The sequence below is a fragment of the Nicotiana attenuata genome, unplaced genomic scaffold (genome assembly GCF_001879085.1).
Source record: "Nicotiana attenuata strain UT unplaced genomic scaffold, NIATTr2, whole genome shotgun sequence".
NCBI lineage: Eukaryota > Viridiplantae > Streptophyta > Magnoliopsida > Solanales > Solanaceae > Nicotiana > Nicotiana attenuata.
The window spans coordinates 170,550-242,638 of NW_017671393.1; the positions used below are offsets into that span (position 1 = coordinate 170,550).

The 72,089-nt window shown below is 38.5% G+C and overlaps 2 protein-coding genes across 2 annotated transcripts; both read right to left on the reverse strand.

Annotated features, from left to right (window-relative positions):
• Positions 1 to 15,890: 15,890 nt before the first annotated feature.
• On the reverse strand, positions 15,891 to 26,547 carry LOC109208016. Its single transcript, XM_019371016.1, has 12 exons — positions 26,236 to 26,547; positions 25,674 to 25,738; positions 24,720 to 24,818; positions 24,162 to 24,294; positions 23,302 to 23,361; positions 22,368 to 22,427; positions 21,858 to 21,980; positions 18,573 to 18,644; positions 18,360 to 18,497; positions 17,794 to 17,949; positions 16,585 to 16,692; positions 15,891 to 16,150 (listed from the first exon to the last, which is right to left on the reverse strand). The coding sequence occupies exons 1-12, from the start codon at positions 26,458 to 26,460 to the stop codon at positions 16,115 to 16,117; spliced, it is 1,275 nt and encodes a 424-aa protein (XP_019226561.1). The 5' UTR covers positions 26,461 to 26,547; the 3' UTR covers positions 15,891 to 16,114.
• Positions 26,548 to 34,059: 7,512 nt separating this feature from the next.
• LOC109208018 (putative RNA-binding protein YlmH) lies at positions 34,060 to 50,916 on the reverse strand. The gene is made up of 12 exons (XM_019371017.1): positions 50,671 to 50,916; positions 47,425 to 47,534; positions 47,085 to 47,216; positions 46,928 to 47,001; positions 46,727 to 46,832; positions 45,092 to 45,160; positions 44,329 to 44,393; positions 44,135 to 44,233; positions 42,880 to 42,979; positions 34,855 to 34,907; positions 34,553 to 34,763; positions 34,060 to 34,451 (listed from the first exon to the last, which is right to left on the reverse strand). Exons 1-11 carry the CDS (start codon positions 50,831 to 50,833, stop codon positions 34,721 to 34,723), a joined length of 1,014 nt encoding a protein of 337 aa, XP_019226562.1. The 5' UTR covers positions 50,834 to 50,916; the 3' UTR covers positions 34,060 to 34,451; positions 34,553 to 34,720.
• Positions 50,917 to 72,089: the final 21,173 nt, after the last annotated feature.

The window sequence follows — 72,089 nt, forward strand, 5'->3', positions numbered from 1 at the left end:
TCGAGGAGGAGGTCAGGGAGGTCGAGGTCGCCCTAGAGGGGGAGGCCAGGCCAGATACTATGCCCTTCCAGCCCGTTCAGAGGCTGTCGCTTCAGACTCAGTCATCACAGGTATTGTCCCTATCTGTCATAGGGATGCATCAGTATTATTTGACCCAGGCTCTACGTATTCATATGTCTCTTCTTATTTTGCTCCACATTTTGGGATATCTCGGGATTCTTTGAGCTCCCCTGTTTATGTTTCCACTCCTGTGTGAGATTCTCTTGTTGTGGATCGCGTTTATCGGTTGTGTTTGATTACTCTTAGTGGTTTTGAGAGTAGAGCCGATTTATTATTGCTCAGCATGGTAGATTTTAATGTTATCTTGGGCATGGACTGGTTGTCTCCCCATTATGCTATTCTTGATTGTCATGCCAAGACCGTGACGCTGGCTATGCCAGGTTTACCGTGAGTAGAGTGGAGGGGTACTTTAGATTACACTCCCAGTAGAGTTTCTCATTTCTTAAAGCTCAGCGAATGGTGGAGAAGGGGTGTGACGCGTATCTAGCTTATGTGAGAGAAGTCAGTATTGATACCCCTACAGTTGATTCAGTCCCAGTAGTGCGGGATTTTCCTGATGTGTTCCCAACTGATCTTCCGAGCATGCACCCAACAGATATATTGATTTTGGCATTGATTTGTTGCCGGGCACTCAGCCCATCTCTATTCCTCCTTATCGTATGGCCCCTCCTGAGTTGAAGGAGTTGAAGGAACAGTTACAGGAATTGCTTTATAAGGGCTTTATTCGGCCCAGTGTGTCACCTTGGGGTGCTCCTATCTTGTTTGTGAAGAAAAAGGATGGTTCTATGCGTATGTGCATTGATTATTGCCAGCTGAACAAGGTTACAGTGAAGAACCGGTACCCTTTGCCTCGTATTAATGACCTGTTTGATCAGTTACAGGGTGCTTGAGTGTTTTCTCTCGAAGATTGACTTGCGTTCACGTTATCATCAGTTGAAGATTCGGGAGCCAGATATATCGAAGACTGCTTTCAGGACTCGGTATGGTCATTACGAGTTCCTTGTTATGTCATTTCGGCTGACCAATGCCCCAACAGCCTTTATGTATTTGATGCACAGTGTATTCTGGCCTTATTTTGATTCTTTCGTCATTGTATTTATTGACAACATTCTGGTATATTCCCGGTCTCGAGAAGATCATGAGTAGCACCTGAGGACAGTGCTTCAGACCTTGAGAGAAAAGAAACTATGTGAAGTTCTCGAAATGTGAGTTCTGGTTGGATTCAGTGGCATTCTTGGGCCACGTAGTGTCTTGTGATGGGATCAAGGTAGATCCGAAGAAGGTAGAGCCAGTGCAGAGTTGGCCTAGACCGTCATCAGCTACGGAGATCCGCAGTTTCCTTGGGTTGGCGGGGTACTGCCGTCGCTTTGTAGAGGGATTTTCATCTATTGCAGCAACTATGACCAGACTGACCTAGAAGGGTGCTCCGTTTAGGTGGACTGAGGAGTGTGAGAAGAGCTTTCAGAAGCTCAAGACAGCTTTGACTACAGCCTCGGTATTAGTATTGCCTATAGGTTCGGGGTCTTACACTGTATATTGTGATGCCTCGAGGATTGGCCTTGGAGTGGTATTGATGCAGGACGGTAGGGTGATTGCCTACGCGTCTAGACAATTGAAGGTGAATGAGAAGAAATATCCTATTCATGATCTCGAGTTAGCAGCTATTGTTCACGCCTTGAAGATCTGGCGTCATATTTGTACAGTGTTCCTTGTGAGATCTACAATGATCACCGGAGTTTGCATCACTTGTTCAAGCAGAAAAACCTTAAGTTGCGTCAGTGGAGGTGGTTGGAGCTACTTAAAGACTATGACATCACTATATTATACAACCTGGGAAGGCTAATGTAGTGGCCGACGCCCTGAGTCGTCAGGCGGAGAGTTAGGGGAGTTTGGCATATCTTCCAGTAGCTGAGAGGCCCTAAGCCTTGGATGTTCAGGCCTTAGCTAGTCAGTTCGTGAGATTAGATATTTCAGAGCCTAACCGGGTATTAGCTTGTGTGGTTGCGCGATCTTCTCTTTATGACCGTATCACGGAGCGCCAGTATGATGATCCCCACCTTCTAGTTCTTCAGGATAGGGTTCGGCAGGTGATGCTAGAGATGTGACTATTGGTGATGATAGCGTGATGAGGATACAGGTCCGGATCTGTGTGCCCAACGTGGATGGGCTTCGGGAGTTGATTCTTAAGGAGGCTCACAGCTCGCGATACTCTATTCATCCGAGTGCCATGAAGATGTACCAGGATTTGAGACAGCACTATTGGTGGGAAGGATGAAGAAGGATATAGTTGGGTTTGTGGCCAAGTGTCTCAACTGCCAGCAGGTTAAATATGAGCATCAGAGGCCGGGTGGATTGCTTCAGAGGTTAGAGATCCCAGAGTGGAAGTGGGAGCGGATCACCATGGACTTTGTAGTTGGACTTCCGCGGACCTTAAGGAAGTACGACGCTATTTGGGTGATCGTGGATCCACTGACCAAGTCAGCTCATTTTATTCCAGTGTTGACTTCGTACTCTTCAGAGAGATTGGCTGAGATTTATATCAGGGAGATCGTCCGCCTTCACAGTATACAGTATCTATCGTTTTAGATAGAGGTACACAGTTCACATCACGGTTCCGGAGAGTCGTACAGCAGGAGTTGGGTACTAGGGTGGAGCTGAGCTCAGCCTTTCACCCTCAGACGGACGGGCAGTCCGAGCGCACAATTCAGATTCTTGAGGATATGCTCCGTGCTTGTGTGATGGAGTTCGGAGGGTCATGGGACCAATTCTTGCCACTTGCAGAGTTTGCCTACAACAACAGTTACCAGTCGAGCATTCAGATGGCACCGTATGAGGCTTTGTATGGTAAGCGGTGCCGGTCCCCGGTGAGATGGTTTGAGTCGGGCGAGGCCCGATTGTTGGATAAAGATTTGGTCCAGGATGCCCTGGATAAGGTGAAGGTGATCCAGGAGAGACTTTGCACAGCCCAGTCCAGGCAGAAGAGTTACGCAGACCGGAAGGTTCGTGATTTGGCATTTATGGTTGGAGAGCGGGTCTTGCTTCGGGTATCACCTATGAAGGGCGTCATGAGATTTGGGAAGAAGGGAAAGCTGAGCCTGAGGTTCATTGGTCCTTTTGAGGCATTGCGGCGTGTTGGGGAGGTTTCTTATGAGCTTGCCTTGCCTCCCTGCCTAGCAGGAGTTCATCCGGTATTCCACGTTTCCATGCTCCGGAAGTATCACGAGGATCCGACTCATGTATTGGATTTCAGCTCAGTCCAGTTGCACAAAGATCTATCTTATGTTGAGGAGCCAGTAGCCATTTTGGACAGACAGGTCAGGAAGCTCAGGTCAAAGAATATTGCTTCAGTAAAGGTCCAGTGGAGGGGTCAGCCGGTCGAGGAGGCGACTTGGGAGACCAAGTAGGATATGCGCAGCCGTTATCCTCGTCTTTTCACCACTTCAGGTATGTCTCTATGCTCGTTCGAGGACGAACGAATGTTTTAATAGGGGGAGGATGTAACGATCTGGCCGGTCATTTTGAAAATTTACGACCCGATCCCTTGTTAACTGCTTTCCCCGTGTCTTTTTTCTACTATTGTGATTTGCCGGGATGGTTCATGTTGAGTTTCGGAGTGTTTTGGGACACTTAGTCCCCAAATGAGAGTTTAAGTCTTAGGATTTGGACCGTAGTCAAAACAATGTTAACTGCACTACTATGTTTAATTGCTGAGATTAGATTAGGAAAGCATGCCTACGTGTCTTAACTGCCTATTTGATTTCTGTGCGACATGTTGAGGTGGACCCCTTTTTTCCTCTATTGTGGTTAGTCTAAACTGTATAATTTGATGTCGTACCTGTCATTTTATCTTGATATGCATATTTACTTTGGGACTATGGACGTATTCCGGGAGATCCCCCCGTCTTACATATTTATTTTGGACTACGGACGTATTCCGGGAGATCCCCTAGCACTGCATATTTATTTTGGGACTACGGACATATTCCAGGAGATCCCCCAGCACTGCATATTTATTTTGGGACTACAGACGTATTCTGGGAGATCCCCCTGTACTGCATAATCATTCCGGAACCTACGGACGGTATCCCGGTAGAGTTACCTGTTGTGGTTACCTTGATCTGAGCCGAGGGCTCCCTTAGCTATTAAAATTTGTGCATTTCATTAATTGTTTTACTGTAAATTTTATTTATATCTCTTACTGTTTAATTTATTATATATATATACTCCAATAGAGCTTGACCTAACCGAGGTTAGTCTTGGCACTTACTGGGTACCATTGTGGTGTACTCATGCCCTTTCCTGCACATGTTTTTGTGTGCAGATCCATGTACGAGCTATCAGCCACGAGGTTAGTGCATGCTTGCTGGTTCCAGGAGACTTCAAGGTATTTCTGCCCGCGTCCCCAGATCCTCGGAGTCCCCTTCTATTCCCTCCTAGAGATTTCCTTTTGTTTATCTCCAGACTTTTGCATAGAGCTACATAGATTATAGAAGCTTGTGACTTAGCGATATTCTGGTTCTTGGGAGATTATTTTGTATGCCGAGAGGCTATATTGTTGTTATTTACAATAGGCTATTTTAATTTCTATAGTAGTGTTTTATTTAAATTTTCCGTAATATTAGGCTTACCTAGTCGTAAAGACTAGGTGCCGTCACGACATCTTCGAAGGGGTTAAATTGGGTCGTGATAGGATAATATTGTTCTATTAGTATTTATTGCTTTTAGAAAATTATGCTTAACTAATTATGCTAACAAATTATAATTTATTATGTAACTTAATTCTATAAATTTATTTGAACTATGATTAATATAATTTATTTGTTATTTATGTAGATGGAATATCGTATTTGGAAGTATAATAGGAATTATCCTAATCGTCGGTTTTTTAGGGAGGAATTTATAGAAGGGGTTAAGGAATTTATTAGGCATGCAATATCACTTGAACCGTTTCGGATTGGAGGGATGATTAGGTGTCCTTGTACAAAGTGCAAGTGTTTGTATTTTTTTGGTCCGGAGGATGTTACGACTCATCTTTATAGAAAGGGGTTTATGGATAATTATTTTGTGTGGACTGGTCATGGAGAGGTTGATGGTACTGATGGTGTATTTCACAACGTAGTTGTTGGTGAAAGTAGTAGATCAGTGGAGAATAGTGTTCAACATCCTAGATACCATGCAATCGTTGCGGATGATTTAGGGATGCATTTCGATTTTGAAACCCATGAAAGTGTTGAACAACCTCCTAACGAAGAGGAAAAATATTTTTATGAACAGTTAGAGGCCGCTAGTCGTCCACTAAGACAAGGGAGTATGCACTCTCAGTTGTCTGTTGCGGTTAGATTATTAAATATCAAATCATATACCAATATTTCTCAAGCGGGAATAGATTCATTCATTGGCCTTATGAGTGAACTAGTTGACCAAACTTTTAACTACCTAAAGATTTCTATAAGGCTAAAAGATTGGTTTCTAAGTTAGGACTCTCGTCTATGAGAATTGATTGTTGTGAAGATGGTTGCATGTTGTATTATAAGGGTGATGCAGATTTAGAAAGTTTTAAATTTTGTGAAAAACCCCGTTAGGCTGCTATGAAGTCGATGCATTACCTACCTCTTATTCCTAGATTAAAGAGGTTGTACGCGTCGATGAGTTAACGAGATGGCACTATGAAAATAGAAGGCCGCCCAGTGTTATGTGCTGATGGTTTCATGCCATTTTCTGTTTCTGCAACACCATATTCATGCTGGCCGGTCTTTATTATGCCGTATAATCTTCCGCCTGAAATGTGTATGACTAGTCCATATATTTTTTTAAATTGTGTTATTCCCGGTCCCCGCAATCCAAAGAGTTTGATTGATGTATATTTGCAACCTCTGATTGATGAGCTTAAACAGTTGTGGTGTGATGGAGTTGAGACATATGATATATCAACTAAGCAAAATTTCAACTTACGTGCTAACTTAATGTGGACCATTAATGATTTTCCTGCGTATGGAATGTTGTCTGGGTGGATGACTGCCGGAAAGTTAGCATGTCCTTACTGCATACAAAATGGTAAAGCGTTTACTTTAAGACATGGCCGAAAACAGTCATGGTATGATTGTCATCGTCAGTTCTTGCCAGTTGATCATGGGTTCAGAAGGATGAAGAACGCATTCAAAAAGAATACAGTTGAACATGATTTGCCACCTCCAATTTATTCCGGAGAGGAAATTTGGGAGAGGATTCAGAACTTCACTAAAGTTACCGAGGCCCCACCTTCTAGATTTCCTGGATATGGTGTTACTCATAACTGGACAAAACAGAGCATATTTTGGGAGTTTCCATATTGGAAGGATAATCTTCTCCGACACAATCTTGATGTCATGCATATTGAGAAGAACTATTTTGACAATTTGTTCAACACAGTGATGGATGATAAGAATAAGACAAAAGATAACTCGAAGGCTAGACTGGACTTACAAGAATATTGCAGGAGACCTGAACTACATTTGCAGTCTAGGAACAATGGTAAGGTGTTCAAGCCCAAGGCCAGCTACACATTCACTTTGGAACAAAGACGACAGATTTGTGAGTGAGTTACAAACCTAAAGATGCCTGAGGGCTATGCATCGAACCCGGGAAAACGTGCCGATATGGTTGAGGGAAAGCTGACTCATATGAAAAGTCATGACTATCATATCTTCATGGAAACCTTAATCCCTATTGCATTTTGTGGTTTGCCTGAAAATATATGGAAATCCATCACAGAGATAAGTTTGTTCTTCAAAGACTTATGTTCTACCACATTAAGGGAAGAAAACCTATTTCAAATGAATCGGAACATTCCTGTAATCAGTAATAAGCTGGAAAGGATTTTTCCATGTGGTTTCTTTGATGTGATGGAACACCTTCCAATTCACCTTGTACACGAGACGCGACTTGAAGGCCCGGTTCAATGCAGGTGGATGTATCCATTCGAGAGGTAATGATCAAACCTTGATTTATTCTTGTAATTTTCTTTAACGTTATCGTCTAATATTACAATGTGCAGGACTATCGGCAAGTGTAAACGGTTTGTAAAACAGAGGAATAGGATTGAAGGATCCATATGCGAAGCCTATCTTGCAAAGGAAACTGCCCATTTTTGTTCTTACCACTTTGACAGTCATGTGCCATGTGCTAGAAATAGGCCCAATCGGCACAATGTTGTGATTGAGATTGATCCATTATATCCACCAATGTCTATATTCAATCAACCAGGCCGAGGTTCTAAAGATCGAACAAAAAGGGGCCTAAGTAGTATGGAGTACAAATTAGCTTCAAATCATGTGTTGCTAAATTGTCCGGAAGTTCAACCCTTTCTTAAGTAAGTGTTGATGTAAGATTAATTTACATGGGCTACTATTTAATTTGGTTGATGCAACTAACAAATAATTTTCAATGCGTCGCTCAGTGACTTCGTGAGTCAATTTGGTCATGGTGCTGTATATTCTACATTTGAGGCATGGTTTAAAGAGTGTGTAAGTGAATCTTACATACTTTCTCACATGTGAATATACATACTTGTGAATATACTTCCTCACTTATGATTTATTTAACGCTACATGTAGGTCAATAATCCAAATGGTGTTAATCAATTTTTAAAAGACATATCTTAGGGACATGCACCTACGGTTACGACTATGTCTAAGTATTATGTGAATGGTTACAAATTTCACACCGAAGAATGCTCCAAGTATAAAAAAAGCAATAACAGTGGGGTGTATGTCAAAGGTGGTGAAGGCAACCAGGATGGGGAAAATGATTATTATGGTGTGATCAAAGAGATTCTAGAATTGTTATATTCAGGTTGGCCAAATAAGAAGACCATACTTTTCCGATGCAAGTGGTTTGACCCAACACCTAGAAGAGGTACAAATGTACACTCGCAGTACAACATAATTGAGGTTAATAAAAAGAAGGAGTATGATCGCTATGATCCTTTTATAATTGCAGAAAGAGTTAGGCAAGTGTACTATGCTCCATATCCATTCGGAGGAATAAGGCTGATTGGTTCGTTGTAATCAAAATAAAGCCTGTTGGTAGGGTGGAAGTTGAGAATGTGATAGATGTTGCTTACCAAAACGATACCTCAAGTGTTAACCAAATGGTGGATGATCAGTTAGAAAATTACTTGGAGCATCCTCAACGCATATTAGAAGAAGTTGATATGGAGGAAATAACAATCATAGAAAATGAGGATGAAGAATCACCCAATGAAAATGAAATAAGTGAAGAGCAAGGATTTTCAGACAAGGAAGGATACGTCGACGAAGACGACTAGCATGTTAGTTTTTTCAAGCGCTTTCAACTTATATAGATTTATATTCTCAATTCTAACATTTTCTTTAATTCATGCAGATGACCGGTAGGGGTTGAGGTAGGTCTAGGAAGGATAAAAGTCCTATTGATCATGATGATGGTGCTACACCCTCGCTTCCTTCCACTCCACTCTTGTATCCCTCTGCTGCTGATGGCCGGCAGCAATCTTCTAGGCGAACATCTATTCCACCACATCCATATACTCATCATACTACCCACCATTCGCCCTCCCAGCAGTATTATAACCATTCTCCGCCATAGGGCTATACCTCGCTTCCTCCACATGATCCTACATGTAGTTACATGGGTCCATCGAGTCAGCAGTCATAGAGCCATGTGGTACGCCCGTCGTCTGCTCCATTTGCTTCATCACCAGATAGATCGCATCCATCTAGATTACAGCCGGTCGGATTCCAGTAGTTGTCAGGATCGCAGTAGGGGTCTAGATCGATGCATGGGTGTGGATCGCAGTCATCTTCATCAGGGACCCTGTCTCCCTCTCCACGGAGTTCGTCTCCTAGCATTTCTAGACTTCGTCTTCGGGATAGTAGCACTGAGCCAGATGCCTCCCCTTCTACCCACGTTTCAGATTCATCGGAGGATGATGATCCAGATGAAGTGCGGTATGATCGTTATCATAGGATGATCATCAGGCTTGAGGGCGATGGGTAAGATTTATTTATTACTTCTTTATTTTTGCTGAATTATAATAGCTACTCTTATTTATTTAATGTAATTGCTATGTTGCAGGTTCATACCTGATAATCGGGTTACAAAGACAATCACTGAAATTCTTGGCCGGTTGTATAATGCACCCTATCCGACTTGGAGTGACTTTCCACCGGATCTCGTACAACAAATGTTCAACCAATTTAAGGTTTTAACACAATTCTTATCTATTTAAGCATTATATTAACAATATTTTCATCTAACATTACATACTTTATTTGCAGACTAAGTGTGCCTGGGAGGACCGGTATAACCGTGAAATTTGTGCAAATTGGGAGTACAAATGCCGTAAGAGACTATCTGATTCCTTCTGCTCCGCTCAAAAGATTAACAAGAATCCTACATGGGTTCTACCGCATTTATGGGAGGATCTGCAGAGGTATTGGACCACCGAGAAATTCAAGAAGAAGAGTGAACTGGGAAAGAAGGCCCGAGCATCTGAGAAGGGTGGCTCCTTGCACTGTGTGGGTGCAAGGAGCATGGGGGCTACGAGGAGACTACTGGTAATTCTTTAAAATATTTACATCTATTTTTATCGAACTATATTTATATATGTTAATTTAGTTAACACGTTTTATTATATTTGTCGGAAAAAAAATATGGGAGGAAGATGACTCATGATGAGTTCTTCATGGAGACTCAGATCCGGAAGAAGAAGGCACTGACAGATCCAAGTAGATGGGTCGAGGACGGGCGGAGACTGCATATGTAAGTTTCATAACTACTATAAATATTTATAATATTATATAGTCAATAATTTTCTATCTTCTAAATAAAGGGTCGCTACAAGATTAATGTGGAGAAGTACACTCAGAGCTTGCCACCGAATGAGCAAGGCGAGCGACCACCCCTTTCAGAAGAAGAAGTGCAGAGGATATGGTTGAATGTTGTCGGTGGTCCTAAAAAGGGGATAGCATACGGCCTTCCAGAAAAATTATTTCGGCGCTACAGTACTGGTTTGCAAGGTATAGGGACTTCCGCCCAAGGCGAGGTAATTGATAGGTCGACTATCTCGTTTATGAAAGAGAAGATCGCAAAGCTAACAGCAGAGCTTGAAGAGACAAAGGCTAGAGAACAAAAGAGAGATGAACAATTTGATACCCTTCAAGTTCAGCTAGAAAGGAGGGACGAACAATTTAATCTCCTTCAAGGTCAGCTGGCCAACCTTCTTGCTAGTGGTGCTTTCCCCATTCCCCGGTCTCGTGAGCCTTCCCCATGTGCTAATCCTTCTCGTTGTGATCCTTCGAACCATGCCGACGATGAAGGTTCTAGGAGTGAAGATGGAGATGATGCTAGATAAAACACTCATTGAATGGTGTGTATTGCTAAACAAAGTATTGAACTTGTCAATATTTAGTTGAGACTAGTTTTGAATGATGATTGTATTGTTGATATTATTTTGTTATTGAACATTTGTATAGTTGTTGTTGTGGTTGGCATTATTGTTGTGGTTGTTATTAGCGTTGTTGGTTAATTGTTGTTGTTGTTGTTAGATAATGGTTGTTGTTGTTAGTTAATTGTTGTTGTTAGTTAGTTAGTTAACTGTTGTTGTTGATTAATTATGGTTGAATGGCAGCAATATAATGCTGTCATTATAGGATGGATATTGGTTGTAATTGGCAGGTGGTGTAGCTTAAAAGCAAGCATTTTCTGCCCAGTTTTTACCCAGATTTCCAACCTCCACGCCCTTGCTGAGTTCCAGCTCCTCCTCCTAGGCCCTCTACGTCCCCTCAAGAACGCTGAATCTCTCCACGACCGCCATCAGCTCTTCGTCTTTCTTTTCAAATCTTCTCTTAAGGCCAGCACGTCTCCTCCTTCACGAAACCGATCTCGAAGTTCCCGGTACTTTCTACGGAACACTGTATATTTGTCTTTCAGCTTCACTTAAATTTCTTTATGCCTCTTCACCGCCGAGCACTCTCGATCTCCAGAATAAACGTCTATAAAACAGAAGAAAAGATGTTAGAGCCTAAAAAAAGCTAAGTCATAAGGAAAAGGACCGATCGTACTTACCTAAGAGTAAGACCGGCGATGTTCTTCGACAAAGTATCGTCGATTATCTCCTTGAGGGTCTCGCCCTCGGCTTCAAAATAGAGAAGACCGAGAGTAGGCACTACATCCTCGATATTCACAAGCAAATTACGATCCATAGGGATCGTGACAGTCCTAGACCCCCCCCCCTCCATCCTCACCTCAAATTGAATGAGCCCCTCATCAATCATTCTCAGCTCGTCCAGGTCCATGTCGGAATCAAATCTGACGTCCTCTTCGGTGACGGTTTTTCCTCGATCACCGATTGACGAATAGACACCTACTGCAGCCTTGGAGGATGAAGCCTCCTCTTGTTTCGGAAGTACGAGGCCTCCATCAGAAGCCCCCTCATCGATCGCTTCCCCCTCGGGATGCACCAGCGCGTCCACGTTCAACTCTTCAGGTTGTGGGGCCTCGGAGTTTGCCCCAGTACTTTTCCAATATGTATTATGGCCGTCTATCGAAGAACGAAGTCGCCCTCTATTGAGTCGACGACCATAGACATTTACCACCTTCCTCCGACGTCTACGGCTCTCCTCTTACGAGGCCTTAGATCTCCATCACCGGGGGAGAGGTCATCATCTTCATCAACCAGCGAGAAGAGTTGAGGAGCAGGAGAAGCAGTCGGGATAAAGAAAGAACCAAAAATTGCAACAACCGGGATAGGGGCAGGTACAGCAGTCTTAGCAGCCACGACGGGGGCAGAAATTGAAGGCATAGTACTCCTCCTCCAAAAAGAAGGCACATGTGCCCGACTCCTTCGAGAAGACACCCTACCTGGGAAAGTAAGAGACAAAGAAGTTAGCAAAGAGAGCCAACAAATAACAAAAAGGTACAACGATCACAGCCAGGGAATAGAAGTTACCTGTCAAAGGGCGAGCCGATCTAAACTTCTTAAAGAAGCTCGGCCAGTCGTGTATCCCTACGACATTAGGGAGAATCTACTCGACCCAATCGGCAATGCGCATAACTAGAGAAGGAGGTTGGTTGTTGACTGCAAGGAAAGAAAAATCATTTAACTAGCTCAAAATAAGCAAAGAAAAGCAATGGACGAAAAGAGAAAAACTGAAGCCGTCATTGTTAGCCACGACGTCCTCGATCCTGTCATAAATAAAATCAAGCCAGAATCGGCGACTGGCGTTGTCGTCCATCTTCACCACCAAGCACTTACCTCCACGGTAGCAAAGGTTCAACATCGTCCCCCTATAAAATCTAAGGACGAATAGATGCAACAAGTGCCGAAGCGTCACTTCGACCCCAACGAGCTCGGGAAATTTGGTCAGCATCGATGACTTTGAAGAGGTAAAGGGCAAGCTGAGGGGGACAAATGCCATAGTGGCGACAAAACTCTCCCACCAGCGTAGGAAGAGGAAGCAAGTAACCGACAAGGAATGGGTAATCGTACAGAGCGCAGTACCCAAGGCGATGAACACGAACTTCGTCCCTTTCAGCAGGGATCAGTTCGATGTGGTTGGGGAGGCTGAACTTGGCTTTAAATTCATCTAACTGTTCGGACGCCATCGTCGATATGAAATTCCCAGGTGCCGCGTCCGGTGATCGTTAGAGACCGGACCTGGCTTCGGGGTTGCAGGGAAGTATCTCCTCCTCCGGCGGAAAAGATCCATCCTCAACAATGGCAGCAACATTCTCCTCATAAGTAGGAAATACAACCCCCAAGGGAGTGACACGACTCCCTTCACCAGCATCAGATGATAAGTTTGACATGGTTGTGAGATAATGAAGAAGAGTACTGGAAAGAGAAATTAGGATACAATGTAGGGCAACAAAGCGGAGGAGAAGGGTTTAGAGAGGAGGTTTGAAATCTCAAAACTTTGGGAAAGTAAAATTTCAAATTCGGGTTTGACAACCCCTATTTATAGAAATTGAGGCACCAAATCTGAAACGTTTTGTCTTAATGGGCACCAAAATCGAAATAGCTCATCATAATTGGCACCAGAATCGAAATAGCAGATCCAATCAAAGGTCACGCGCAAATCAATGCAATGCATTGGGAACAAGCATCATCATGCCGAATGACACCATGACGTCACCCCTTCTCTTGGATTAGACGGCTCCAACAAATCACTCGGAAAATTTAAGGAATTTGAAACACACGACCCACGAAGAGCCACGTCGCTTGCTCGCTACAACGACTACGACCCACGGTATCTACTCAACAAGCTCGACCATGAACGACATTATCCGCTTATCGAGCTCGCCCGCGAGGACGACCTCAACAAACGGAAGGACTAACTATGGGGGCCAAAAATTATCTTAGTTATGATTAGACCATATCAGCATTAAGAAGTCCTTCAAGGGCTACCACGTGCCACCGGTATGACTTCGACAAAGGCATACTCAAGGTTGAAGTGGTCTCATAAGAGATGAAGGGCGGGGTCGAGAAGTCAATGCAGATCAAGGTCGAGGACGAGTACTCGTCTTAAAAGAGTAATAACGACTAGTTTTAGGATAAGACTCTAAAGAGAATAGTCCAGTGGATATTCTCTGTAACTGTACAATTAGAGTTTTTAGGCACATGTTCCCTTATAAATAGAAAAAATCATAGTGATAGGAGACATGAAATATTCATTTGTGAGACAACACATTGACATTCTCTGTAGAATCTTGCTTTATTGCACACATACAAAAATACCTTTTTCTTGAAATTCTTGTCTAACTTTTCCCGCACGATCCAAGAACGATCCGGATATTCAAAGGCTCATCAATCATTTATCATTGTCAGAAAGAATATCCACGAATCTCACCCTTTTCGGGTGACTCGCATGTTCTTATTTGTTTAAATGCCATTCATTGCTATTTATTATAATTTAATGCTATCTTCTTCCTTTTTGGGTCATTGAATATTGCTAGTGTTATCATCATTTATTGCTATTTAGATAATATACGTATTATCTTAGTACAAAATCGGTTAAAATATCTTTTGGACACTAATATTGGCTAAAATTGACTCTATTTTATTAAATCTAATTATTTAAACCCAGATCTAAATTTTGGGTCAAACATATATAAATATAAAAAAAAACAGCTAACAAAAAGTGTGTATTGTATATTAGTACAAATCTGCAAAGTGAAACTTATGTGTATACTTCAGATGAATCAAAATGTTGTTCCAAATTGGCTCCTCTGCGTATGCATCCATGCCGTGTAACTTTGTCCTTTACTTGCTCAAGGTTGTATTATGATTTGTTAACTACTTCCGACGATCCCTTATAATTGTGCATTTGTGGTTACCATTCCTTCTACTCATAAGAGACTGCCAAATGATGTTGATGAGATGACTTGTTATGACATAAAGATAAGAACGTTTTTGTCCTCATTTGGTATTTATATGGAGAAAGTTTCTAGTATGCCTTTTCATTTGGTACCTAACATAATATTACTTGAAATAGAGGCGGATTCAAGATTTGAATTTTATGGCTTGAATTCGCAATCTTATCATATCTCATCTAATTTAATGGGTTCACAATTTATTATTTGTATAAATTTAATAATTTTTTGAGTAAAAATACAAGTTATGACTGAAAACTATGGGTTCTAATGAGCTCATAGCATGTGCACGATATGCCCTTGACGTAAAGAAATGGTAAAAAGAATTTCATGCATCTATTAATTTGGCGTAAAGATTCAATGCAGTTAAGTTATTATCATATCCTTGAGTTATTTTTTGAGTTCTCGTTCCTCGGTCAAAAAGTTGAAGTGGAAGTTCATCATGAGCATCGACCTTCTTTTCTAGGAGTACTCAATTTCTGGACCTTCTTTCCCTTAAATTGCCTGCCCAGCCAAATTAGGACAAGCCTATTTCATAGAGCAATTCCACCTTTATGTGAGATACAACTACTCACACTAGGTGTGACAATGGCCTTTTTGTGCCAAATTGCATGCTCAAGTTGAGGGGAGGGCCTACGATACAATTGCTCCCAACTGCCTGCCAAACTAGGTGATTTAAAAGTAAAAATAGCACGGGCTAGCTAGTTTCCGGACTGGTCATTCAAAAATAGCCAGCGTTTGCCAAGTCATTGAAAAATAACCACTATTTTGCTGCAACGGAGACCGGTCCAGCATAATATACTGGAGTTCGGTGCACCTTGTATGAACTTCCAGCATATTATGCTGAAACTCCAACACACGAAAAGTTCCAACATAATATACTGGAGATTCGAGCACTTGTGTATGAACTTCCAGCATATTATACTGGACCCGTATACTTTGCTGGAACTCCAGTATATTATGCTGGAGTTCTAGTGTATTTATGCTGGAACTCCATCATATTATGCTGGAGTTCCAGTATACTTATCCTGAAACTCCAGTATAATATGCTGGAGTTCAAGTATACTTATGCTAGAACTCCAGCATAATATACTGGCGTATTTTCCAGGTTTTGAACAGTGTTTTCGCTCAAATTTATCTTTACATAAGTGGCTAAATTTCGATTACTTTTGAAAGCGTGGCTATTTTTGAATGACCACTTGTAAATCTGGCTATTTTTGAATTTCTCCCGATTTAAAATGAAAACTAATTTGGTAGGGGAATGAAAACCTGTAGTTATAGAACGCAAATCCGCCCCCAACATTAAACGACAAAAGAAAATAATAAAAACTAAAAATTAATAGCAAACCAAGTTTGAACTGTTTCGTATATGGAATCTTTTCTTCCACAAACTGTTCCTCTACGAGGGAAAAAATAATAATAAAGGAAGGAGGAGAAGGTAGGAGGGAGAAAGACTAGGAAGAAATTCATATAGTCTGCTTATGCATATTGTTGTTTTGTAGGGTAACATAGCATAAATAGAGAGAGAAAGGGGAGGGAAAGAGAGACTACAAATCCACTTTGCTACGTACAACAGACACTTGAATAGAACATAAAGCGCAGGAAAAAAGAAAAACAAAGCTGCTATAAGCATTAGATATTGTACTGGCTTTAACGAAGACCATCAGAACAACCACCATCTCCTTCGTCCATGCTTTTTCTGCACCAATTTAGCAATGAGTTAATAAAGCTAATGTATCCTTAGACACCGTTTGCATATCGTTGGAAATGTAGCAAAGGGAACAGATAGTGAGGATCCAACAGAGACCACCTAGCAGACAGTTTATGTCAGAAAGTAACGACCACAATGTTTTCAATGTTTCGTATGGTCCAATTCAAATATTTGCATTCATGTGTAGCAAAAGGTGAAGTGCTGGTGTATACTGATTTACATAATATCCAAACGATCTTAAAACGCAGTACTTCCAGTGTCTTAAGAAATCTGAATCTGAAGTAAGCGTTTGGCAATCTGTTTTAGTGGGATATTGTTAACACACTTTACCATCACTCCTATCAAGTCAACTTATTTATTTTTTTAATGCATCATGCATTTTAGGCATTTTTTTACTAGATACCGAGAGAAGACAAAAGTACCTTTTGATCCTGATTTCTTTCAGACTCCATAACGATAGGCTGAGGAAGTACAGTATTGTCAATATTCTGAATGTACGGCCGGACCTTCTCCTCCAACATTTTGTTAAGCTGAGATATGAACAAATGAGAGAACATATCAGCAACCAATATCAGTAAATAGATGTTTATAGTTGTACGAAGATACAGGAAAAATATATCAAACAATTGTAGGTTCAATCAAATTGCAGAGACCAGCTACGCACACAAAAAACATGTATCCAGCATTGCCAGTCATCTGCATTCCAGAAATATGACTTTAAAGGACTACATTTCCTAGAATGCTCTTAAAATTGTTTTCATGAATTTCAAGAATTTACAGATTACAGAATATAGCTGTGAAGGAAATAGCCAATAACTTTCAGCTAGAAAATCATTTAGTTAAGGTGCAACTTTATGATATGCTGTAATATTCGGCCCTACAAGTTGTGTTGGAGTCTGTTTCATAAACTTAATTCATATACTTTTAGAAGAGTATGCTATGAGACTTCTCTAGGATTTAGTAAAAAATAAATTTAATAGAAGAATATCCCACCAAGGAAAGGAGTTATTTATTGAGGCAAAAGAAATATTGACTATCACGCAATGCTTAACCAGTTCAAACTTGAAGGGACATGCTAGCCACCATAAGAATGCAAATTTGTACTTCAGTACAGCCACTATGTAAAATGATGGACCATGCATACTTCACAAAGTTGGCAAAGACAAAGAAGCCACAGGAAGTGGGACAACAAAGCAGAGGGACATAATCATATACATCTAATATGGAACTTTGAAGTTATTTTACGAAGCTAGGGCCATACATCTAATATCGAACTTACATATTATTTTACAAAACTGGGGCCGTACATCCAAATAAGGTTTTCCCTTCTGTGACAGAACAACAATGCCAAAAGCTATCCATCATAGCAGCTTTTTTTGAAATGGTCAGTATTGCTTTCCATATTAGCAGTTATACCAGTAAAATTGTTGGGAAAATTAAAGTGTGCATGTTTATGGGAAAAGGCCAAATTTGTCTACATTGAACAGGGTGAAAAAAGAATGAGAAACCTCCATGTTCAACCTATTTGCCTTTATACCTCAAGAAAGGACAATACATGCAAATTGCTATATTGGTATGTCACAGTAACTATGCTCAAGCATAAAGTTCAACAAAACTCTAAGATGACCAACCTTTTCTTCTCTCCACTTTGCTTCCCACTGAGCATCCAGCATCTTTTCGGCAATTTCTCTTTGGGCATTAAGAAGAACTGTCATCTCATATAGTTTTTTTGGATCTTTGAGGTCCTCTTCACTCCAAGAAGACGCGTCTAGTGGAAGGTTCAACTCCTGCCAATGTTTGTATCACTCCATATGAATTAGGAAAATAACAACAATAGAAGAACAAGAGAATTTTCCCATAAATCAATTACATGCTAGCCTTCTGAGCTAATTACTTAAACTTTTGCTATAGAGGAATTTAAAAACAGACATAGGATAGCAGATAGAAGCAGAGCTTTCTCTATCTTTTAGTTGCAACCCATAAAATGATTTTATCGCAAAAACAAATCCTCTATTGTACAACAGTGATTTATTAAATAATCCAAAATAAACTTCTAACATCCTTCCAAAATTTTACTTCATCATTTAGATAGGTTGCTGGTTAGCCAAAAAGGGTGATGAACCATCCAGAAATTAGCAGGCATTTAAACAAAAACCAGAAATAGTAAAAAAAAAAAAATGGTGAGGATAACACACACCCCCCACTTTTGAGGACGCGGCGGGGGGTCAAGCTTCATGACTTCTGCCTCCAGAGCTTTCTTGGCCTTGAAGTAAGGAATGTTCTTCACAATAACAGGATCTTCCCTAGCTCGGCTGGGATCAATAGAGATCAAGGCCTGTAAAGATAAGATAGTCAAGAAAATTGATCTGACCATTATCAAGACATATTTACCACAAGAAAAATGTCATACATCTTGCAAATACTCCCATCCAGGTTTTCTCTTGGCCACCACATCTCGAAGTTGATCATATCGCATAGATTCCTGGAATGCAATAAGACTACATGAGCCATCAACGAAATCTTGGCTCCTTGTCAATATGCTAATTCCGCAAGATACCACAAATTTTTGAACTTCATTAATAATCATAGACAAAAACTATTAAGTCATCTTCTTCAATGAGTTTAAGAGTCCATATAGCTTTTCACTGGATTCTGTCACAGCTCAATTGCTCATAAAACTCTATGGTGAGACTCCTCCATAGCTAAAAGAACCTTAGTAATCCACATTGAAAAGAATTAGGTTAATTCAATCCTTAAAGAAGGGAAGAAGAAGAGAAGAAAAACAAAGAAGTCAACAAAAACCTGTGATAACTTAAGACTGAGTGGTGGATGTTTGTTTTTTTATAAGGTAAATTGTATTAATCAAAAGGGAGAAAACTCCCGTATACAAGAAGTATACCAAAAAGTAGAGAATTTACGTCAAAACATGAGTCTCTACAAAAGACGCCCAATCTTCTATACAAGTAACGGCTATATGAGTGCACCAAAAAGCGATCAAAGATAAAAGACTATTTTTAAGATGTGAAAAAGGAGACTCAATCCCCTCAAAAGCTCTCCTATTTCTCTCCCGCCAAACTATCCACATGAGAGCTAGCGGTGCGAACTTCCACGCCTTTTGCTTTCTTCTTCTATAGAAACCGGCCCAGCTATATAACATTTCCTTTACAGTGCTTGGCATCACCCATTGAACACCAAAAAGATTCAGGATTGCCCTCCACAAACCCGAGGACACAGGGCAATGCAACAAAAGATGATCAACTTCTTCCGCTGAGCTTTTACACATGTAGCACCAACTAACAAGTGTAATTCCTCTCTTTCGCAGATTTTCAGCAGTCAAGATCACTCCCCTCGCCGCTAGCCATGCAAAAAAGCACACCTTCGTGGGCGCCTTAGGAATCCAGATCGAGGAGTATGGAAAAGTGGCCTCCTCTCTCACCAACATACTCCGGTAAAAGGACTTTGCGGTGAACAAACCATCGCCATGCAACCCCCATCTCCAAGAATCACAAGATGGCTGGGGCCTGTCTAGCCCATATAGCAGTGCCAACAAATCTTGTTGCTCCACAATCTCCCAACTTGCATGTTCCTTCTAAATGAGATGTCCCATACTACCCCCTTCATGCTCCTTGTGAATCTGTTGGACCATCAATTTCTTCTGGTTTGAAACTCTGAAGACGTGGGGAAAGAGACCCTCAGAGTATCCTCTCCACACCACCTATGATTCCAAAAGTTAATTCTCCTTCCATCTTCCACCCTGTAAGTGATGTTGCCATTGAAGGCTTCCCAATTCTTCATGATGCTCCTCCACATGCCACACCCGAAAGGTGCTGTGATTGCCTTGGTCCTCCAACCCCCTCCCGTGGAATCATACTTTTCCACTATGACCTCCCTCCCTAGAGCATGCTCTTCTACCCCGAATCTCCACAGCCACTTCCCCAACAAAGCTCTATTGAATACCCTAAGATCTTTTACTCCAAGCCCACCCCACTTCTTTGGGGAAGTAATTGTCTACCAATTAACTAGATGAAACTTTCTAGTTCCATCCGCCGCATCCCAAAGAAAATTCCTTTGAAACCGCTCCAGTTTATCTGTGATGCTCACAGGAGCTTGCAACAGGGACAAGTTATAGGTGGGCATACTAGATAAAGTGCTTTTAATAAGCACTTCCTTACCACCTTTTGACAAGTACCGTTTCTGCCAGCCTGCTAATCTTTTTCTCAACCCTTTCGATCACTGGATTCCAAACCGTAGTATCCTTATGCGAAGCGCCCAATGGGAGATCCAGGTAAGTAGTAGGAAGAGAGCCCACCTTACATCTGTGAACATAAGACAAAGCATCAATGTTAGCAACCTCACCGGGAAAATCTCACACTAGCCGAGGTTGATTTTGAGTCCCGATACTGTCTGAAACCACTACAGGACCTGCTTTAGGTAGGTCAACTGATCCATATCGTCATCACAGAAAACCAGGGTGTCATCCGCAAAAAGCAAATGAGAGACTCTTCGGGGGCTAAGCACCCGATCGGAGCTGAGAATCCTCTCAATAATCCTCCGCCCGCCGCACGATCCATCATTTTGCTCAGAGCATCCATCACTAGAATGAATAGCATGGGGATAGGGGGTCGCCTTGCCTGAGACCCCTAGAGCTGCCAAAGAAACCACACGGGCTACCATTAACCAGGACAGAGAATCTGACTGAGGAAATACAGAACTTGATCCATGCCCTCCATCTTACCCCAAACCCCATTTGTATCATAATGAAATCCGGGAACTCCCAATTGACATGGTCGAAAGCCTTCTCAAGACATAGATGTTGATGTTTGTGAATAGAGATGAGTGGAGAAAACGGATTCCTATATCTCAACCCAGCAATGGGATAAGGCTAACTAGTGACTTCAGTTGAAAGTCTACTACGGTTAATCTTTCGTGAGAATTTTGTAAAAAAATAATCATTTGAATAGAGTGACATAGATGAGTAAGGAACATGATATTTCTTGCCGATACATCATTCTCCAATTCTTAAAGGAGTACGCTTAGATGAAGATGTTTCCGCACAAAGAAAAAGAATACCAAGCATGCTTGGGAATGAAACAACTCAAATTATAGCGTCTACCACAGGCCATGGGTATTTAGCTACATGCAGAAGTCCTAAATTTACAATCTATTAGGTAATGAACTCTTGATGTTCAAATAGATTCCAAAACTTATTTGCGCATTAAAAAGATAAACAAAGAGAAATTGTATGATTTGCACTTGGAGACTTTAAGAAGATTCCAGAGATTACTTTCAAGCTTATTGTAGAGTCCGGAACTATCCTGTGTATACTTTAGTGGGCAAACTTCAATCTACCAATATAGTAAATTGTGCTTGATGTTTTTGCAAGTAATATAAGAAAGTGAGTTCTACAAGTTCTGTGTTATCCCTTCCAATTTTGCAGATATGATTTTTCTTTGAACACTGGGGATATAGTTACAGTGCATAGGGAGCAAGACTAGAGAAGAATGTAATCTTGACTGTTGTATAGGCTTCCTTTTCCTATCCTGTTTCAAACTGAGCAATAATAGCGCTCAAAATTTACAGGCATTTAAGCATTTATCATGGCTCTGCAGAAAAGCTCAAAATCTCACAGAGCTACTACAAATCGTAAGGGAAAACCGAAGAAAACACTCTTGGACAACCATAAGATAAAGTAAACCTTATATTGCCACCAAATCTTCTGCTTGACATCATCATCATATTCAAATCCACCCACTATCTGAGGCAAGGTAATCAACCAAAATGCAGCAATGCTGGGGTCCTTCATACTATCAACAATATGCTGCAACAGTGAATAAGGGGTAAAATGTTACTTTTTTTAAAAATATCTGAGATGTGCCACATATCTACAATAGAGCAAGACACTTTGGTAAATAGGATGATCATTTCACTAGAGGAAGAAGAAACTGATTTCCTGTACACCCCACAGAATAGAGGGATTTTCTCTATAAAAAATAGGAAGGCAATCATTCTTCTTTATTTTCCCCTCCTTTCTGCACCTCCCAACTAAAGCATAAGATTCTTTAAAATGTTATTTTCACGCAGTGATGTATGAGATCAAACAAGAAGCTTCATATCAAAGAAAGTTAGATGCAAGAGGAAACCCCCATATTATGGTAATCAGTAACTCATTGCAAGAACATGGAAATAGGGGTGACAAAGCACTAGCCTCATAAGGATAATCCATCTTTCTCATGATATTATAAGCTTTCCAAGGAGGCTCCATAATCTGTAGCATTCAAAGATAACACAGACATTAGAATGACTATAAATAAATCAAAACTGAAAGCAATGATAAAAACAAGTTTTCCCTAGTGTTGAAATTCATGCCATTAAGAACCCCATTGGGGAAAAAGCGGGACAATATCTCGCTCTCATTTTATTTTCCATTATTTTCTTTTATCAAGTTCTATTTTCCAATATTTCTATTTTTCCTTTGTCCAGAGTACAGAAAACTATTCCCAGTTCACTAGATTCGTAAGCTTTCCCCATGGATGCATTTTTGTGACTCATGCTGAGTCCTTGTCAGCTTTACAGATAGCTTATGTACTCCATTGCAGTGGTATTAACCAATATAGTGGAACAGATTTATGCCAGAGAAATCTTCTAAGTAAACATCTATCAACTGTGAAGAAATCAACCACAGATGCCATTATCTTGTTCATATTTTTTATTTTATTTTAGAGGCACACAAAATGGATGAGCAAAACAAGTGGTGTCAAGATAAAAAAACTCTCCCACTTATAGAAGCAAACCTCGTGGCTGGTTGCAGGTTTTGTCTCTAATTCTTATCACAAATAGAAAAAAGGATATGAAAGGGTCAAATGACCAGAAAACAGAAGAACAGGGAAATTGCATATGAGAAAGCAAACACAATAAAATCACTGAACTTGAATTCCAAGTTGGTCTTACACATCACAAAGTGTTTCTATGAAAGGAATGGATGAGGAAAGTGCACTTAAGAAATCTTGAGAAGTAAAAATCACTGCCGTAGAATTCCAAAAATGCACCCACTATATAAGCATGATGTAAATTCTCAATTGTTTTTAAGAAGTGGAGAAGAAAAAGGAACATAGAACAGGGCAAAGTCGAATAGAACTCACATCATCTGCAGATATCCTGATTTGCAGCTTCTCTTTGCATTCCGGGCACTTCATCACCCCCTGCAAAATAAGTAGTATTGTTAGCAACACCAATTGCTTAAGTTTCAAAAACGATTCTGAAGAACATTTTTCACTTAACACCAGGAAGAGGTGAATATGAAAGATCACTGTGAAGCATAGGCATAAATGAAAACAGTGTATCCAAGAATGAAATACAATTCTTAACTAAAAACATACTAGATGAAATGGGAGCATAATGCATCCTATAATTTGCACTCTCTTTAACCAGGTAACTGAATAATAGGATAAGCTCCCATCCAACTCAAGTGTGCTTAAGTTTCATCCAGCATATTTGAGGTGATATTAAAGCTCAAATCAGGTTGCTGATAAATGTGTAGCTCTAGGCGATCTTAAAATTCTTTCATAAGCTAGGGCTTAAGGTTCTTGAGCAGGATCCAAACCTATTTACCTAATATTGTACTTAGGCACTTAAAGTCATCTTGGAAGTCCATGCACCTAACTTAAAGTCATCTTGGAAGTCCATGCACCTAACTAACATACATTACTTTTACCTAGTAAAGGCATGACAAAATACAGTTAAAATCAAACGAAAATACATTTACACGTCCACATAACATAACTCACGTGAGCTAAGCCGCTTTCCGGTCAGGCTTGGCTTTACTTATTCAATAAGGCCTATTTTTAAAATTGGCTTGCTGTCGTGAATAAATCCTATTCTATTACCCTACATTTAGGATACTTTCTCAAGCCAACAACTTGCTGGCATGACTCACTCAGTTCATTTGCAGCAATTAAGAAGCTTGCTATTTTATGAGAACTCGAAAAGTTACAGTTCTCACCGATCCATCACAATTTGGACATTCTTTAGATGGCAGTGGCAAGTGAAGGTCAACCGTGGAAGGAAGGTGCACCAACTCAGCTCTGTTATCAGCTATGGCATCTGCAATGGATTCTGCTGTTGCCTTCTCTCCCCTGTGGAGCAGTTTGGAACCTTTAGATAGACATAAGTACTCAGTGCGTTTGACACTTTCTTCCTGTATTTCCAGGTAGAGGGTGGAATTGCACAACTAAGATGATAAATAACCACTTAAAACAAGAAGGCAGTGTTCAGTACACAACATAACAATGGTGATGCAGCTAGCTACCAACTACAAGTAACTAACTGCTTCATTGCCAAATCCGACATAACAAAAGCTGAAGACTAGAATTATCAAAAAAAAGTCACATAGGACAGTGGCAGGGGAGAATAAGGGGAAGACAGCAGATTGGTGTATCTTCTATGCAGTTTAGAACATGATAAAGGCCATTGCAATAATATTCTAAAAATTAGATTAACTATATTATTTGAACAGGAATTTTTTTAACAGAAAAAGTAAAATCCATCAGTGATAACCTACCTTTTCAATGTATAGTTTTTCACTTGATAATGCACCTTGCCTGACCCTTTGCACATTGTGCATCGCAATGCCTGCCATCCGTTACATGTCCGACAGTCCCTGCAGTTAATGAACCAAGCATCTTCTTTTAACTACATACCATCACCTTCTATAACAAGACATGCCAAACGACTTTACATTTGACAAGCATCTCGGCTGCCCATCAGTAGGGAAAAATAAGATGCTCTCTGGATTTTCGCTTGATTCGTGATTACAACATCAGCTTTTGCATAAAGACATAGAGACCACTAATGAGCAAAGAGAACAAATGTTTTATATCTATCAAACTCTTAGCCAGTGGAAATTAAAACCAATGTTGTCAAAGGCGAAAAGCTCTAAAAAGCGCTCCAGGTCTAATGGGGTTTTAAGCGCAAAGCGCAATTAAAGTGTGAACTTGATTAAAAAAAAATATGCAATGAAGGATAAATATAAAAATATATATGTAATTCGACAAAAAAGTAACAAATTCATTCATAACGTTCTCCTTAACAACTAATACACTTCTTTGCTGATTATATTTATTGTTTCATACCACTTAATTCAAGATAGAACTCATTGGAAATGATGATCACACCTTAGTGCCTTGCCTACACTAAAGTGCAGCTTAAGCGAGGCGAAGCACCTTCTTTGAGCTTCAGGGCTTAAGCGCGCCCTAAATGAGACTTTGACAACACTTTTAAAACATGGAATCACTCACCAAGACTGTGAAAAAATCTGAGCATCCAGACCAAAACCTTAAGACAATGGATGGAGTGATCCAAGAGTATAAACCCTTTCATGCCCTCTACAGACAACACCTTTTGACACGGCCCATTAATTAACTTCATTATTTCACACAAAAAAAAAACATACTTCACATTCAGAAATATAATATCTAACAAAAAGTAGCATGAGCTGAGACTATGAGGAGGGCACCTCTGGCAGAGCACCTTCTTTCCTAGCTCCATCGCAATATCATAAGTACCCACAGTAGCCACCACCTGCAATAAATCAACCAAATATCTCTGTGAGCAAAAACCTTATCCAACTAACACTTTCAGCCCAAAAATCCTATTAATTGCGGTCCATGGCCTCTCTGTGATATATTAACATACACTTGAAGACCCAGTTCAGAAAAAGATCAAAATCACACTTTCCCATTCACGGGCATCTCTGAATATGCTAACAATTCAAACTTTCCGATTCATGGCTTCTCAGTGACACATAAACAAACATTTAACGACCCAATTCAGAAAAAAATTGCTGACAACTAGACTTTCACATTAACGGTCTCTCAGTGACATATAAACAAACAATTAATGACCCCATTCAGAAAAAATTGCTGATAATTACAGTTCCCTATTGTGGCCTCTCAGTGACATACGAACATAAATTTCAGAACACAGTTCAGGGAATTCTAACAATTTAAACTTTCCAATTCATGGTCTCTCAGTGGCATTTTAACAAACATAAAACCCAATTATAAAAAAATGCTTACAAAGATGGCAGAATAAGAGAGCTTAGAGATGAACTCGGGTACACCAAAGCCCCTAGGGGCGGAGCCAGCAATGTCATAAGCAAGAGTGAAAGGGGAGAGAACGAGTTTTATAGGGAATTCGAAGATGTCAATGAGTTGCTGTCCATAGCGGTTAGTGAAGTGCTTGTACTGAAGGTCTGTGAATTGCTTCAAATTCTTCAGTAGCTTATCAGTCCCTCGCGACATTGTGAACAAGAAGTAGAGAGGGGGATAGCCGTATTTTGTCTTGCTTTATCTGCTCCTTTTTTTTTTCTTTCTTTTTTCTCTTTTGCATCACATAGGGAGGGTGAATTGGTTTAGAGACAGTTTAATGTAAGAATTAATTTTGCATAGATAATAAAAGTAGAAATTAGTAATGCAGAAATTATAATAAAAGTTCTAATAATACTCGCTCTGTCTCATATTAATAGTGGTGGTTACTAAAATTAGTTATCTCAAATTATTTATCATTTTAGAATTTCAAGATAAAATTAATAATTTTTTTAAACCCTTAGTAATAATTGTACTTGAAGATGGAGATAATACATAAATAGAATAAATATTCAATGAAGAGATATTTTATCTTAAGACATAAATAAAGGTGTAATAGTCTAACTCCTTTCCTAATTAATATTTTTTAAGGGGCATGTAAAAGAAAACACGACAGATAATATGAGACCGAGGGAGTATATGAATTGTAGTAAGACTTTTAAAAAAATGGGTTTTGTTACCTTTAAAAGAAAAAAAATTGTTTAATAAAGAAAGGATTACATCCTATGTTAGTCGGCACAACCTCGAAATCAAAATGAGCTAACATTTTAAAATTTTACCTGACATGGTTCATTTTGTATCTAGTATGTAAAAAGAATTTCATCCTTAACCTATCCTTAAGAAGAGAACGGGACGGTCTCCTTTTACACATTTTCTTTTCTTTCTTCAATTTTCAGAGTAAAGAGGTCGACGGTAAAGTTAATCAAGAGGGGCAAAATTAACGATATCATCGGAAAATAAATCTCCGGTGGTGGATTGCCTCATTTACCCATTTTTTCCTTCAATTTTCAGGGTACGAAGTCAACAACGTTGTTGGAGAATGAATCTCCAACGGCGAACAATTTTTTTTACCCACTTTATGTTGTTTTTGTCCTGCTGAAAGAAAGTCCATTTAAAGTTAAACTATTTTTATGTTTGTGCAAAGCTCCGATGTTATATTTAGACGATTTTCAAGTGATTTATCTTACTTCCTTAAGAAAAAGAAAAACAACTTCCATCAAAATCTTCTCTTCTCTTTAATTTTCAGAAGCTTCCCCAAAAAAACTTTCTCTTTTAGTAATTTTGGTGTTGAAATGGAGGTGTAATAGTGAACAAAGGTGTTTTCTAGTGTAGATATTGTATAATCGTTGTTTATACACACATATACATTATTATATTGTATAATTGTGCATAAATATGTACATTTATGTATAGATGTGTACATTTATGTATAATATTATATAATTATATATTTTTCAGCGTATAAGGATGTATACACCGTTCTTCTTCTTCTTCTTCACATAGCTATACATCATTATACATGTACTGCACATGTATAATGAAATTAAAATTTTGAATGTTTTCTTACTTTTTCTCGAACAATCCATGTATAAATCTACTTCTTTTGTTAATTTCTATTTCAAATCACGAACTTGCAGCAAAGTTTTTTAATTTTACCATATAAATTGAATCAGCAAAGTTGGAAAAAAGTAAGTTACTCGGTATTTTATCTTGTTTATCAGTTTTGAGAAAGAATCCTTTAGGAAAAGTTACAAACTTGTCTATGCTCAATATTTTTGATGATTCTTATGCGCAGTCTATCTTAGCTCAAACTCTTTACTGTATCTATATAATTGTAACTTTTGCAAGCAGCTCATGCAATTTTATATTTTGATTTTTGGATGATATAACATGAGAGACCAGTAAAGACTAATTGGGAGAAAGATCAAAGACGCAAGAATCAAAGGATTCCAAGACTTCATCAGAATCAGATAATAGTCCTGATGAAACTCATCTGCCGGATAAAAAACAGAAAAATGCTCTTTTTTGTACCTTGGCCTATTATTTTTGGTTTATAGATTTGTAAAGTTGTGAGTGAGCTATTATATTGCTATGTATGTATATAAGTTGTACTTATGTATAATTCTCTCTTTAATAAATGAGGATTATTTTGGTCACTAAGGCTTGGGTGGCATGCTAATAATAGTAAAGTCATAAAATTATTATTGGTTACGTTAAACTTACTTAATTTTACCTATTGTAACAGTTAAGTCATTCATATTATGTTAAAGTAACTGAACTATTAGCCTTTTGGTCAAAGCTTCTGTGAACCCAAATGTATTTGTTTTTAAGAAGATGCTTATCTTAGAAAGTTGAGCTGTTTGGTCAAGCTTTTAAAAAAAAAAATAAGTGATTTTGGATAGTAACAAAAGTTATTTTTTAGAAGCGCTAAAAAATAGCTTTTCCCAGCAGCATTTTTGAAACCTTGGTCCACAAATTACTGTTTTAATATTGGCAAAAGTAATTTTCAAAATGATTAGTCAAACATAGATTGCTACTATGCAAAAATAATTTCTGAAAAGCACTACTTTAGCACTTCCTAAAATAAGCAAATTTTGAAAACTTAATTAAACATGCTATATGTGTGAATTGCTCTAAAAGTACAAATAATCGGGAGGTTAATCTTCAGTCGCTAGGTTATGACATGTCATTTGCCACATTAATGCTTTATCACTCTGTAATTTTCACGTAAAAAATTAATAAAGTTTCACCATGTAAAATTTTTGACTACCCATATTTAAATTTTAAAAGTAGTGCAATTAAAAAATTAAAAGAAATCACCAGAAAAAAAGAATGATTAAAGTGTAGAAGTCGTTCAATTTTTAAAAAATCCAGATTATATTATGTTGAATTTAAAAAGTTTCGAGAACTGAACAACTTCTATATAATCCAGTTTTTTTATCTTTTTTGTTTCATTGAAATGTGTCTTTTAAAATATTTCTAATTAGTCTATAGAATATATACAGTCAAAACTATTACAAGGTTAATTATTATTTTTTTTACATAGAACTTACAACATGTCAAATTTGGCGGATTCATGATTTGAATTTTTTGGGTTCAGATTTAATATTTTACTCGGTTCAAAATTAATTTTTTTGCACTTATTTTGTTTAATTCTTATCGCATTTAGGATCTAAGTCGAAACTACTAGGTTCAAATGAACTCGTAGCTTCTCCATTGGCTCCGCGTATGCTTATGGGGGAAATGCATGCAGATATACCAACTTTTGGGGCCATCATTGAAGTCATATTCATGTTTCACAAAAAATTATCCACTTTGGAACACACTTCGGAATTCGTGTCTGATCACTTCAGATTTCAGATCTGAAGTTACAAATTCAAGGTTTCGGAGTCGGATCTGAAGCTCTTCCATATCTTCTCAATGCAACTTTAGAATCTGATATGAAGTTCTTCTATCTCTTCAATACAACTTTAGAATTGAACTGAAGTTCTTCTATTTCTTCAATGCAATTTTTAAACCGTTATCTTAAGTTCTTTCTTTTCGATGCAACTGTATAATTGAATCTGAGTTTTCTATCTCTCAAGAGGTCAGTTTCATCACTTTGATCGAGGTCATCATTGATCAAGCTTTCTCTAGGTTCAACAATGGTGGCTTTCAATTTTTTCCCTATAGTCTACAAGTATTAGCTCAAAGTTTAAATCTCAATTTTAAGACAAGGAAGAAGAAGAAAAGAGAATACAAGAAGCGGCAGCCCCGAAGAAGCAACGACAGAGAATAGGCAGCAACAACAAAGAAGCAGCAGCAGCAGCAACAGCAAAGAAGCAGCAACAGAGAAGAAAACGTCTGAAGTTGCCTAAATTTTAGGAACCAGTTAAACTTTTTTAAGAAGTAGATACAGATTAAATGGGAGCAAGCGCACCCATGAAATTTTTACCTGCTTATGTGATAGGTAATGTGTCACGACCCGGAATTCCCACCATCGGGATCGTGATGGCGCCTACTCGTGATAGCTAGGCAAGCCAACTTATTTACCTTTCATTAATAAATAAATTTGTTAACAATCTTTAGCATCAATAAGAAATATGGAATTTAATAATAATAATAGCGGAAGTCTAATTTATAAGTCTGAATCAAAACGCGGAATAGTCAACAATAGCCTCTACCCAAGATTTGGTGTCACATTACTCACGAACCACTTAGAATAAACTAAATACAAAGGTCTGAAAGAAATATAACAGCTGTTTGTCTCGAAAACAATGAGGCAACAGTCAAAAAGGAAAACATAAAGAAGAGACGCCGGGCCTGCGGACGCCTGCAAGGCTACCTCAGTCTCGTGATAATGAAAGCCTGCTCCCGTGCTACTGCTGCTGGTGCTCCTCAAAACCTGGACCTGTGCAAAAATGCACAGAAATGTAGCATCAGCACAACCGACCTCATGTGCTGGTAAGTGTCTAGCCTAACCCCGGCGAAGTAGTGACGAGGCTAGACTGGACACCGCATAAACCTGTGCAGTTATAAATATACAACGAAAACAAAATACCAAACAACTAGTAATATGGGAGGGGGAAGCATGCTGTAGGGAGATAACAATAGTAACAGTAATTCCGAGTAACAAACTAAAGCATCTTAGATTCACAATGAACAAGGAAAACAATACTCAACATAAACACATGGTATCAATAACTGTTGCGGCGTGCAACCTGCTCCATAATTACCATTTGTTGCGGCGTGCAACCCGCTCCACAATACCACTATTTCGGCGTGCAACCCGACCCATATCATTTATCATGTATCATTGTTGCGGCGCTCAACCCGATACTCACATATTATTGTTGCGGCGTGCAACCCGATCCTCAATATCATTATTGCGACGCGCAACCCGATCCTCAATATCATTGTTGCGGCGCGCAACCCGATCCTCAATATCATTGTTGCGGCGCGCAACCCGATCCTCAATATCATTGTTGTGGCGCGCAACCCGATCCTCAATATCATTGTTGCGGCGCGCAACCCGATCCTCAATATCATTGTTGCGGCACGCAACCCGATCCTCAATATCATTGTTGCGGCGCGCAACCCGATCCTCAAACAACAGTCACATTAAGGGGCATAAAAATAAGCAAGTATTTGACAAACATCCCGGCAAGGGAAAGAATCCAACAAGTTCAACCAAACGTCCCGGCAAGGGAATAATCAACAACGCTTTCTCTTCCTTACTTTTCTTATCTCACGATATCACTGGAGCCCAAGCTCCAAGAAATTTCTTATCTCATATTCCGTCACAAACAACAATATAACGACTTCCCAGTAAGGGGACAAAACATCATCTCAAATATTCCGGCAAGGGGATTACTATAACCACATTAGCCCCAACATCTAACCACCACAGCTATAACCAACCTATTACCACACTTAACCATCTCAGCTATATCTAACCGATTACCTCACCTAACCACCCCATCTATAACTAATCTATTACATTACTTAACCACCTCAGCTATAACTATAGTCATCCCACGACACAAGGAAACATTAACCTAAGCGACTCTAGTATCTGTCAAGAACACAATGCAGAGGAATCACAATAACATTCTTTCAGGAATGCGACTGACTACGACATTGATTGATAAGGCTGACCCGCAATAGCCCGTCAAGAGGGCAACATAATGATCTCTTCTCTTTCTCACTTTTACTTTCACAATTCGTTCTACAACTGGAGCCGACGCTCCTCAATGAAACAAGTCATTTCATATACTTTCAATATTCGTATCACAATTCGAGCCAATGCTCCTAGGAATCAAATTATCATATCATCATTCACATGTAGTTCACAACATATAGAAATGCTCCAATAAACATGGAATTCACAATCAGTTCATGATAATCGCATTTTAAGGACTCACGGTCATGCTAGACACCAATGTATAGATACTCGTCACCATGCCTATACATCGTACTCGATCACATAGCAATTAGCAACAAGACTCAACTCCTATTCCCTCAAGCTAGGGTTAAACCAAACACTTACCTCGGTCCCAAGAATAGCAATCAACCTTCAAAGACCGCCTTTCCTCTACAATCCGACTCCGAAACAGTGATATCTAGGCATGATTAATTTAATAATATCAATAAAGACTCAATGGCAACATCCATAGCCTAGATATGAATTTTCTAGCATTCTTCCAAAAATACCAAAATTAGACACCGGGCCCACATGGTCCAAACTCGAGGCTCGGACCAAAACCCGATCACCCATAACCCCACGAGTCCAAATATATAATTTGTTTTAAGATTCGACCCCAAATTGAGGTTGAATCACCCAAAATTCTCAAAACCCTAACTCTACCCAAAACCCTTAATTTCTACTTTAATTTCATGATTTAGGGCTAGGAAATTAGTAATTAGATGAAGAAATAATGAGGGAATGATGTTAAGATTACTTACCCAAAGAGTTATGGAGGAAGGAGAGCTTGAATTTCGTCTATGGAGGGTTTAAGAGGAGAGCTCGTGTGAAAAGTGAGGAAAAATCCCGCAACCATTCTGTTTTTAAGCTTTTTTTAAAAATCACTGGGCGTTTTTTGGTCTATGCGATCGCGGGGCAACTGATGCGATCGCATAGAGGAGTGGGAACTTGGCTTCTGCGATCGCAGAACAAGTCGTGCGTCCGCATAGAAGAAGGGAAGCCAGGATATTTGGGTGAAGTTTAAAGCTGTGCGATCGCGTAGAGGTGAATGCGATCGCATTGAAGAGACTGGTCAAACTATGCGACCGCGGGACAGCTTATGCGATCGCATAGAAGAAATTTGGATTGCCTGAGGAAGACTCTATGCGATCGCAGGAATGGAATCGCGATCGCAGAGAGCAAATTCTCTGAACACCAGAAGCAGAAATTCTGCAACAACTCTAAGGCCAAAAACACCCCGAACTACCTCCGAAACAATCCCGAGCCCTCGGGGCTCCTAACCAAACATCCACACTAACTCAACAACACTCTACGAACTTACTCGAGCGATCAAATCGCTAAAATAACATCAAAATCAATGAATCAAGCCCCAAATTCATCATTTTTCATTATAACTTCATAAACTTCCAACTTTAGATATTTAGGTCCGAAACACGTCAAACGACGTCCGATTTCGACCAAACTTTACAGAAGCGCTTAACACATATTTAAGACTTGTACCGGGCGTCGGAACCAAAATACGAGCCCGCTACCACAGTCTTTTAATAAATTTTCATTTCTAATTTCCTTAATAATTTCAGAAAAATAATTTCGCAGAAAAATTCATTTCTCGGGCTCTAGACCTCGGAATTCGACTCCGGGCACATGCCCGAGTCCCATATTTTTCTACGGACCTTCCGGGACCGTCCAATCTCGGGCCCGGGTCCGTTTACCAAAAAATATTGACCAAAGTCAACTGTAATCATATTAATGTCAAAATTCTTCAAATTTTTCACAGAATTCACATATTTCAACATAAAAGCTTTCCGGCTATGCGCCCGGACTGCGCACGCAAATCGAGGCAAGTAAAAATGAGGTTTTCAGGGCCTCGGAAGCACGGAACGGATGAGGAAACAGGTGATGACCCTTTGGGTCGTCACATAATGTGTCATAATCAGCACTGAAAGTTTGATTGTCCTATCATTTCTATTTTCCGAGCAATATATTTGATAATAATCAAGGGGTCAGGACAATCATATTTTTTAGATAGCTAAAGATGAATTTCAGATACGTGAGTTATAACACTAACAAAATTTAATAATCCAAAGTGTAGCCTTCTACTTCCTTTGCCTGATGATTAACATGCACTGCCGTGCCGTCAGATGTATCAAGGACCTAAAATTTTAGAGTCAATGAATTTAATGTGTAATATGTTGACAATTTAGTCATATGCATACATAATTCAAGCCGAAAATGGTAGGTTTAGTTGAACCAACTGGACTCACCCTCGATCTCTCTCTAATAGAAACGTCACTTTTAGATCTAGAGTGATTGCCCTTTCGTACCAACCCACTGAAGAATTCTGAAAAAATGAGTGAACATAGCCCTTTACAATTTGAATAGATGATTCACTTAAACTGCTAGTACATATCCAGTTATCCACAACTGAAGTTTAATTTCCAGACACCAGCCCCTGGACCTGCATCTTCAAAAATGTATATGATTGTATTACTTGTATCTAAAGGTAATTTAATGGGTATTTGTTTCTTTAAATACACTGACAGTGAAACAATTCAAGACTCTTACCGGTTGTAGCTCCCTTTACAAAATTGATATTATCAGGAAATATGACTGAACGAGTTCCAATCTGTGTGTCATCCTCCACTTTCCTGCTTTGTCTCCCAAAAAAAGTTAAACCACGAAATGCCGAGTTGCAGACAACATGGAACTGGCCTCAGGCGCACAACTGTAACATCATTGCAAACTTGAGAGAACTATATTTTCGTCACCGCGAGAACTGTGTGCAAATGAGTGCTTGATAAGCACCTATAGGAGCTTTTGAGTCGACAGAATCTATATTGCGAAATAACTTCAGGCTTTACAAATACCGAATGAGCTCAACTGCAAACTTTCCCTTCCTTGTTGAATTAATTTCTCCAATCTGAACAAGAGATACATAAGTCAGCAGAAACAACTTCATTTCTCATCACTGTTCCCCAATAGGATGTAAGAAAATGTTCATTATAAGTCCCAAAATGAGCTAGCACTGGTTGACTGCATAATTGGTTTTTAAGGACAAGCAATTCAACAACACAAATCCCCATACCTCCAAAATCACTGAACAATATATAATCATCACCATTGAATTTTGATAAATCTCTGATTCGTACTAACAATGTCCTAAAACCAAACAAAGCAGAAAAAGGAGACATGTCTTCAAACAAGCTTAGTAGGCGTTTGGACATGAATTCCAAATTATTATTTTTTCAAATTTAGAATTTCACTAAAAGTTGAATTGATGATGAAGTTGTTTGGTTATAATTTTTGCAATATATTTGGATGTCTTTTTTTTCAAAATCATAAAATATGATTTATATACCACAACTTGTAAAAATATCAAAACCACCCCAATTTGATTATCCTACTTGAAATAAACAATCAAAATATTATTGTTTATCTGTTATCATATTTTGCTTTACTGCAATACACAGAAGATGCAAAATCAACTAGGACTGATGTTCCACCATCAGTCGTCAAAGATGTATCTGCCAAAGATGAAAAATTGATGGGGTCATTTTATAAATTTTAAAAATATAGGATAAATTGGTAAAACTAAAAACTAGCAAATTTCCCATTTCAATTGAAAAAGTGGTTAGAACCAGTTTTTCAAATTTGAAAATGGATTTTCAAGTGAAAAAGGAAAAATTTGTAAGAATGGGATAACCAAACATTGTTTTCAAAAAAAAATTTGAAAAAAAGGAAAAAATTTTGTATGTCCAAACGGGCTCTTAGTGCCCATTTGGACATATAATTTGATGGAAGATTTTTCCAAAAAAATTTCATCTTTTTTCGTTCATAAAATTTTCAATTTTCACTTAAAGATGCATTTTGGAAATTTTCGAAAATTTGAAAAATTGCAAAAAACTGTTTTTCAAAATTTACACTCAAATCATTCAACAACAACAACAATAACAACAACGACCCAGTGAAAATCATTCACAAAACCTCAAAAACAACCCAAATTGAAATTTATGTCCAAATACAACTCTAAATTTCAAATACCATTCACTTGAAAAAAAAAATCACAATTTTTTCGAATTTTACAATTCTTATGCCCAAACGCCTACTTAGTATTTAGCCAAATTTCCAACTCAGACATAACACGCAACTATAGAACTGACTCCAGCAATCTTGATAAAGACTCAATCAAAATGAGACTTCTTTAACCAACCTAAAAATTGCCCCAATTGAAATTCTCCAACAACAATATACTTCGCTTCAATTCCAAACTAGTCCGGGTCCATGTCCCTCTATTTAGACCCATATCAATCCAATATTGGAAGATTTAGGTACTCAAGCAAAAGAAGTTCTCTACATTTTTTTATTAGCATACAAATTGTGAAGAACTAATTTTTTACCATACCCGAATTCAATACTATAAATATTTCTTTTAGGTCTAATCTTGATTTTTTTTGACTTTTATCTTACTTTTAATAGGTTTTATTTGAGAAAAATTATATATATATATATATATATAGAACATATTTTATTTCTACTTGTAAAGAGAAAATAAAAATTTACAAAAAAATATATGCAACAACAACAACCCAGTAAAATCCCACAAAGTGGGGTTTGGGGAGACTAGTGTGTACGCAGACCTTACCGCTACCCCGATAGGGCAGAGAGGTTGTTTCCAATAGGCCCTCGGCTCAGGAGATGGAAATAAACAAGAAAAGACAATTCATCAGTATCGTCATCATAACCATAGAAATAGTGACACCATCCTAAAAACCATAAAATAGATGACATGCAATAACAATAACCAGCAAATAAGGTCCGGAGCTATAAAAAACAGTAAGGGTAGTGTGGACTCTACATTAACCACAAGCCGTCTAAGATCAACCTAATCAAACTCGCTTCACCCCTGGAATGGAGAAGGAGAAGCTCGACTACCCCCTAGCCTACAACCCTAATGCTCGATCTCCAGACCTTCCTATCAAGGGTCATGTCCTCGGAAATCTGCAATCGTGCCATGTCCTGTCTGATCACCTCTACCCAATACTTCTTAGGCGGTCCTCTACCGCTTCTCGTACCCACCATAGCCAACCGCTCACACCTCCTCACCGGATCGTCCAGGCTTCTCCTCCGCACGTGCCCGAACCATCTGAGCCTCGCTTTCCGCATCTTGTCATCCACAGGGCCACGCCCACCTTCTCCCGAATATCTTCATTCCTAATCTTATTCATCCTAGTGTGCCCGCACATCCACCACAACATCCTCATCTCAGCTACCTTCATCTTCTGGATATGAGAGTTCTTAACCGGCCCACACTCTGTCCCATACAACTTACCTTTGAGTATCGGTGGCACTTTCTTGTCACATAAGACTCTAGATGATAGCCTCCATTTCATCCACCCCCACCCCTATACGGTGATTGACGTCCTCGTCAATCTCTCCGCCCCCTTGAATAACCAACCCAAGGTACTTGAAACTACCTCCCTTGGGGATGACCTGTGATCCAAGCCTCACATCCATGCCTACTTCCCTCAACTCGGCGCTGAACTTGAACTCCAAGTACTCTGTCTTAGTCCTGCTCAATTTGAAACCCTTAGACTCGAGAGCCTGTCTCCAAATCTCCAACCACTCGTTAACACCGTCCCGCATCTCATCAATCAGGACTATGTCATCAGCGAATAACATACACCATGACACTTCCCCTTGAATATGGTGTCAATGCATCCATCACCAAGGCAAATAAGAATGGGCTAAGCGCAGATCCTTGGTGTAACCCATAACAACCGAGAAATGCTCCGAGTCGCCTCCCACAATCCTTACCCTAGTCTTAGCTCCATCATACATGTCTTTTATCGCTCTAACGTAAGCTACCGGCACACCTTTTACCTCCATACATCTCCATAGCACCTCCCTAGAGACCTTGTTATACGCTTTCTCCAAGTCAATAAACACCAGGTGCAGATCCTTCTTCCAATCTCTGTACTGATCCACCAACCTCCTAATAAGGTGGATAGATTCTGTAGTCGAGCGACCCGGCATGAACCCGAACTGGTTGTCAGATATAGACACTGTCTTTCTCACCCTCACCTCCACCACCCTTTCCCAAACTTTCATGGTATGACTTAGTAACTTGATACCCCTATAGGTGTTATAACACTGAATATCACCTTTGTTCTTGTACAACGGAACCACTGTACTCCACCTCCACTCATCCGGCATCCTCTTCGTCCTGAAAATAACATTAAACAGCCCAGTCAGCTACTCAAACCCACACACTTCCAAAACTCTATCGAAATTTCGTCTGGTACGGTCGCTCTGCCCCTACTCATCTTACGTATAGCCCCCACGACCTCTTCCAATTTAATACGCCTACAATACCTAAAGTCTCGGAGACTCTCCGAATGCCCCAGATCCCCTAGCACTATATCCCGATCCCCCTCCTCATTTAGAAGACCCTGAAAGTAGCCATCTCTGCTTAATCTGGGACTCCCCCATCAATACTCTACCGTCCTCGTCTTTGATGCACTTCACTTAATCCAGATCCCGAGCCTTCCTCTCCCTCGCTTTAGCCAGCCAAAACTTCTTATCCCCACCTTTTCCCCTAATTCCTCGTACAGACGGCCAAACGCTGCATCTTTAGCCTCCATGACCGCCAACTTAGCCTCCTTTCTTGCTACCTTGTACCTCTCTATGTTCGCTCTCCTCTCCTCCTCGCTAGTGCTCCCTACCAACTTCATATACGCTTCCTTCTTCGCCTCCACTTTGCCTTGGAGACTACGTCATTCCACCACCAGTCGCCTTGGTGCCTGCCAAACTGACCCTACGATATCCCTAGCACATATTTTTATTATTATCATTTAAAGTACATGTAAATAGTTAGTTTTCTTATATTTTTCATGGTGTAAAAGTAGTTGATCAATATTCTTATTTTCATAATTTAATTTATCTTTTAAAATAAAATATAAAAGAAGAAGAAGAAAACAAAATGAAGTAGCTTGCGTCAACATTGAAAAGTTTGTTATCAAACTTTATCAAAAAGTCTGGTCCTTACCTAAAACAGAAAAACACACACAATCCCCACCTTTTTCTAACTCCTCACGTCCCAATCCCACGTTCCCCACTCCAAGCCCTTTGCTAACCATAATTTTTCTTCTTTATAAAAGTGGGAAAACATTTTTTTGAAAAGGAGAACATATGAGAGAAAAAAACTCCAAAAAGCACATCCTATTCATAAAAAGGAAGAGAACTATTTTAGAAGAGAACAATTGGAGACAGCCATAAAACACCCAAAAAATACAGCAGACAACAACACAACCCAGTAAAATTCCTTTAGTGAGATCTGGGGTGGATAGAGTGTATGCAGACCTTACCGTTATCCCGGAAGGGTAGAGAGGCACCCGAAAACAACCAAAAACGTTGCCAGTTCGCACCCACGAAATGAGCCAAAAACCAACTTTTTCCTCCAAAACCGCGGCAAAGCCAAGCCTAAATTCCAGCAGTTTTTTTTAATATTAAAACCCAACTCAAAACCAGCCTCAAAACACCATGAGGCTCAAAAGCTTCGGTTGAGTTCGAGGTCGCCAACGAGGTCGCACTTCGCTAGCTCCTTTTCGAGTTCGTCCTGGTTTTGGTCGCTACTAATTCAACTGTAAAGCTTTCTTTGGAGATTCTTATCAGATTGAAAAGTGTCATCTTAAAGGTCCATATCTAACCCCCGCCCTCTATTCCTATTTAAGGAACTTGCGTGTATGTACGATTTCTTTTTTTTGTTTAAGTTTTGATGGTGTGGTGAAGTTATGATTCATGCTTATAATTGTTGAGGTTTAATATTCTGTCTTAGTAAATGTTATGAGATCTGGCTATCCAACTTAGCTTTATCTAGGCCATGTAGCGTAGAGTAATTTAATTCTGAGTCCATGTAACATAGTGTTTGAGTTTTTGCTCATTGAGTTACATCATTATTATGTTCAGATTCCTCCTTTATGTTAGATTGAATGGATGATCCCTGAATTCTTCCATACTATTTTTACCTTATCCACTTTATCAAAATCTAATGCCATTATTAGTACAAGTTATGAAGTCAAACATTGATAGCAGAGGATCTGCTTAGTAATTCCTTTTCATGGCTATTATAACAAATTAGTAAATGTTAAGAGACAAGTTTTGTTGTAGTGATAAGTTTAAAATTGCAAAATAGATCATTAGATTCTTAGTTTTTCTTTAACTGTTAGTAAGTTATGAGTTTGAATTAGTAAGGAACGAATTGATTTGAGTTACAACTTTATTCAAATGAGCTTCGAAATTTGTTTCATGGATCTTCAATGCTAGAACTGTGATTGGAACGTTGGTTGTGTTAAGTTGACGTGGGCATGTCATATTTTGCTTGGTACAAATAGAAAGATTATGTAAAGTTAGGAAAGATCCATTTTAACATTTACTGTTTAATACAAATATGTTTTAGATGGTATTTTTAATTAATTGTTCTATTATGTATTTGCCTATTAGATATTTTCTTGTTTTGAATTATTTTTTGTGTTTTTGTGTTTTTGTGTTTTTGTAGGCATATAAAATTTGCGGAATTAAATTCATAAATTAATTTGGACTATATTTTAAATTCAAGATATATTAGTCCAAATAAATTTACTGGGCTAATATAATTGAATTAATTATATAAATCTGATATAGATGGACTTAATAAATTAGTCCAAGTTCATTTGGGCAACAAGTGATGAGCCCACTTCCTAGAGGCCCAATTTAGTGCCACGTGTAAAATGACGTGACACGCCAAGTCAAACGAAAAAAAAACCAATAGGATCAAGCCACGTGTCAAAATAACAAGGCATGCCAAGTCAAATTAAATGGCCAATGAAATTGTGCCACATGTGCAAGTGACATGTTCTGGCCAATCAAATGCGGCCTTGTCACGCTTCAATCTGATTGGTCGGAATGAGTTTGGTCTTACCATAACTTTTCCCTCCTACAACTATAAATAGGGGTCTTCATAACCCAGAAAAGACACCAGAAGTGATAACAAGAAGCAAGAAAGAGCTCATGGATCAAACGCCACAAATTTCTCTACAAGTTTCAAGCTTCAAGCAATCAAGTTCAAGTTCAAGAAATCAAGTTTAAGCTCAAGAACGAAGAATAAATCAAGATTCAAGGAGTATGAGTTCAAATCAAAATCGTGCTAGGTGAATTCAACATCATCGTTCGTGACAACAAACATAGATTCAAGATCAAGCTCAAAGGCCCTTGAATTTATTTACTATTGAAAAGAAGAATTAGAGGAATCATATAGATTGTACGCTCATATTACTTGAAATCAAATACTACGATTGTTGCAATATTTTCGATCTCGACTATTTTCTTGATGCAAATTTATTGTCTACAAATTCTGGCACGCCCGGTGGGACAATCTCTAACTCTCATCTCAACTTTTCAATCAACAAAGTTCAAGAACATCGAAATGACTTCACAGAAAATTAACTCCAGATCAACTTCCAGTGAGGCTGCTAATTCCAAGTTCTATGCTGATGTGGAAAGCATCCTCGATGTTACCTTTGGAAGTTTTGGGCCAGTTACAAGGAGCAAAGCAAGCTCTTTAGGACAACGAGCACTCCAGGTGTCGTCCACGTCAACCCCTATTTTTGGATCTTCATCTTCAAAAGGAGCAAGATCCTCTACAAGCACGACCCAAAAAGGGAAGCCAAAAGGATCGAAAAGGTTCTTGCCCAACTTAGTTTATCCAAGTCTGAGAAAACTTTCATGCAAGCTTATGATGATGACTTGAGCGCTGGATCTACTTTAGTCTCCATTAATGCGACCTCCAAGCTCTATCCCAATAATGATCTATTTCATTCTTCATCCTCTACGGACATCGTGCAAGCAACGGTTATTGAAGTTTCTACCGTAGAAGAACAACTCACAAATTTGATAAAAGCAATTGAAGGCTTCTCAAAGCGCGTGCAAGATCAAGATGCTAAACCTTCCAAGTTAACAAATAAGTTGGATAGCATAGTACAAGGAGAAACCATACAAACACCTTTAAATCTTCAAACGTTACAAGAGAAATGGAACTCCTCCGAAAAGCAAGCAACGACAACTAAGGAAATCCAAGTCACCGCTGAAGGTCTAATTCCTGTTGAGAAATTGAAGGACTTCATCATGGAAGCTATCAAATATAAGCTTGAGTCGCCGTCCAAATTATCTCTCACATATGCAAAGTCGTATATGCTTTGGAAGTAGATGTAGAACGTGACCAATCTCAAGCGACCTTTTCTTAATTTATTCTCTATGGTGCTACTTGCACCTTCAGCTGAACGTGATAATTTCTAATCTTGAATGACCCACATCCATCTTAACATTCACATTTCTACGACACTCATCTTGTGGATATTCGTGGAGATTCTCGAAGTTACAACACCTAATTAATCTAAAAACCGCAATTGCAAAATTGGCATTATAGTAGGGCATCCGGAATTTAGAGCAAAGCTTACTACTTGACTTTTTTCTCTAATCACATTTTATCTTTTAGCTTTGTTTGTTGGTCAGAGATAATCTTTGAAATTAGAAATGATCGCACTTAATTGAGTGACAAAATTGGAAAATGATACTTCCAATAGTTGGGGAAAAGGGAATTTACATTTTAAGCCAAGTCTGAAGAAAAAATGGATTTTCAACCTCAGAACTCATAGGGAGAGATAGGTATGCCCTTTTTTTCGCAAATGAGCCAATGAGAAGAGCATATTTAGCTCAATATTGGACAAGCATTATAAAAGTAAACCAAAATTTATTTCTTGTCTATGGGAGATCTGTTTTGTGTGTGGAATATGGGAGGGAGTTTCCTTTGATTCATTGACTTCCGTAGTGGCGGCAGAGTTTTCTGAGAAATAACTTACCTTAAGTCTGCCTTCTCCACTAACTGATATGATATCTCCAGTCTTAATGGTAGTATTGCTTTTTGTCACAGTTGTCCAATTGACACGAACATCTCCATTACTGAAAGGCCACCAAGATAAGAGTGAGATAATATTAACTTAGGCAACAAAGTATTTGGCCAAATACATCTGCATGGTCTAAGCAGTAAGCATATAGAAACTGTCACCAAATCAACATATTATCCACATCCTTAGTGATTCATTCAATTTTGAGGCTACAGCAGCAAACAACCTCAAAATATCACCCCTTTCCTCCCACCCAACCACCCCGATAAGCTTAGATACTACACAGAAATTGCAACCTTGTAAAATCTTGGATCCCTAGCAGGTTTGTTTGAGAAAATCTAATAGCCTACAACAACCACCTCTCCCCAGCTTGGGATATAAGCGCTATTTTAGACAAGTGACAATCAAACACAAAACTAAAACCCTCTCACCAGTTGTGTCAGTTCAGTGCTAGTTTTCCTTTTCCTTTTGATTTCTTTTTAGGAAGTGATTAACAAACTTCCATCAAGAAGTTACTTATTCATCTGACCTGTTACCACTATAATAAATGAATCAATTTTTTTTCTTTGGTTGTGTTTCCTTTCCTTAAATAGATAATGAATCACTGCACAGCGACCATCTAGTTCTAGAAGAAAGAAATCCTTTCTTACAGACAACTCAAGCAAATGCATCATAAATAAATAAAAACTCTTCATTTTCATGCTTATGAATGGAAATATAAATTGTTACTAACCCTTCGAGAACTGAATTTTATTGTTAAGAAATAAGGGAGAATGTGCATCACTGCAGGAAGATTCCCTTATGTCAATAGCCATAAATGTCGAACCTGGGAAAGGTTATGGTTGTAATTCTTTTAAATTACCTCGCTCTTTCACAGGTGAAAATCAAAACGAGATCTGTTGGTTATAGGGTTAAAAGACCCAAAAAGTGTAGGAAACAATGAGAAGGTGAAGAAATTTCATGGAAGAAGCCCATTTGAATACAATATATGGAATTTCAAGGTTATACTGTACCGAAAGGACAGCTTGCAAATCTATGACAATTGATTATGGATCACACGTGAATCATTATCATAAATTCAGGCAATAGTCATTTTAATTATTCATATACGATGAATTAATGTAAGGATCAGTTATGTAGTCATTCACAGTGCCAAGCACGCAACAAGCAATATATTTTGGAAAGAAAAAAATATATGAAAGGAGATTACCTAATCAAACTGGCCATTTTGGTTCGTGAAACTTTGAATCCTGCACTAGCTACGGCATCAAGTCTCAGTGATGCCTCAACAGATTTTAAGGACTTGGTCCTAGAAAGAGTACAACAAAAACAAAATTTCCTAAATCATAACATTCTACGCGTGAAGAGAAGAAACCAAAGAAACTATTACTGTACATCTTCTACCTTGGTGGTTCGTATTCAAGGGCTAGCAAAGGAATCTTCTTGCAAGAGACAGAAACATTTCCAACCTACAAAGAAAAATTAAGTGGAAAGCTTTACAACTTAATCACACCAGTACAAATTTTTAAAGCTAGAAACTTTTTGCTCCTTTTGGATTTTTCCAAAAAAGATGTTCTATGCAGAAAAATTCATATACTTAATCACTGTCCAAATCAATGTAATATCATATAATACTAGTGGATGTTGGTGGTGAGTACAGTAGTTGTCGATAGTCACAAGAAAATTTCAGCGTTAGTTGGCTGGTAGAAGCAAGTGGCGTGAAGTAGGGACAAAAAAAAGTTATAATGGAAAATCACATAGATGCATAAAGGAAGCAAGTTATTTTCTTTCATTTGGTGTAGAACTTTTTGTAATTCAAAGATAATAAGGCTCCTGAAAATACAAAAAGACAAAAGAAAAAGAATTGTACATACTAGATAGCAAAGTAATCAAGCATCTTGCAGCATGACTTTCCCAACCTATCCCACACCCATGAAAGAGTACCAAGAGTAAGTATTTTCCATTGTCCAGCCAATTTCAGCTTAGGGAAACTTACAGGTTAAGGGATCCAACTACCAATATAAATGCAAATGACATGACAGATGCGCTTAAGAATGCAGAGACTAAAGTACTCTGATGACGAATGGAGAACAATATACTTAAGTACTTTGATGATGAATGGAGAAAAAGATACTGCAAGTGGAAGCAATAGGTAAAGTATCCTTACCTTGTCCAATGCTGATAAAATGAAGTCAGAAAGTTCTGGAACAACAAGAACATGAGCTCCCTTTTCACCCTAAACATCACAAAGAAATGTTCAAAACAACCTAATACTTAGTCAAATGGGAAGTGGAATATGTTACAAAAGTTACATAAATTCACACACAAGACCAACATCATGAAAATCTAGAGGCTTTTGATTGGTCAGAACATGTCAAAGACAGTAAACAACAAAATATAACTTCATAAGAAAAAATTCAAAAACTTTAGATAATCCAACGTGACAATTTGATATTGCCAGAAATTTTTATCTAGTGATAGTAGTTTGAAACTGTGAATCAGCAGTCTTTAAAGAAGCTCAGCCAACTGTTCTGTTTCAGGAATCGGTTTCCTTTTAGAGAGTAGCCCAGCAGGATACTTTGTCGTGCTCTGATTCTCTGTGTCTAAGCTAACTTAGTAGTACGTTCTTGCTATAAAAGGGAGATTTCAACAATCTATCTTGGAAGTTGCTTCACCCGTCAAACTTTGTGCGACTTCTGCATCTTATAATAGATGTTTGAGTCACCACTTCCACATTAAATTGAGGACTCATTAGGAGATCAAGTCTTGAGCTACAACTTTTCTTCATAACCACTAGCTCCACATTTAAGTTTTAACTCATCTTTTATTACATAACAAATCAGCTGCATAAAAAGGTGGATCCTCTCTTTGGTGATGCCCGCAACTAAATTCTCAGGAGCCCTCCATTTGATCAACAAATTTTCACTCTCCGTCACTCCTATCATTCTTTTATATATTTATTTTGTATCCAAACAAATGATGAATCAATTTGGTGTTGCGGAAACTTGCAAGAGTGAGAAAGAGACAACAACAACAACAACAACAACCCAGTGGGATCCCACAAGTGGGGACTGGTGAGGCTAATGTGTACGCAGACCTTACCCCTACCCTGGAGGGCAGAGCGGTTGTTTCCGAAAGACCCTCGGCTCGAAAGGAAGAATTGGAACAAGTAAATAACAACAAGGCCAGGAAAATGATATCAACAATGTAAGGACCGGAGAAAAATAAATGGAAGAAAGCAGTAGCAATAGCAATAGCAAAAGTAATAGCCACAAGCAGTAACACGACAAGGTACTAGAAAACCGAAGCGGAAGATAGTACTAAAACAACCCTAATACTGTCATTCTAAGAATCGAAGACAATGTACTAGTCAGCTAGCCCTAATAAACCTGGAACAGATCAGAAAAACACACAACGACCTATTACCCTTCTACCCTAATCTTCGACATCCATACCCTCCTGTCAAGGGTCATGTACTCGGTAAGCTGAAGTCGCGCCATGTCCTGCCTGATTACCTCTCCCCAGTACTTCGTAGGCCGCCCTCTACCTCTTCTCCTACCTGCCAGCGCCAACCGTTCACACCTCCTCACTGGGGCATCTAGGCTTCTCCTTCTCATATGCCCGAACCATCTAAGCCTCGCTTCACGCATCTTATCTTCCATAGGGGCCATGCCCACCTTCTCCCGAATAATCTTTTTTTTTTTTTTTTGATGAAGCTTTCTCCCGAATAATCTCATTCCTAATCTTGTCCAACCTAGTGTGTCCGCAGAGAGAACCTCCAATATATAAATAAAGAAGATACCTGCAAGAGTATATCTCCCAGCTTATTCCTTACTATCCCCGTACCAAGGATTGCACCAAGGAAATCACCGTGAGAACAAGGTTGAAATGAAAAGTTCCCTGAAATACTGGAAAAGGGATCTCTTTTACAATGATTAAGGGAAATTATGATTTGGTTGATTTAAACATCAGATATAACTGAACAAACCACAAGAGGACCTACCTCAAGGCTGAGACAATATCTGGATCACTTGTTAATGCATCTGGATGCCCAACTGAGAGACGGCAACGTTCAGCCTATGTGGAACAAGAACAACAAAAATATAAGCTCAAGCAGCTTTAGTGCTCAAACAAGTTCTATATAAAATATTTTGTCCTACCTCCGGGTATCCTCCTTGTGCAACGATCTTAACGTCGGCTAACCTTTCTAAGACTAGCATTGACTCTTTCAGAACAGGTGGGGTCAGAAAGTCAGTATGTAAAACTTCTCGTCTCAATGATGCCCGTTTCGCCTGAGAAGTAGACAAGTGATTATCAAGAACTATCCCTTCATTAAGAACTTCGAAACTCTTCAAAAATCACTCCAATCAGTTTAGGTTTAAGACCTAGAACAATGCTTTGGCTCTTTTTCTGCAACAGGGACCAAAGAGAAAAACCTAAACATGACTTTGCAAATGCTAATTGAGAGAAGATTGATTGGTCCGGCAGATGTATATGTACCAGTTCAACAATACGTTTCACATCTTCAATGGTGTTCTTGTCTCCCAATCCTTTCAGTAAAACATCTGTATCACCCTTAATAGCCTGTGGTAGGTCGCATATTCCAAAAGCTGTTTCGACAGAGTTTCAACAAATATGTGGGTCATCAGCTATTAAAATTTTATAACCAAAAGTAGAAAGTTTAGGCCAATAGATATTCCGAAGGACTCTTCGAATCCTACAACACTTACTCAGATGCTAGAAATCAGCAAATTTATCCAAGTAGTCCTTAAGCTATTGCACATCGTTTTGTTTGATCTTTAAGGGGGAGTTGAGGCAGACAAATGGATAAAAGAAAAGGTGATCAAAGTAGTCCTTATACATTTCCACTTGGTCTTATTTGATCATTATAATTTCAAAACGACTGATATGGTCCTAATACTAGTCTGCAAGTGACCAAATTAGCCCAGCCAATATCGCCCAAAAAACTAATGGTCTACTGATCTTGTGAAACACACATAAACAGCCAAAAAACATATAGTCATTCCAAAAAAAGGAATTTTCTCTTTCTTACCTTGATTATACCCAAGGCACCTCATCTTGTGGAACTACAAGTTAGAGACTAGGTGAAAACAAATAAGCACTTAGCAGGCACAATTCTATTCTGCAGAAGCCAATCGAGCATTCACCTTTGCACTGGTAACTTGCAGTGAAATTTCAACTTTTAACAGAAGGAATGATTGATGAGGATAGTTAAAGTAGAATGTTTAGGTTAATAGATATTGTTTGATAAATGCCTCAGCATAACTCTTCCAATCCTACACCATTTACTCATATGCTATAAATCAGCAAAGTTATCCAAATAGTCATTAAAAGAAATCAGCTTAGAGCCTGTTTGGCCAAGCTTCTAGGAGATGAAAAGTACTTTTTCCCAAAAAAGTACTTATTTGGAAATATGAGGGGTTCGGCCAAAACGGAGAAGTGCTTTTGAGCAACAGCAGCAGAAGCAGTTTTTCTGCTTTAGGGAAGAAGCTACAAATTCTATCTTCTTCCAAGAAGCAGAAGCAAACACAGAAAATTAATTTTTTTTAAACAAAAATTATCCTTATCATAAATTTATATTTCCTAAATTATCCTTCATTAATTTAACCTTTACTTTTTTCTCCGCCATCCTTTTCTTCTTCTTTTTATTTTTAGCGTATTTTTATTCTTCTTCTCTTACTCCGCTTTGGAGTAATCTCTCTACTATAAATAGATCTCTTCTTTTCTTTTTCCGTCTCCTATTACTCTTTGAAATAACAATGCTAATCACCAGATTCAAGCACTCTTCAAAAGATATGTTTTTTCTTTCGTAGTATATCAATATTATATAATCTCTAGTATGTAGTATTATTTATATTTCTTTTTGGCGTGCATGCATATAATACAGTTGACATAATGAAATACTACCTAATTCGTCGTTTTCTCAAGAAAAGATAGTGCTTTTCTTACATGTAACTTGTAAGCACATATCTTCCTACCAATATTGCTTTTATAAACTCATATTTTATATTGATTAAAGATTTCAATATATATTATTTTATGTTTTATACTTTAATTAAATAAAGATAAAAAATAATTAAATTTTTTTATAATAAATATTTAAAATTTCTCTTTTTTGGATAATGTTAATTGTAAACTAAACCTTTACTGTCATTTTTCGTAATTTGACACTCAAAAATACTTTTTAAAAAGATTGGCCAAACACAATTTATTTATCAAATATCTCAAAAAGTACTTCTCAAATGAATTGACCAAAGACAGATTGCTAATCTCCAAAAGTACTTTTTCGAAAAGCACTTTTGAACAAAAGTACTTTTCAAAATAAGTAGTTTTTGGCAGCTTGGCCAAACGGGCTCTTAATGTTGTTGCTTGGATAGTTTCGTTTGATCTTTATGTGGGAGTTGAGGCAGACAAATATATGGATAAAAGAAAAGGTGACAAAATAGTCTTTAGACATTTAAACGTGGTCTTATTTGATCATTATTATTTCAAGGTGATTTATACGGTCCTTGTCCTAGTCTGAATTGACCACATTGGCTCAGCCAATAATACACTTATAAAAGCACTAACTGCCTATTGATCTTTTGAAATGCACATGAACGACCAAAACTCGTCCAAAAATGCAATTTTCGCACTCTTACTTGATTATATACCCAAGGCACTTGTCATCTTGTGGAAGTACAAGTTATGGACTAGGTGTGAACGAATCAGCACTTAGCACACACAGTTCAATTCTGCAGAATACAATCCAGCATTCACCTTTGTACTGGTAACTTGCAGTGAAATTTCAGCTTTTCAAATAAAGGTATGATTGATGAGGATAGTTAATACAAAGTTTGAATCTGATATCTTCATTGACACTAGACTTGTTGATATGTTGTATTAATGGGCCATTCACTCATTTGGAAGGTGCACGGCAATTGTTTGATAAAATGCCTCAGGATGATGTTGTAGATTGATGTTGGACTTCTCAAATGATAAGCCTAGTCAAGGCTATTAATTTCAAGCATATGCAATTTTAATTGCATGCTACTTGAAAAAATAGTATACAATTGTGTTATAGATGAGTTAACCAAATCTCCCGCCAGGGGCGGCCCAACCAATTTTGTGGTTTAAAGCCAAACTTTATGAGGGGCCTTAACTTTTTTTTTTATTTGAAGTCTATTTTTCTAGACTCTTTTTGTATGCAAAGTTATTAATAATTTTCTTATAATCAACTTCTCTTAATAAGTCTTTCTCAATTGACAATATAGCTAATCTATTTAACCTCTCTTGAGACAATGTTGATCTTAAGGTAAGATTTTATCAATTTTAATTTTGAAAAACTTCTTTTCGCCGAAGCAACGGAAACACGAGTTATTAACATTATTCTATTGCTATAAGCAATATAGGCATTTGAAAGAATCAATTTTTTTTAATTTGATTGATTATATCAATTAAACTGTTATCCTCTAATTGTACTATTTTTCTTAACATTTTTAATTTAAAATATAAATATAAACCATTTCAAGATTAAGGCAATGTTTTTTCGAACTTTCATCATCTAGTGATCTCAGTATTTTACGCTAAGAGAAAACCAAAATAATTTGCATATGCTTCAAATTGTTCAAATCTATTTTGAAGTGAAATTGCACTATTCAACTAAAATTTCACTACAATGATACAAATTGACACAAAAATTACGAGAAGAAACGGAGGAATGAGGATAAAGAGAAGTCTGCAGACCTGAGGAGCGCAGAGGTGTTCGTAATATGAGGGTTCTATCGTAAAAGATCTCTTTGACGGCATGAGTGGGACGAGAAGATAGGAGTGAAGGAAGTACTCTTCTGAGAATCGGAAGTGAGGCTAAGCCACTGGCAGCCATGGTCGGCACTCGTAGTGAGCACATTTGGTTCAGGATTTTAAGGGGAGTGGCAATGGTTTGTGGGGCAATTTCCAGTTCAACGATTTGGGTATTTTGGAATTTGGAGTAAATAAAGATTTTGGGTGAATGGATATGTTGCAATATTAAATGAGAGGTTTTGGTAGAGTCCGGAATCGAAATGTTTTGTTTTTGGACTCAAATTATTTTTTTAACTGGAAAAAAAAAATAGTGACCAAAATATGTAAAACGTGTTTTTGAACCACGTTTTAAGGCCGTTTGGCATGTTAGGATAAAAAAGGTGGTTCAACGTGGTAGTAAACCACGTTTTACGTGGTAGAATTTCTATTCTGTTTTATTTTGCAAGACTCGACACGTAAAAGCATATATGTGGATATGGATTATTTCCATGAATAATGTCATGGGCGGCTTTCCAGCCATACCCCATGACCCCTTGGGCGCGCCCCGTGGCGTCCTAGCAAGCCTCCCAATGCCTAGCGCCACGGACGGCCCCGTGGTCTTGGCCGTGCCAAGTGACAAGCGCGCAGGTGCCTCTGTCGCCCCACCGATATCCCTCGCAAGCACCAAGCCGCAAGCAGATGCCACAGCGCCGCGCGCGCAGACAGCGCCGCGCGCGCAGACAACGTCGCGCGCGCAGACCGTGATGCCAAAGACACTGCTGCTGACAACGGACCTGCTGCTGCCTTATAGAAAACTAAGTCATTATCATTGTAAATATAGAGTAGTTTTATTTCATGTACTTCCATTATGTTTCTCTAGCTTAGTCAAGTCTAGTCTTGTAGTTTTGGATTATTTTTTTTAAGCATTATTAGGGGGATCAAGCAATCAAACTTTCTAGCAAGTAATTAATTCTCTGTACTGGTGTCTCTCCCCCTCGACACCGCGTTGCTTTTCTGTAATAGCTTTCATTAATGCAATTAGGCTTTCTTTCATTCTCAATTCTCATTTCTGTTCTCTCAATTACTCTTGACATTGGTTTTCCCGTACGGCACTGACAATCTAGTCTAGCGCAGGGGACCTCAGTTGGCGTCCATAACTGCACTGACATCAGTTGTTTAGCCTTACGTCGCCCTTCCAAGGAATCTCAGGAAGGCGCCGCGTAACAGTTGGTATCAGAGCTTAGGCTCGACATCGGACGAGGGAACGCATTGACATTACCACCATTTCTGACCATGGTGAATCATGGGGACCGCATTGCGGCCCTTGAAGAGACGGTTGAGGTATTACGGCCTATCGTGGATAAGGTGCCTGAACTAAGAACCAGCCTAGTGCAAAGGTTGGACGACCTGGACTGCAGAGTACTCCAGGCCGAAGCTGACATAGAAAATAGTTGCGACTCCGAGGGAGACCGGCAGACGGCAGCCACAGAGGCAGCCGAAATTTTTGATAAATTCGTGGGACTCTAACAAGAGCGCACCGAGGATTTAGCCTACAGGGCACAAGAGGCAGACAGGGTGACTGTCATGCAACAAACTGTTAACAAATTGACAGACCAGCTCAATGTTGTCAATGCTGCTTTACAGGGCCTACTTCGAGGAGGTGGAAACCAAATCAGGGGCGCTGTGAACCCCGCTTCCGCGACACAAAAACTGAAAATTCCTGAGCCAAAGCCATACAGTGGAGCTAGGAATGCCAAGGAAGTGGAGAACTTCATCTTTGACGTCGAACAGTATTTCGATGTTGTTGGGGGCCTGGAGGAAGCTAAGAAGGTAGCAACTGCTGCCATGTATCTTCAGAGTGATGCTAAACTCTGGTGGCGGGTGAAGTACGAAGCCATCAGGGCCGGTGAAGATGCTCTCGAGACATGGGCCAAACTGAAGGCAGCCATACGCCTACAGTTCTTACCCGAAAATGTTGAATACAATGCAAGGAGGAAGCTACGGGAGCTCCGCCAGACCAAATCAGTGCGGGACTACGTACGGGAATTCTACGCGCTCATGCTAAGCGTACGCGACATGGGGGACAAGGACAAGCTCTTCACCTTCCTGGAAGGGTTGAAACCTTATGCCCGTGTGGAGCTACAAAGACAAAGGGTAGATACCCTGCCCAAGGCGATCCAAGCAGCTGAATGCCTTGGGGACTATCAAATGGAAGCTCGGAAGGATAGGCCTCAGCCGCCTGCCCGAGCGGGATTCAAAGGGGGCCAGCCTAGCAATGGTGGCCCTATCAGAAGTGGGGGAGATCGGAACTCAACCAAATCTAAAGCTCTTTCCTCAGGCAGCAACAGTGTTGCGTCAAACAACAATGATAGGGGGAGAAAGCCTCCTTCCAGATGTCGTCATTACGGCGGACCACATTGGGACAATGAGTGCCCACATGCACAGATGAACGCCCATCAGGCTATTGATGATGGGACTTGTAACGACCCGACTGGTCGTTTAGCCTTTTTGAACCCCTTTCCCCTATATAAAGCCTCCTGTACTTGCTTTAACTAGTTTACGACTTGCGGGGGCGATTGGTTCGGGGATTGGTAGAGTTTTGAGTAAAAATATGCCCATTTGCTTCTTTAGGATTTCTTGAAAGACCAAGTTTGACTTCAGTCAACATTTTGGGAAAACGGGCCCGGATCTATGATTTGACAATTTCTGAGGGTCCGTGGGAAAATATGGGACCTGGGCGTGTGTCCGGAATCGAATTCCGAGGTCCCTAGCCCGAGTAATGAATTTTTATTTAAAATTGTTTAATGGAAGCTTTAAAGAATTCAAGAAACTAAGAAATCATTGATTCCCTAGGTATCGGGCTCGGATTTTGGTTTCGAAGCTTGGTACAGGTCCGTAATGTCATTTAAGACTTGCCCGTAAGATTTGGTGTCAATCCGAGTAGTTTAAGGGCGTTTTGACCCGTTAGAGGAGAATTAAGAATTTAAGGATTCAATAGTTTGATTCATTTGGTTTTAGGGGGTGATTATAAGATTTAGCGTTGTTTTGGGAGTTCCGAGGGTTCGAGTAGGTCCGCCTCGTGATTTCAGACTTGTCGGTATGTTCGGGCGGGGCTCGGGAGCCCCGAGCGTCAAATGACCGAGGCTCGAGTGAAGTTAGAAAGTTGAGAAAAGGCTGAAGGTTGCTGCTTCTGTCATAACCGCATATGCGGTTCAAGGACCGCAGAAGCGGGACCGCAGATGCGGTCAAATGATCGCAGAAGCGGCCCAAGTCAGGCCCTAGGAAGCCGCAGATGCGGCCTTATTTCCGCAGAAGCGGTTCCGCATAAGCGCTTCTCAGACCGCAAATGCGGTCCAGCCTCCCTTAGCCCAGAGCCGCAGATGCGGCCTTATTTCCGCAGGTGCGGGACCGCAGGTGCGGTCCCCAAACCGCAGAAGCGGAAATCGCTGGGCAGTGAACTCTTTTAATTCGAACTTAGGTGCATTTATTTCACATTCTTCTCCACACTTGGGCGAAATTGGGGCTTCCAAAAGAGAGGGTTTCCACATATCATCACAAGGTAAGTAATTTCCACTCTCCCTTAGCTTAAATACATGAACATTAGATAGATTAAACACTAGAAATTAAGTAAAAATCAAGGGTTAGAGCTAGACCTAGGGTTTTGGTAAAACTAAGAGTTAATCATGTAATTTACTATGTAATGAACTAGAAATCATATATTATCGATCCTTAGGGCATAGAGAACAATTTCCTTCGAAAAATCTCGGAATCCGGGCGCGTGGGCCCGGGGTCGGAATTTAGAAAACTTGTGGGAAAGGTTGGGAAATTACTTAAATGGTTAGAATTCGGCCTTTTGAGCCTTTATTGACTAGTTCTTATCTATTTTAACTAGTTTGCGATCGTTCGGCTTCGAATTAAGAGCTTGGGCTTGTTCTTGATATTCGGGAGCGCATTTTGGAGCTAGGTGAGTCTCCTCTCTAACTTTGTGAGGGGGAACTGTCCCTATAGGATTAATAATTGAATAATTGTGCTAAATGCGGGGGCTACGCACGCGCTAGGTGACGAGAGTCCGTGCGTAGCTACTACTATGTCAATGGTCCGGGTAGCTTAGGACCCACATCATGCTTATTTCACATGACTCTATTTAATATCTTGTTACTATGAGCACCTAGGATATGCTAGGGATTTTAAAAAGGGAATAAGAACGTACTTGTATAAATGTTGGAGTCTTGCTTGGCAATTATGCCTATTGATGTGCCTTGTGTGTATACTTGGTATTCCTACTTATTTGTGGATCGGGCCGATCGCCTCGGTATGAATAAATGCATCTATAGGCGCGCCGTCGACCCTCGGCAAGTGCACAGTTTATTTCTGTAGGATCGGGTCGTCGCCTCGGCATATTTGCGCATGCTTTTATAGCTTTGCCTGAGTCTGTTAACTCTTAGAATTTCACTTTCATGACTCGAAAGGAACTGATAATTGTGAATAAAGTAAATGATTAATTGGAATCTCAGCGAGAATATGATTTATATGCCTAGTTGTAAACTGTTGCCTGTTATGGACTTTTATTGTTAACTTAAACTTATGATATTATTTGGCCCTAGTGAGTGTCAAGTCGACCTCTCGTCTCTACTCCTTCGAGGTTAGGCGGGATACTTACTGGGTACATATTATTTATGTACTCATGCTACGCTTCTGTACTTAAATGTACAGGGTCTGAGGCAGGTGGATCCGGTTATTTCTCTGGTGCGCAGCTGTGAGCAGGCTTGGGACTTCTACGGTGAGCTGCTTTTCCCTCCATGTCGATCCGCAGCCGAAGAAGTCTCTCTTTGTACTGTTATTTCTGTCTATTCTGATCCATACAGTAGGGTAGTGTAGTATTCTTTTGGTTGTATATTCTACTAGCTGTCCGTAGCTTGTGACACCAGGTTCTGGCACACACACGTTACTAGACATTTATTTTTGGGTTGTATAACTATTTTGATACCTTATTTACCACTCTTGGCCTTAACGTAACTTTGAAAATCTGTTATAATTAGTTTTTGGTAAAAGTAAAATGAGGACTTAAATTACACTTCCGCGTTGGCTGGCCTGACAATGGTGTCGGGCGCCATCATGACCTATTACGGAAAATGGGTCGTGACTGGACTGATGACGACTCAGACGATGCGGACCAGACTGAACCAGTAGGTGCCTTAAATGCAATTGTTGGCTCCATTTCTGAGGCATTAGCGCAGACCACTGCTGGTATCCGTAAGAAGAAGGACCCATGTTCAGTCACCAAGAAAGGAAAAAAGAAGGCAGATGAGGAGACTCCTCTTAAACAAGAGCGGACCTTAATGTTCGTTGAGATGAAGGTGAATGGCAAGCCCATTCGGGCTATGATAAACATGGGTGCTACCCACAACTACTTAGCCTCGACTCAGGTGGAGCGCCTTGGTCTAGTTGTAGGGAAAGGTAGAGGTAGTGTCAAGACTATCAACTCACCTCCCCAGCCAGTGGGTGGAATAGCTAAAGAGGTACCGGTGAAGCTTGGCCCTTACGAAGGAAAATTCAACTTGCGAGTGGTGATCATAGATGACTTTGAGCTGATAGTTGGGCTGGAATTCCTAAGGCAAACCAACACTATGCCCGTACCATTTGCAGACATGCTACTGATGATGGGAACCAATAGGGCCAAGCCCTGCATTATCCCGTGCATACCCATGAAGATGGTCGTTGAGAACATCTCGGCCTTGCAGTTGAAGAAGGGGGTCAAAAGGAATGAACCTACGTTCCTGGCAACCCTCTACATTGAAGATATAGAACGCTTCTCGGGTCCCATTCCTGAGCCCGTGAAGGAGCTACTACTGGAGTTTGAAGATTTCATGCCACAAGACATACCAAAGCGGCTCCCGCCTAGGCGCACTGTGGACCATGAAATTGAGTTGGTGCCGGGCGCGAAGCCACCTGCCCGGGCGCCTTACAGAATATCACAACCCGAACTCACCGAGCTTCGGAGACAATTGACGAAAATGCTAGATACAGGGATCATTGTACCCCCCAAGTCCCCATATGGGTCCATTGTTCTATTCCAAAAGAAACACGATGGCAACCTGCGACTCTGTGTGGATTATCGAGCTTTAAACAAAATACCGTGAAGAACAAGTACCCTATCCCTTTAATGGCAGACTTGTTCGATAGACTGGGTGGTGCGATGGTGTTTATCGAGATAGACCTCAAGACAGGTTACTGGCAAGTTCGGATCGCAGAGGGTGATGAACACAAGACGACCTGTGTGACAAGATATGGGTCGTACGACTTCCTGGTCATGCCGTTCGGCTTGACTAACGCCCCAGCTACATTTTTCACTCTGATGAACCAAGTCTTCCAAGAGTACATTGATGAATTCGTGGTGGTCTACTTGGATGACATTGTGGTATATAGCCAAACATTGGAAGAACACCTAGTGCACTTGCGGAAGGTCCTAGCTCGTTTGCGGGAGCATGAACTCTATGCGAAGCTATCCAAGTGCTCCTTTGCTCAGAAGCAAATTGACTTCCTCGGACATGTCATCGAGGAAGGGCGCATCAAGATGGACCAACAGAAGATTCAGGCCATCACAGATTGGCTGCCGCCTAAGGATGTCCACGCCTTGAGGGCGTTCCTTGGTCTATGCAACTTCTACCGGCGGTTTGTGAAGAACTACTCCCTTATCGCAGTACCATTGACAGAACTCCTCAAGAAGGTCACACCCTGGGATTGGGGACCGAGGAGAGCGGAGGCCTTCAACGCATTAAAAGCGGCTATGTCTAGTAGCCCTATCTTGGCTCTCCCTGATCTGGCCAAGCCATTCGAGGTACAAATGGATGCATCTGACTATGCCCTCGGCTGAGTCTTGCTACAAGAAGGGCACCCTGTAGCGTACGAGAGTCGGAAGCTGAAGGATACAGAGCGGCGCTATGCCGCCCATGAGAAAGAATTATTGGTTGCCGTCCACTGCTTGCGCCTTTGGAGGCACTATCTGCTGGAGACCCCGTTCGTGGTCAAGATAGACAAAGCTGTCAGCCATTTCATGACCCAGCCGAAGCTGAATGGTCGACAGGCTAGGTGGCAGGAACTCTTGGCTGAATTCCACTTCAACCTGGAGTACCGTAGTGGAAAGACTAATCATGTTGCTGATGCACTCAGCCGGAGAGCTGATCTAGCATCGGTGTGCCTACTCGCCACCCTAAGGGGGAGCGAAGTAGCCACCTCCATCAAGGACCAGATACAGGATCTACTCATCAAGGATCCTGCTGCTCAGTATTTGGTTGATTTGGTAGGACAGGCCAAGACTCGCCAGTTCTACAGGGAGATGGTTTTCTAAAAGTCAAAGGGAACCGACTTTATGTTCCGAAAGGAGGAGATCTGCGGAGGACTCTTCTAGCGAAATGTCATGATACTCTGTGGGCCAGCCACACCGGTGAAGAACGCACCATGGCGTTACTTCGTCGTGCCTATTATTGGCCTCAAATGGCCGATGATGTCGCTCAGTATGTGAAAACTTGTCTAGTATGCCAGAAGGACAAGTCGGACCGCTTGACACAAGCGGGACTCTTGGAACCACTAGCTGTCCCAAAGAGACCTTGGGAAAGCGTTTCCCTGGATTTCATCACTGGATTGCCCAAGGTCGGATATCTCACAACTATCTTGGTTGTGGTGGATCGATTTTCCAAGTATGCCACCTTTATTGCAGCCCCACAATATATATCAGCAGAAGATACATCTCGACTCTTCTTCTCTCATGTCGTCAAATATTGGGGCCTGCCCAAGACATTGTTAGTGATCGCGACTCACGCTTCACTAGCAACTTTTGGACCCAACTCTTTAAGTGCCTTGGGTCAAAATTGAGTCACAGCTCAAGTTTTCATCCGCAATCTGATGGCCAGACGGAGCGGTTCAACGGTATGTTGGAGGAATATCTCCGCCACTTTGTAACTGGATCGTAGAAGAATTGGGTGAAGCTTCTGGATGCTGCTCAACTGTGTTTCAATTCACAAAAGAGCTCTAGTACAAACAAAAGCGCTTTTGAAATTGTTACCGGACAACAACCGCTACTCCCACACACTGTAAATGCACCAAACATGGCTAAATCTCCTCGAGCTGCTAGCTTCTCAAAAGAGTGGAAGCGGAATTTGGAGATAGTGCGGAGCTATCTTGTCAAAGCTCAAAAGCGGATGAAGAGGCATGCCGATCAGAATCATCGCTTTGTTGAATATCAAGTAGGAGACAAAGTGATGGTCAAAATCCCAAAGCGGTACTTATTTGCGGGGGTCCATGACCCTCGCCCATTGCAAAAATACATTGGACCCTTGTCCATTGAAAGGCGCATTGGGAAAGTTGCATACCGGGTGGATACCCCAGCTTGGTGGAAAATTCATCCTGTCTTCCATGTCAGTCTCCTGAAACCTTTTCGGGAAGACACGAAGGATCCTTCAAGGAGCCAGCTCACAATACCCAGTATTCGAGGTCCCAATGCAACCGGGTGAAGGCGTGTTGAAGCTGTCCTTGATGACAGAGTGATTCATGCCTCAAGGAAAGATCACCAAGAGTTCTTGGTGAAATGGCAGGGTTGTGATGCAGAAGAGAATACTTGGGAGAGGGGAACAAACCTCAAAGCCTACAAGAGCCTCATTGAAGATTATTTTGCAAGTAAGGCGCCGAGGACGTCGCCAACTTAGGTGGGGGAGAATGTCATGGGCGGCTTTCCAGCCATACCCCATGACCCCTTGGGCGCGCCCCGTGGTGTCCTAGCAAGCCTCCCAATGCCTAGTGCCACGGACGGCCCCGTGGTCTTGGTCGCGCCAAGTGACAAGCGCGCAGGTGCCTCTGTCGCCCCACCGATATCCCTCGCCAGCGCCAAGCCGCAGGCAGATGCCAACAGCGCCGCACGCGCAGACAACGCCGCACGCGCAGACCGTGATGCCAAAGACACTGCTGCTGACAACGGACCTGCTGCTGCCTTATAGAAAACTAAGTCATTTTTATTGTAAATATAGAGTAGTTTTATTTCATGTACTTCCATTATGTTTCTCTAGCTTAGTCAAGTCTAGTCTTGTAGTTTTGGATTATTTTTTTTGAGCATTATTAGGGGGATCAAACAATCAAACTTTCTAGCAAGCAATCAATTCTCTGTACTGGTGTCTCTCCCCCTCGACACCGCGTTGCTTTTCTGTAATAGCTTTCATTAATGCAATCAGGCTTTCTTTCATTCTCAATTCTCATTTCTGTTCTCTCAATTACTCTTGACATTGGTTTTCTCGTACGGCACTGACAATCTAGTCTAGCGTACGGAGGGGACCTCAGTTGGCGGACAGTAACTGCACTGACATCAGTTGCTTAACCTTACGTCGCCCTTCTAAGGAATCTCAGGAAGGCGTCGCGTAACAATAATAGTGATAAGCTGCGTTATGACAATGGCCAGAAACTTTTTGGCGTTTCTCTTCTGGTTCTTACGCAATGCAATCAATTCCAAGTAAGAGATTGTTCCTTTCAAATCTTGGTCATAAATATATTTCAATATTTGCACATATATATATATATAGATATACTAGTCTTAGGGTACGCGCGTTGCGCGTGTACCTTATATTAATGAATATAAATTTCTAAAATCACATTGTAATTAGATTGTACTATATTAAAATGGATTTAAGTATAAAGTAGAGTTTAAAAAAATAAAGTTTCTAAAATTGATAAATATTAAAACGACAAAAGTCCTCGAATTAGAAGCAACCAAGCCGAACCATCATGTTTATATCATAATTTATCGTTGGTACATCACCTTGTGCATGCATTCTTTCATCTCATTCGTACCATAAATCCTCCTCAGAATATTACGAAATTCAAGGTATTGTATGACAAAAATATTTTCTTGGAGCCATTACCTGAAAACAAACTCCAAAAATATATCTTTCTAGAATAGTCATTAGAAAGGGAGATAAAACTGTAACTTTTGAATCTTATATTCTTATCCAATAAAATATTATGTTCTATTTAAGTTGTATTTATTTAATTATGAAATAACTCAACTTTAAATAATTTCGTATAAACATTTATATTTTTATGGACTAATCTCCAACAATGGATGTTAGTATTCCGTAATCACCGAGTATTCTTCATGAGACTAAGTTGGTGTCGGCATGGACTAATCTTTTTCAACGGACTAATTAATATTCTTAGTCGTATTTTTTCTTTTTGGTTTCTAACATCCTTTCTTCAATAAGAAAAATATTTTTTTAAGCTTTTTGTAATAGGAGAAGAATTTATATTAGGTAGAATCTTAGTCGATTTATTTATAACTTCCTACATAATTTTAATAAGGAAAGACTTACCAACTAAAATTTTAGTTAATTTTAAATTTCTAAATATTGGGAATGCAATTTAAATAATTTTATATGTTATCCCATTTCAATTATTACAAATTTTTATCTTTACAAATTATAAATTCTTTTCTGTCAAATTTTTTTAAAAATACAAATTTGTTTAAGTATAAAAAAGAAAATCAAAAACTTCAAAAGTTTTACTTATTGAGACACATTATTCCTTCAAATCTGATTCCACTATCATGATCAAAGAACCTGTAATAAATAAGAAAACACTACAAAATAATATCTAATCTTAATATACAAATTTTTTTATTATGATATTCACGATTTATAGTAAAATGTTTTAGATGCTATTATATACAACGTAAACATGTATTATGTATATTTCACTTGGACCTCGTTGGCTCATAAAAAACAAAAACTCAAAATATAAGCGTTTCCTGAAGAGCACATAAAAGATCCAAATTAATCATACTGAAAAACAAAATTGTAATAACTACAAAATCCATTACATAAAGAGAAGAATAAAACTTTGCATTTATTTTTCTCGTTGCTGGTCATATGTATAGAACTAATTTTGGGATTGGGCACAGTATGAAAGATCTTTGAAATCCTTGATAGTCTGGAAAGGGAACGCGAATCTAACCACCACTTTCTTTATTTAAAGAAAAAGAAAGAGGGTGCGGGTCAAATCCGCATCTTTGAACTATAAACTATTTATGCATATCTTGTCAAAGTTGTAATCATAATGAATCCTGTAGCGAACTCTTTAAAAGATGTGTTTTATTTATAAGTGAACTACAATATACAGAGATACAAGCCCATATTTTAAGTTACTATCTTCACCAATGAACTAAAAACGGACAAAATAGAATAGAATCAATTGAAATTAATAAAAAATAACATTGGATCTATTTTAAAAGAAGTGAAGAAATAATCGAAATAACCGACCACTCAACTGCTTAAACTAAAAATAGCTAGTAAATATATAATATATGCACAACTTATATATTATATATGTATAATTGTATGAAATTAATGTATAATCTAAGCATATAGCTAGAAAATCAATAGAGAACTAACAATACTACCTTTTTTTTTTAGATTTGCTAAGTTTTGCTCTTTTGTTCTTCAGCAGTCCACATAGATTTTGATTAATACTCCTTAAAAAAAATGTTGATGGAGAATGTAGAATAATAATTTTATAGAAGTGTTTGGCTTCCCTTTTCTCTAGATGATTATTGCAAATAAGTTCAAGTCTCATTAAATTGTAAACCCAAGCGGAATCTCTATTTACGTCGGCGGACTACAGTTTGACACATTAATTGCAAAACAACTATTTGGGACCTTATATTGCAAGCAATAAATTATAAAAATTCAAGTTTCCATGTTTAAACATACATAATAATTAACATAAGGCGAGTTTTTTAGTTTCACGTTCTATGTCTTTTTTAGTTTTTAATTTTTTTTAATTTAATTGATTTTAAAGGCCTAAATAATGCAAATAAGGAAAGATTTAATAAACTTAATTTTATTTGATTTCAAAGTCCTAGATATTAGGAAAATTATTAAATGACAATGTTGTCCGATGTAAAATCTAGTTTTAAGGGGTATTAAAGGCGAACAATATTTCGCTAAGGGCCTTTGTGCTTTTAATTTTCAATAAATTATAAAAATTCAAGTTTCCATGTTTAAACATACATAATAATTAACATAAGACAAGTTTTTTAGTTTCACGTTCTATGTCTTTTTTAGTTTTTAATTTTTTTTAGTTTAATTGATTTTAAAGGCCTAAATAATGCAAATAAGGAAAGATTTAATAAACTTAATTTTATTTGATCTCAAAGTCCTAGATACTAGGAAAATTATTAAATGACAATGTTGTCCGATGTAAAATCTAGTTTTAAGGGGCATAAAAGGCGAACGATATTTCGCTAAGGGCCTTCGTGCTTTTAATATAGTATAGATAGATAGATAATAATATAATTGCAAATGCTGGTTTAGCCATTAATTAGTATTTGCAAATAGAGAGTATCAACATTGAAAAATATATATGTTTGACAAATAAAATGATGATTTATAACTTAGAAGATGTTTTTGAGTGTTAAGGATCTATCTTATAACTCCTTCAACTTCGTTTCTGCTATTGTAAAAGACAACATACGCAATTGGGTACCATTTATCCAAGAGTAGTTTCTGCTTGTAATAACGTTTAGTTGAATACTAATAATTATCCTCATTACTAAAAATAAAAAAGTAAACAATGGGATTTACTTTTTATTTTTATTTTTGATGGTTCAAAGTGTTCAACTAAGACCATGGACAAGAGATTTACATTGACCAAATTAGGAAATAATGAAATTTCCCTTTCCATTAAAAGCATTAGGTTGTATAATAAAGCTTCAACTATCAAGCAGATTTTTTTTTAGAACACATTCAAAATACTGACTAGATTAAACAGATAATTCAATTTTACTATACATTGGTGGCGTGCTTCTTATACAACAAACCAGTGTGAAAATGTGATACAATGCATATACGCAACCTTTGTCAGGCTGTTTTTTAAAAAGTAACAAAAAAATTAGTCCGAGCAAGATAAAACTGATCAATGTTAATCTTTTCCCCTTCTGTTTTTTTTCTTTTGCTTTGACATAAGTACTATATGCTACTCCATATTTCATACTCCATTAGGTGCGGCTGCTTAGTAGATAGACAATTTAAGTTATTGATTTAATTTAAGTATTATATTAATGTAGAAAAAATGCAATCATGCTTATAATGTCAGTAATTGATTAAAAAAAATCATCGCCTCGAAAGAGAAACGATGTGGCCAAAGTTTTGGGACCCGCCTGATACTGTTTAACAAAAAAATGGAATTTTGACTAAAACTATATTTTAGAAGAACACGGGTTATTGATAAACGCAAGAATATATAAAAGAGAATAATTTGAATAGCCAGAATATAATTGAATAAAGCAAGTAAACCAAAGTATATTCAGATGATTTTTCGTGTCCCTACAATTGTTCAGTCTTCTTCTTTTATAGCTATCTTAGATGTAAGTGCTTTGCTTTGGTCATAATAAGGTTATTGTGACGACCCAAAGGGTCATCACCTGTTTTCTCACTCATTCTGTGTCTCCGAGGCCTTGAAAACCTCATTTTTGGTCGCCTCGATTTGCGTCGCAGTCCGGGCGCGTAGCTGGAAAGCTTAAGTATGACTTCTGTGTGAAAAATGTTGAATTTTGATATAAATATGATTAAAGTTGACTTTGGTCAACATTTTGGGTAAACGGACCCGGACCCGTGATTTGACGGTTCCGGAGGGTCCGTAGAAAAATATGGGACTCGGGCATATGCCCGGAATCGAATTCCGAGATCCCAAGTCCGAGAAATGAATTTTTGTGTGAAATTGTTTTCTGAAATTAATTAAGGAAAATGGAAAGGAAATTTGATCAGAAGACTATGGTATCGGGCTCGTATTTTGGTTCCGACGCCCGGTACAAGTCTTATATATGATTTAAGCGCTTCCTATAAACTTTGGTTGAAAACGGACGTCATTTGACGTGTTTCGGACTTAAAAATGGAAAAAAATTGTGTTTTATGAAAAGTTGGAAGAAATCATGTGATTTGAGGCTTGATTCTATGTATATGACGTTATTTTGGCGATTTGATCGCACGAGTAAGTCCGTAGGAGGTTTTTGAAGTTGTGTGCATGTTCGATTTGGAGCCCCGAGGGCTCGGGTGAGTTTTGAGTGGGTCCCGGAAGGTCTTAGGCTTAGAAACATTCTGAAGTTGCAGGTTCAGGGGTTGCAGGCCCCCAGCGCGCCCGCGGTCAATTCCGCGCGGTCAACGCTAGAAGCCGCGCGGCCGCGGTACTTTTCTGTGCGGTCCGCGTGGCTTGGGTTCAGAGGGCCAAGGGGTAAGTCGACCAGCGCGACCGCGCACCAAATCAGTACGGTCCGCGCTGGGTAGGTTCAGAGAGTCATTTTCCCTCCCTTCCTCGGCGCGGCCGCGGGGCATTTTTGTGCGGTCCGCGCCGGGTCTTCAGTAAAGTATATAAAGTCGGGATTTTCAATCATTTTTCACTTTTTCAAAACCCAAAACATAAGTGGCGATTTTCCAAACGATTCTTCTTCTTCGAAGCGGTTGGTAAGTGATTTCTAACTAATTTTCTATACTCCTTAACATCCTTAAACATAATTTCAACTTCAAAACAAAGATTTTAATGGGGGAATTTGGGAATTTAGGGTAGAACTAGGGTTCCTAAATTTGGGGGTTTTGGACCTCAATTTGAGGTCCGATTCCAAAATAACTCACATATCTGAGTTCATGGGGGAATGGGTAATCGGGTTTTGGTTCGAACCTCGGGTTTTGACCACGTGGGCCCGGGGGCATTTTGGGAACTTTTTGAGTAAAACTTCGGAAAATTCATCTTCATGCATTCAAACTGATTCAATTAGCATTTGTTAATACATTCGAGTAATTTTTGACTAGATTCGAGCGGGTTGTGGTGAATTCGAGGGGTAAAGCTATTCTAGAGGCTTGAGTCGAGTTTGGAGCATCGGAGGTAAGTGTTTGATCTAATTTTGGCTTGAAGGAATAGGATTAGAGTGTTATTATTTGCTAATTGCTAAATGATCGAGTACGGTGTATAGGCATGGTGACGAGTATCTATACACCGGTGTCTAGCATGACCGTGGGTCCTTGTATGTACTTATCCTGATAGTTATGACTCTTCCATGTTAATTGATGAATTCTATACTATTGAGTAGGAAATGAAAGAAATAGAAAGTGATGTGATTAATCCCTTGCCGGGATTTAGCTGTTGATTGTGTAATTCCCTTGCCGGGACATTTCTTATTATTTGTTTATCCCCTCGCCCCGTTTGGTTGTGATTACTGTTTGGGTGAGGAAGAGTGATAATGTACGAAGGGTCATTCCGTGCCATGTTTTGATTATATTTGCACGAAGGGTCATTCCGTGCCATGTTTGATTATATTCGCACGAAGGGTCATTCCGTGCCATGTTTTGATTATTTATGTACGAAGGGACATTCCGTGCTCTTATTGGATTATAATTGCACGAAGGATCATTCCGTGCCATGATATGAGAGTTATGTGAGGGAAAGCACGAAGGGTGATGCCGTGCACTTTATTTGATTGCTTTTGGTGAGGATGAGAGTAAAAGCACGAAGGTTGATGCCGTGCAACTGTTGATTTTCCTGCTCTCATTAATTATTGTTATTGCCCTGTTTCTTATTTAAATTGTTGACTTTATATCCGGACTGTACTCCCCCATAGTATGCTTCCCTCCCTCTTAACTGTTTTATTTCTTTGTTCTTTCCTTTTATTGCATATATATATATTGAACTGCACAGGTTGGTTTGGTAGTCCTGTCTAGCNCTCCCGAGTTATGCACACTACATAGGCACATCTAATTGAGGATCCTGTCAATTAACTACAACAAACACATAGTTGAACAAATAGAGATTGAAACTAGCAATTTATATTCACATAAACAAGAAGTTCATCCCTCAATAGGTTCCATCAAAACCTTAGACAAAAGATTTAGCTACTCATAACTATGGGTAAATAAACTAGAATAATGTTCATCATGAAAATTGCAAGAAAAATTAAAGAAGAAGAAGATATGATGTTTTGGGTGATCTCTCACAATTGTTTTCCTTCCAAAAAAATCTCTAAATCAATTCCTGCCTCCTTTGGGCGAAGTCTAGTGTTTAAAATAGGGTTTTGGGCTAAAAATCCCGTGTTTTGCACTTAAGTCCCTGAACTTTTCCGCCTCTGCCGCGGTTCTGCCGCGGTCGCGGTCTAACCGCGGCCACACACCTTCTCTGAATCTCAACTTGTCCGCGACAGTCTTCTACCGCGGTCGCGGTGGAACCGCGGCAGTCCTTCTTCAGGCCTGGCTTGAGCTGCTTCGCGTGGTTCACTTGGCAGAATTTTACGATTGGCCTCTTTTTCTCCATATTTGATCCCAAAAGTACTCCATAGCCTTCTCTTGTCATATATCACCTGCAAAGCATGTAAAGCACTAATCAGAGCATTTTGTTATCACTTTTATCATCAAAACTATACAAGAAGGTGGTTCTTTAGGGCCTAATTATAGTTAAATTCACCTATTATCACCGACATAATTTAAATTTGACATAATTATAAATAACTGAGACAACCCTCACAAATATGTCAAAGTACAATAGTGAAAAAGTAATACTTTTTGGAGGTGATTCAAAGATGGACAACTATATGTTTTACTTTTGAGATGGAGAAGCCAAAGTTATAGAAGGAAACATACACCAAAAACGTCCTCTATAAAGAAGTATTAGATATGATACTACGACACTGAATATTTATACAGTATAAATAGAATATCATTTAACTTAAGTAAATCAATCATCTTTGTAGGTTAAGGCGATATAATTTTGAATTCAAGTATTCTATTAATATAATAACATTAATTTTTAGCATTTAAATAATTGTTGTATTTTTATCACGTTAATTACTTTATAATAATTATATCATCTTGTAAATAATTTATTACTAAATTTAGTTAGTTGTTCTTTCACATAAAAGTTCTGACTAAATATTTACGTGCAACGCACGTACATAGCAACTAGTTATTATAAAAGCACGAATAATCTATGCTAAATGTTGAACGACTAAAATATCCCTGAAATATTGATCGACTTTTATAACCTTAAATATTTGTATAATTTAAGAATATAATTGTAAATCATCTAAGGTTGAAATTCTTTTCCGTTTAAACTACATATACTACAAAATTAGTTTTGGATCAAACTAACTTGGAATTTGCAACCAAATATATCACTTAACTAATTTGAGAGGTTACATAATAAAAGGAAAAAGTTTTTAAAACAATCTCAATAAATAAAACAACACTATGTATGTGTTTCAGACACCTAGACAAAATAGGCTAAGTTGCACAATTCGTATTAACTTGTATTCAGATTGGTTGCAATAATATTCCAATCCTTTTATTACCTTTACACTTCTTTGAGAAAATAACCTTTTTATGAGATTGGAAAGGCAAGTTTGAATGGTGAAAAATCAAGTATAACTATAATTCTCTAAAAAGCAATCTGCTTCTTGGCTTTGGAATATAACCTTCTAGGCAGATATTAACACTGTTGCATTCTTTAAGTATCTTTACAATTTTAACCGTATAACTCCAGTACGTATGCAAGAATACTTAGTTCTATTTTGTCATTTTAATATATCAAAACTTTATTACAAAGTTGATCTGAATTATATATTATATTCTTTTTTTTTATTTGAGGAATCAATTATTAAATTTCGTACATATTGAGTAACAATTTAGAATATCTATTCAATTGAAAGTTTAGTACTTTCGATACGCACTTCGTAATATTTGACACAAGATATTTTAAACCACGTTGTCTCTCACTTGAATTTTCTCGTATGTCAATGGAATTTAACAACTTATATATGATTTAAAGAAAAAATTGCTATATTTGTACAATATAATTTTATACGAAGGAGATTTACTCGAGTCCCTATTCTTCAACCTTGCTCTGCCACTATAAGGATATTCGTGCATCGCACGAACGTAGAGACTAGTTATTATAAAAGCACGAATAATTTATACTAAATGTTGAACGACTAAAATATTCCTAAAATATTGATCGACTTTTATAACCTTAAATACTTGTATAATTTAAGGATACAATTGTAAATTACCAAAGACCGAAATTTTTCCAATTTAAACTACACCAAATGACTCTTCCAAATAACAATTGCAACGGATTTGAAACTTTTCTTCAAAGGTCTTATTTCTTTTGGGATTCTACCACAAATCGCCTTATTTAAGCGAATTCAATGGTTTTATACAAAGGGTTCCATGTGAATTTGTTATCTTGAATTCCAATAAAAGTACGTTCCTTTAATCTATTTTATTTTTCATGTTTTAGAGTCTTAAGATAATACATATCTTCTTCAATGGTAAATTAATTGTATGTTTCTACTAACTATTCTTGAAATTTCAAATTATGAGAAAATTAACATTTTCAATATTTTGTCTGTCTTTTAAATTACTAGTCTTGGGGTACGCGCGTTGCGCGTGTACCTTATATTAATGAATATAAATTTCTAAAATCACATTGTTAGATAGTACTATATTAAAATGGATTTAAGTATAAAGTAAGGTTTAAAAAAATAAAGTTTCTAAAATTGATAAATATTAAAACGACAAAAGTCCTCGAAATAGAAGCAACAAAGCCGAACCATCATGTTTATATCTTACTTTATCGTTGGTACATCACCTTGTGCATACATTCTTTCATCTCATTCGTATCATAAATTCTCCTCAAAATATTACGAAATTCAAGGTATTTGTTCGGTGCAAATTCAACAAACCACACACACAAAAAAAAAGGGGATAAAAGAGAAAATATGCACTAAAATGTATTGGTATGACAAAAATATTTTCTTGGAGCCATTACCTGAAAACAAACTCCAAAAAGATATCTTTCTAGAATAGTCATTAGAAAGGGAGATAAAACTGTAATTTTTAAATCTTATATTCTTATCCAATAAAATATTATGTTCTATTTAAGTTGTATTTATTCAATTATGAAATGACTCAACTTTAAATAATTTCGTATAAACATTTATATTTTTATGGACTAATCTCCAACAATTAGTATTCCGTAATCACCGAGTATTCTTCATGAGACTAAGTTGGTGTCGGCATGGACTAATCTTTTTCAACGGACTAATTAATATTCTTAGTCGTATGCTTTTTGTAATAGGAGAAGAATTTATATTAGGTAGAATCTTAGTCGATTTATTTATAACTTCCTACATAATTTTAATAAGGAAAGACTTACCAACTAAAATTTTAGTTAATTTTTAAATTTCTAAATATTAGGAATGCAATTTAAATAATTTTATGTGTTATCCCATTTCAATTATTACAAATTTTTATCTTTACAAATTATAAGTTGTTTTCTGTCAATTTTTTTTTTTTAAAAATGCAAATTTGTTTAAGTATAAAAAAGAAAATCAAAAACTTCAAAAGTTTTACTTATTGAGACACATTATTCCTTCAAATCTGATTCCATTGTCATGATCAAAGAACCTGCAATAAATAAGAAAACGCTACAAAATAATATCTATCTTAATATATAAATTTTTTTATTATGGTATTCACGATTTATAGTAAAATGTTTTAGATGCTATTATATACAACGTAAACATGTATTATGTATATTTCACTTGGACCTCGTTGGCTCATCAAAAACAAAAACTCAAAATATAAGTGTTTCCTGAAGAGCACATAAAAGATCCAAATTAATCATACTGAAAAACAAAATTGTAATAACTACAAAATCCATTACATAAAGAGAAGAATAAAACTTTAAACTATAAACTATTTATGCATATCTTGTCAAAGTTGTAATCATAATGAATCCTGTAGCAAGCTCTTTAAAATATGTGTTTTATTTATAAGTGAACTACAATATACAGATATACAAGGCCATATTTTCAGTTACTATCTTCACCAATGAACTAAAAACGGACAAAATAAAATAGAATCAATTGAAATTAATAAAAAATAACATTGAATCTATTTTAAGAGAAGTGAAGAAATAATCGAAATAAGCGATCACCCAACTGCTTAAACTAAAAATAGCTAGTAAATGTATAATATATGCATAACTTATATATTATATATGTATAATTATATGTAATTAATGTATAATCTAAGCATATGGCTATAAAATCAAAAGAGAACTAATAATACCTTTTTTTTAGAGATTTGCTAAGTTTTGCTTTTTTGTTCTTCAGCAGTCCACATAGATTTTGATTAATACTCCTTAAAAAAATGTTGATGGAGAATGTAGAATAATAATTTTATAGAAGTGTTTGGCTTCCCTTTTCTCTAGATGATTATTGCAAATTAAATAAGTTCAAATCTCATTAAACTGTAAACCCAAGCGGAATCTCTATTTACGTCGAAAGAATATTTTACAGTTTGACACATTAATTGCAAAACAACTATTTGGGACCTTATATTGCAAGCAATAAATTATAAAAATTCAAGTTTCCATGTTTAAACATACATAATAATTAACATAAGGCAACTTTTTTAGTTTCACATTCTATGTCTTTTTTATGTTTTATTTTTTATTTAATATAATTGATTTTAAAGGCCTAAATAATGCAAATAAGGAAAGATTTAATAAACTTAATTTTATTTGATTTCAAAGTCCTAGATATTAGGAAAATTATTAAATGACAATGTTGTCCGATGTAAAATCTAGTTTTAAGGGGTATAAAAGGCGAACGACATTTCGCTAAGGGCCTTCGTGCTTTTAATATAGTATAGATATATTATGTACATTTAATGCTGATAGGTCATAAGAGATGTCGAGTTATGGGATAAAATTAAAAAATAACCAGATTTACAAGTGGTAATTGAAAAATAGGCATAGTTTCAAAAGTAATCGAAATTTAGCAACTTTTCATGTAAAGATAAATATGAACGAAATCACTATTCAAAATTCGGAAAATATTCCAGCATAATATATTGGAGTTCCAGCATAATATACTGGTCCAGCATAATATGTTGGAAGTTCATACACAGGTGCTCCAATCTCCAGTATATTATGCTGGAACTTTCCGTGTGTTGGAGTTCCAGCATAATATGCTGGAAGTTCATACACAAGTGCACCAATCTCCAGTATATTATGCTGGAATTTTTCGTGTTGCAGCAAAATAGTGGTTATTTTTTAATGACTTTGCAAATGCTGACTATTTTTCAATTATCAGTCCGAAAACTGGATAGGTCGTGCTATTTCATCCGAGTTATGAGGTGCTCGGAGATAGTATTATCATAAATTCTTTATTCTTGATTGTTAAATTGTGTTATTTCAATATATTCTATTTTTTGTTCTTGATACGCATATGTTTTGGATAGTTTTGCTTTGATCATATTGCAAGGATGACTATATTAATTTTTAGAGCACAAAAAGTATTT

What these genes read in the sequence shown, in the direction of transcription:
- LOC109208016 (XM_019371016.1), bottom strand. Translation starts at nt 26,460, where the DNA reads ATGTCGCGAGGGACTGATAAGCTACTGAAGAATTTGAAGCAATTCACA. An exon ending in AGATTTGGTGGCAATATAAG is followed by an intron (nt 18,645 to 21,857) that starts GTTTACTTTATC and finishes ATTGCATTCCAG; the next exon opens with GAATCTATGCGATATGATCA. An exon ending in CAAAGTGGAGAGAAGAAAAG is followed by an intron (nt 16,693 to 17,793) that starts GTTGGTCATCTT and finishes TTCATATCTCAG; the next exon opens with CTTAACAAAATGTTGGAGGA.
- LOC109208018 (XM_019371017.1), bottom strand. Translation starts at nt 50,833, where the DNA reads ATGTGCTCACTACGAGTGCCGACCATGGCTGCCAGTGGCTTAGCCTCA. An exon ending in CACAAGGAGGATACCCGGAG is followed by an intron (nt 47,002 to 47,084) that starts GTAGGACAAAAT and finishes TGTTCCACATAG; the next exon opens with GCTGAACGTTGCCGTCTCTC. An exon ending in AAAATGGCCAGTTTGATTAG is followed by an intron (nt 42,980 to 44,134) that starts GTAATCTCCTTT and finishes GTGGCCTTTCAG; the next exon opens with TAATGGAGATGTTCGTGTCA.